The 71,303-nt window shown below is 44.6% G+C and overlaps 5 protein-coding genes across 5 annotated transcripts; all 5 read right to left on the reverse strand.

Moving 5' to 3' along the window:
* Positions 1-6,921: 6,921 nt before the first annotated feature.
* Positions 6,922-7,458, reverse strand: LOC138911346 (uncharacterized). Its single transcript, XM_070209919.1, has one exon. It carries the CDS (start codon positions 7,456-7,458, stop codon positions 6,922-6,924), a length of 537 nt encoding a protein of 178 aa, XP_070066020.1.
* Positions 7,459-10,839: 3,381 nt separating this feature from the next.
* On the reverse strand, positions 10,840-11,670 carry LOC138911347 (uncharacterized). The gene is made up of 2 exons (XM_070209920.1): positions 11,525-11,670; positions 10,840-11,398 (listed from the first exon to the last, which is right to left on the reverse strand). The coding sequence occupies exons 1-2, from the start codon at positions 11,668-11,670 to the stop codon at positions 10,840-10,842; spliced, it is 705 nt and encodes a 234-aa protein (XP_070066021.1).
* A 3,088-nt stretch (positions 11,671-14,758) lies between these two features.
* LOC138911348 (uncharacterized) lies at positions 14,759-15,592 on the reverse strand. The gene is made up of 2 exons (XM_070209921.1): positions 15,447-15,592; positions 14,759-15,320 (listed from the first exon to the last, which is right to left on the reverse strand). The coding sequence occupies exons 1-2, from the start codon at positions 15,590-15,592 to the stop codon at positions 14,759-14,761; spliced, it is 708 nt and encodes a 235-aa protein (XP_070066022.1).
* Positions 15,593-18,666: 3,074 nt separating this feature from the next.
* On the reverse strand, positions 18,667-19,500 carry LOC138911349 (uncharacterized). The gene is made up of 2 exons (XM_070209922.1): positions 19,355-19,500; positions 18,667-19,228 (listed from the first exon to the last, which is right to left on the reverse strand). The coding sequence occupies exons 1-2, from the start codon at positions 19,498-19,500 to the stop codon at positions 18,667-18,669; spliced, it is 708 nt and encodes a 235-aa protein (XP_070066023.1).
* A 3,075-nt stretch (positions 19,501-22,575) lies between these two features.
* LOC138911350 (uncharacterized) lies at positions 22,576-23,409 on the reverse strand. Its single transcript, XM_070209923.1, has 2 exons — positions 23,264-23,409; positions 22,576-23,137 (listed from the first exon to the last, which is right to left on the reverse strand). Exons 1-2 carry the CDS (start codon positions 23,407-23,409, stop codon positions 22,576-22,578), a joined length of 708 nt encoding a protein of 235 aa, XP_070066024.1.
* Positions 23,410-71,303: the final 47,894 nt, after the last annotated feature.

Here is a 71,303-nt window from a genome sequence, read left to right on the forward strand (position 1 = left end):
CATTATGTTCCACAGGAATGGTCCCCGGACCGACCCCTGTGAGACCCCTGCTGAGACCGTGTAACTCCTAGCACCGTCATCCGTATCATAACTCAATACCCGATCGGACAGGTAGTTGGATATTAAACGGAAAAGGGAGGATGGTATCCCTATTCGGTCTAAGGCGTCCAGTGTACGAGACCAGCTTGCTGAGTTAAAGGCATTGCGGATGTCCAACGTAATCGCCGCGCAATACTCCGACGACACCAACAATCCTTCCCAGGACCTTTCCCGCCGTGTCCTGTAGGCAGATTGACCTGTATCCCGAGGGTTCCTCTATTGGCTGTCCCATTCCGGTAGAAGGATTAGTTTCTGCCGCTTCAATCTCTTAGAAAATACAACGTTCTGTATACATCTAGTACATGTCTCGGCAAAGGCATCAGGTTTCGTTAGCATGGCTAACTGTAGCGCCTTGTTTGGCACCCTATTTGGTCCTGGAGCCATTTTGACGACAAGGTGTTGGCGTGCCACTAACACTTTGTCTGCCGACACCTGCTGCACTAGCTTCGCGCTGCGTGAGCGGTTGACTGTTTTCAGTCGTAGATGTTGGGGGAACAGTATATCAATTATAGTGGCAAGTGCGGTAGGGCAGTTCACACGGGTTGTTCCCTGGCTTCGGATCTTCTACGCGACGACCTTGTATGCCGTGCCCCACAGGTTAACGTCGGCCTCATCGCATATTTGTTGGAAGCAAAGATCTCAATTTTAGATGAAGGTCCTTCTAGTGCCTTCGCAGATGGAGTTTATTTCCGATAACTTACTCCCTTTCCAAGAAATCGATACAAATCGATACCGACATCCTGATTTTTGAGCAAATTGTGTAAATAATAAGAGCTAGACTCACCAAACATGATATGGTGCTTCTAGAATATTATATATTTGTCAAGTATCTTTCATTTTACACCTATCGTCCCCGCTACCACCACACAGCTACAAATCAAGTTAACAACGCAACTTATGTTGCCTGCCAATTTAAGCCACAATTTAAATGCAATTGACTTTTTCAGAATTCACAAACATTCTATGGTACAATAAGATTATATATATTTTTGATCAGCACCAATAGCCGAGTAGATCTAGCCATGTTCGTCAGTCTGTCCGTCTGTCCGTCCGTCCGTCCGTCCGTATGTATGAACGCAAAGATTTCAGAACCTATAAGAGCTAGAGACTTAAAATCTTAGATGTTGGTGCTCCTAGTACCCGCGCCGATCAAGTTTGTTCCAGATAATCGATAACTTACTCCGTTTCCAAGCAATCAATATCGATATCCTGTTTTTTGGGCAATTTTGGTAAATAATGAGAGCTAGAGGTACCAAACTTGACATATAGAATAGATATATACATTTGATGTTGATAAAAGAAAGTTCAGAGTATCCCCTAGTTGGGAGCTCCCAACTAGAACCTCTTACTTGTTTTATATGTGTCCTTCTTTCACTTGTCGCCATTCGATTTGGAGCTCGGTGTCTCGTACACCGTACTTACGATAGCCTGGCTACCAACTGGTCCTCGGATTCGCTTTGTTTGGAGCGTCCGTGCTGTGGCCTGCTTCCGCTTGAAGTCTACTGTTGTCCTAAATAGAGGCGAGGTTTGACACGACTGGTGCATCCTAGTTATCTCCTTGGCTCCTTCGTCGTGCAGGTAGATGGCTGCTAGCTCGTAGAGCACTCGGATGCTCTCTATGGAGTCTCACATCGACTGGTCGATAAAACTCCGTTTACCAGCTTCGAACATGTCTTCTAGTTTTGAGATCTCTTGACCGAGTTCTCGAAGTGCTGCGCTGCCCTGAGTTGGCTTCCTTTGGTCCCACTCAGAGTTCGTCTCTGCAGGGGCGGCTGTTGCTGCACCTAGTGGTGATCTCGCCATTCTGCTGCTCTTTGCAAAAGCATCACAGCTCTCCTTTGTTTATGGAGTTTTGGCTGTACTCTCTTTTTTTGTTGGGTCCCAACTCCTTAGCCGTTTTTCTTGGTCGTTGTACAGTGACGCTATGCGAGGGTTGACACCCGCCTTCATGGAGTCGAGTGCTCAGAGCCAGATCCGCATTAATCAAGAATATTACATATGAACCTATTCTGCCATCTAAATGGCTAAACGGCGATTCGAGGAACAGCATAAACCTATCAGTCATTTCGGCTAGGTTTCACTCCGCTTACTGAGATGCTTGAATTCTGTCGTGTAGATTTGTCCAGCGTTCGCAGCCTAAGACGTTACTGGTCTCAGTCTTAGTCGCCTTCTCGTGTTAGCTAGGCGCGTCACGGGTGTACAGCGCCTATCAAGGGGATACGAGTTGCTTTAATTGCCGAGAAATAAATAAATAAATTAATAAATATCCCAGTGTCATTTTAGTCGTGTGCGTGTGTGTGTGTGTGTGTGTTTTGGACCTCGGGTGTTCAGCATAATCCTGGATAGCGCTCAACAGGATTCTGCTTTTTATTTGTGCACATACTCCAAGTGCTCTCTGAAAGACATCCGTGTGTCTAGTATACCTCCCAGATACTTTACCACCCTCGCTGATTCTATGACCGCGCTGCCGACTCTGATGTGCGTTGTTTCCACCTTCTTTCGGCTGCTGACTAACACCGTTTCTGTTTAATGGGCAGCCAGCTCGAGTCCAGCTGCTGTCAGCCATCAACGCTGTGGTTGCACAATTTCTCTACGTCCTTCAATTCCTTGCCGATGACTACAAGGACCACATCGTCCGCGAAGCCGATGATACTTGTATCGATAGGAAGTTCTAGTCGGCGGATGCCATCGTACATGATGTTCCAGAGGAGGGGTCCTAGAACTGAGCCTTGGGGCACCCCAGCGGATACTTGGTGTGTAGTAGGGCCATCTGCGATATTGTATTGCACCAGTCTTTCTCTAAATTAGCTGCGTATGTGAGGCGGAATGTTGATAGCGCGTCCAATATTTTGGCCCACCCGGCTGTGTTAAAGGCGTTTTTCATATCTAGAGTGGCAATGAGGCAGTTCTACTTTGTTCAGCTTTTCCATCTCGATCCTTGGATGGCGTTCGTTGCTATGCCGACAAATCTTTCAAAGGCGTCTATTGTCGACTTTGCCTTGGTGAAGCCAAATTGGCTTTGGGACAAACCTCCATTGTTCTCGACAGCAGCTTCAAGCCTGCTGTAAAATAGCTGCTCCAGCACTTTTCCCAACGTGTCGAGGAGGCAAATCGGCCTGTATGACGATGGGTCGTCTGGCGGCTTGCCTGGCTTTTGTAACAAGACCAGTGTTTGGCGTTTCCATAATGAGGGGAATGTTCTCTCCCTTAGGCACATGTTGAAGAGCTGTACGAACTGCACGAGCTGTAGGCGCATGGCCAATTTCAGAGCTCGGTTAGGAATTCCATCCGGACCCGGCGCCTTACTGGGCTTCAGGCTTCTGGCGATCGTCAGCACTTCATCGTCGATTTGCACCGGCGTGGCTGCTCCTTGATTCGGTGAGGGGTCTATGTCGGGTCTGATTGGGAATAGCGTTTCCACAATCAGCTTCAGCTCACCTGGGTCAGAAGGCTGCGTTTGCTTTCCGGCGTAGAGTGTCTTTACGACAGTTTTATACGCCTTGCCCCAAGGATCGAATTCAACTGGGTCTTATAGCTCCAGGAAGCATTCTCGCTTGCTATCTCGAATAGCCTGCTTTAGCAGTCTTCTGGCCCTCTGATATGCTAGTTGGTCTTCGGCGAAGTTGGATCTACCTCGGGCTCGCTGGTATCTCCTTCTGGCTTGGATGCAGTTCCACCGTGCTTCTACAATATTCTCGATTCACAAGTATGTCGGTGGTAGGCTCTATTCACTGCGTTGCCGGCTGTGGCAAGCAACTGGACTGCGTTCAAAAACGCCATGGGGCGTTTACAAGCGGTAGGCTTTTGGACTTGAGATTCTCGATCTGTCGTGGTCGCTTGCGGTATATAGGTCGCTTAGTTTCCATTTCGTTGCGCCAAAAAGTGACGAGCTTGCGAAGGTGAGTTCGATTATCGAACCGATACCGCCCCGACTAAAGGTGTTTTCCGACCCGGAGCTTAACAAGGCAATATCCAGGACTGCCAAGCTTTCCAACAGGGCACGACCTCTTGCGTTAGTTGCTTGGCTGCCCCATTCCACTGCCCAGGCGTTGAAGTCACCAGCAATTATGACCTTCCGCCCCTTGCGTCGTCCAGTAATGCGTCTAATGCAGCTTGAAACTCGCTAAGCTGCATGCTCGGGGCAAGGTAGCAGCTGTATATCCACAGGTTGCCATATTGTGTGCGTTCAAAACCAGTAAAGGGCTTTGTGCTCTCCAATAACGTCAAAGGTTCGCCACATATCCAGAGAGCAGCTTTTCCGCCCTGATCCGCGGTCCAAAATCTCGGGCAGTTGGTCTCTATGTGTTAGGGTACGCTGATAATCGCAATATCGATGCGCATTTCTCTTAAAGTCTGCTCTAAGAGCGAATATGTGCAATCGCCCGGCGTCGGCTCTGGGATGTTTTTGCGTTCGCTTGCGTCCGTTGACTTCCGTCCAGCTCTCTGTGTTGCCCTTCTGACCAGAGTTGGCAGGGGGGTTGTGTGATCACTGCCAGCTTCGCTGGGTTTTGACCCTGGCGTTTGGCCTCCTTGGAGGTAGTTCTGCGCTGCACTGGCATGCCATTCTTCGGCCGTTTGGGCGTACCTGCCTCTCTTTGGGCCCCGATCTTCGTTATGCGCGTCTTTGTCACGTTCGTCTCGCCGCCTCTGGCTAATGACGGCGTCGTTTGCACCCGTTTATGTGGCGTGATCCGCTGAACAGCGCCGTTGGGCCGTCTAGAACTAAGCCCATCTTTTCGAGCGTGCCTCTCAGCGTTTTTGGCAGCTCATCAGTTGCTTCTGCTGGCGTCGATGCTATTTGATGCACTGATGGGGCGGTGATCGCTGCAGTGTAGAGAGTTTGCACTAGGGCTTGCTGCTCATCATCCATTTTTATACCCTGAACATTAAAAATGGGTATAAGGGTATATTTTATTTGTGCAAAATCCAAATGTATGTAACAGGCAGAAGGAAGCATCTCCGACCCCATAAAGTATATATATTCTTGATCAGCATCAATAGCCGAGTCGATCTAGCCATGTTCGTCTGTCTGTCCGGCCGTCCGTCCGTCCGTATGTATGAGCTCAAGGATCTCATAACCTATAAGAGCTAGAGACTTGAAATTAGATGTAGATGCTCCTAGTTCCCGCGCAGATCGAGTTTGTTTCCGATAATCGATAACTTACTCCGTTTCCCAGCAATCGATAAAAATCGATATCGACATCCTGTTATTTTTCAGCAAATTGGGAAAATAATAAGAGCTAGAGCCACCAAACATGATATGTTGCTTCTAGAATATTATAGATATTTCAAGTATCTTTCATTTCATAGCTATCGCCACCTCCCCGCTACCACCTTAGACCTATAAATCAAGTTAACCCAACTTTTATTGCGAACTAATTTAAACCACAATTTAAATGCAATTGACTTTTCAGAATACACAAATATTCTATGGTACAATAAGATATACTGTAGAAAATTTCATATAGATCGGTTAAGAATTTCTGTATTCATGTACACACACACATTCATGCGTGTCTGCTTAGGATTTTAACAGCATGGTTATTGCATCTTTTTTTTGTAATGTTATTTTAGTTCCTTTTTTTATCATAAGTAGTTAATTGTTTGTGTGGCTGCTGAGTAGAGGCATAGCAAGTGGTGCGGTCTGTCGCGAGTTCGAGCCCTACCGGGGAAAGTATTATTATTTTTTTTTTTTTGCTAGTTTGGCTGTCGAGTAGAGTCGACAGTAAGTAATGCGGGCAGTTGCAAATTCGAGCCTTGCCAAAGGAACTTTTTTTTATTAATTTATTTGGTGTTGGAATGAGAGGGTTTAGGGTATCCCCTAGTCGGGAGCTCCCGACTAGAACCTCTTACTTGTTCCTATATGGGCACCTGCTCTAACAAACAGGGCTCTACAAGGAAGTCCCTCGGTGGCCAGAACCTGGAACCTGAAGTGAGCACCGATACCAACTTATTTGCCTGCGTGTAACAAAGCTTACCTGGATAGGAAGAACAGCGTAAGCCCGAAAGTACTTTCTGCCAGTTATCTTGGACAGCTTATTGCCTGGTTGTTGTGTCTGCTGCGCAGTTTGGCCGCTGCCTCACTAGTGCAAATCAGTTGGTTGTGAACTGCGCTAGCCAACACTACTAACAGCTGTCAGAGTAAATGCAACCAACTGCACAAATATCTTCGCGAGACGGCTACTAAACTTGAGTAATAAAACTCACAATAGCGCAAAAAACACGCCAAGGAGACGCCTGGAGCTGTGGACGACACCACCAGTAACGCTCTGCACGGTAATCGCAGTACCGCCACGCGCCTTTTGGTGTATAAGGCCTATGACACATAACTCAATACCCGATCGGACAGGTAGTTGGATATTATACGGAAAGCGGAGGACGGTATCCCTATTCGGTCTAGGGCTTCCAGTATACGAGACCAGCATGCTGACTTAAAGGCATTGCGGATGTCCAACGTAATCATCGCGCAAGTCTCCTTATCTCCCCACCTCCATCTGCTTCCCTCTATTTCTTTAGCGGCAATATCTACCACTGCCTTAATTGCATCGACCGTAGACCTTGCATTGCGAAATCCGTATTGCTGTGTGGACAGGGCCTCTTTGTCTTCGACGACACTAGGAAATCGCTCATAAACAATCGTCTCCAGTACCTTTCCCACCGTGTCCAGTAGGCAGATTGGCCTGTATCTCTACTACTCTTGAGGTCTCGCTTGGCTGCACGCAGGTGTTCCAGCCTAGATGCAAAGTCTGGGTGGCCTCGGATACGCTGAGAGCGCCTTCTAGCACGCAGGCAGGCCTTCCTTAGATCGCTGATTTGCTCATTCTACCAGTAGCAAGGTACTCCTCTTTTGTTTGGCATCCTCCTGGGCACGGATAAGTCGCACGCATCCGAGATGTTTTCCATGAGCTGCCACACCATGTCATTTGCTAACTCCGTGGCCCAAGTCCATTGAGCATGACGTAAGAAGTCTGTGTAGGTTTCCTCGTCTAGGCCGTTGTCCTTCCATTTGGGGCCTGTTGTTTTGGGCTGCTGTTTTCTCCGTCCTTTCCCGTGGATTTCGAAATGCACTGCTCGGTGGTCGCTGAATGTGAATTCATTACTGACTTTCCATGTAGTTAGCCTATACAGTGAGCTGCTGAGCAGGGTAAGGTCTATAATAGAGCCTCTACCGGCCTTGCAGTACGTGAGCTCCTGCCCGTCGTTTGCAAGGCCCAAGTCGAGTGCCGCGAACTCTTCTAGCAGGGTGGTCGCTCTCGCGTTAGTTTCCTTGCTTCCCCATTCCACGGCCCAGGCGTTAAAGTCTCCGGCTATGACGAGAGGATCTCTATAGCGAGCGTCCTCTGAAATTTCTTCCAGCATGGTCTGAAATTGCCGCAGTTCCCAGCTTGGGGTGCGTAGCAACTGTGAACGGTGATTCCATTAATTTTTGCTCTCACGAATCCGTCGTTTGCTGCTCTGACCTCCTGGACCGGTGATTTGAGAGACCAAATGACCGCTTTTCCACATTTACTTGCCACCCAGCCACTTTCAGCGATAGTCTTGTATGGCTCGCAGATTATTGCGACGTCCGTATTTCTCTCCCGTATTGATTGTGTCAGTAGAGCCTGAGCAGCCTCGCAGTGGTTGAGGTTCAGCTGTGTCCACTTCAGTCGGCATTCCTTTCCTTACAGCATGCACTGTGGCTCTTGTTTGCAGCCCTTAGCCAGATGGTCCTTTCCCCGCATCGTCGGCACATTCGATCTGTCCAGATCACTTTTGCAGTGTCTCGCTAGATGTCCAAACTCGAGGCATCTGAAACATCTGGTGATGTTTATCCGTTCGCGGATTCTTGAGTTGACTCAGCCTACTTTCAGGAAACCTACTGAAAGGGCCTTTTTCGCGCTTCCCGCTGGCAGATTTATCGTCGCCGTCTGTGTTTGGCCGTACGCCTTTCGGAGACTGATATTTTCTGGGGAAATGTCCAGTGTTTGGATTTGACCCCTCAGCGCCTCGGCCTGTCGGCCAGATTTCACTCCGCTTACTGAGATGCTAGAATACTGTCAGCCGTCAGCACAGGGGTCGTCTTGTCGTGTAGAGTTGTCCAGAGTGTGCAACTTAAGACGTTACTGGTCTCAATGTTAGTCGCCTTCTCGTATTAGCTAGGCGCATCACGGGTGTGCAGCGCCTACCCAGGGGATACCTGGCCACTGCCGGAGGTCACAAGTTGCTTTAATTGCCCAGGAACGGAATCGATCTGGCCATTGCCAGGTTAATAGCAGTCAGAATCTTTTCGCTTACTAGAGGGACCTCTCCGAGCAATTACATCACCGTATCATTTCAGTCATCATTTCGTACGAGGCGACAAGCAATGAGAAGCTGTGGTAGTATTCTGTGGGTCGCTTGCCACACGGTTGATGTGTGTGTGTGTGTGTGTGTGTGTGTGTGTGTCTGTGTGTGTCTGTGTGTGTGTGTCTGTGTGTGTGTGTGTACGTGTGTGTGTGTATGTGTTTTTTTTTTGTATTATGTTTATTTGCACAAATATAAGGATATAAATAATAAATAATTTATGCTAAGGATGTACATAGTAAGGGGGGGTACGTGGTGAATTAGGTAGCGTAGATTGCCTGCGGATCGGCCGCAAAGCTTCACAGGCATGTTTTTGCTACCTAAACTTTCTCCGCTCTCCGTCTATTGCGCTCAACTCTCCTGAGTTCCAGCATCACTTCTGCTGCAAAGTGCAGGTTGCTTCCCAACTTTGTACGTTCTCCAACATGTTCCAACATGTTCCTGACCAAGTTGTCCACCGTGATAGGTCTCCCCAAGCTGTCCTCCAGTTCCTGCCTGTTCGCTGAGAACCTTCCACATTCAAATATGATGTCTAGAACTAAGCCCATCTTTTCGAGCGTGCCTCTCACTACCGATTTATTTTACGAGTGGCAGTTAATAACGCGTCCGCACTCTATCAAACGACGTAGTCGTGTCGTATGTGTGTGTGTGTGTTTTTTTTTTTTTTTTTTTTTGCTTACGGCACGGAGGTGAAAATCTCCGTATGCACGATTTGCTGATTCCGTCAGCACCTACGTACTAAACTCACCCCCCACTTACACACCACATTTGCCGCGGGATCAGCGCAAAGTATTACTTCGCGGGGATGGGTTGCCTATTTTAGGCAGTATCCATTAGTCGTCGCTCCTTTTCGCATCGTCTCAGATCCCTCTAGATGCCTATTATGAGCTGACTTATATTTCTCCACTTGTCCTCTCCTTCCAGCATGAACGATCCCAGTCCCTACCGGTGGAGGTACAGAGCCTACTACCTCTCTGTACCTTGAGCATTGGTACAGCACGTGTTCCGGGTCTTCGTCCGGATTTGGGCAGTTCGGACACTCTGGAGAGTCCTCATGCCTGAACCTATGGAGATACTTCCTATACCCGCCGTGTCCAGTGAAAAACTGTGTTAGGTGGAAGTTCATTTCGCCATTCTGCTCCTAATCCATTGCTCCAGATTGGGGATCAGCTTATGTGTCCATATCCCCTTGTTTGCCGTGTTCCATCTCTCCTGCCAAGTTGCCATTGATTGAGACGGCGTCTCCCGTGGATATTCGGAACATGTAAATGTTCTCCATTTCCTTGGCCAGTATATCTACTGGCAGCTTTCCTGCCAATACTGTGGCGTCCGACACCGTCCGGAATCCAGAAATGGTGCGCAAAGCACTGAGCCTATAGGGGATTGACATCTTCCTCCGGAGGCCTTTCTGGCTTGCAACCGCTGAAGCCCATATCGGTGCAGCATAGAGCAGCACGGAGGCTACAACTCTCTCCTCCTATGTTGGGTAGCATCCTCGAAAGGGCCGCCTGCATTTTGGCTGCTTTCTGGCGAACGTAATCTACGTGCGGTCGAAAGCTAAGCCTACTGTCTAACATCACCCTACTAACGCTGTCTACCTGAAATCTAGCAAACTCGACTATTTTGTGGATTGTGATGAGGACCGCCTCTGTTTTATAGCCTGCCAGCTCCAGGCTAGCGCCACGCATCCAGCTGGCCACGATTCTTATGGGTTCATTTGCAGCCGCTTCCACGTCTTCTATTTCTTTGCCCACCACTACTAGAGCTAGGTCATCTGCGAACCCTATGATTCTGCATCCCTGGGTCAATTGCACTCTGAGCACCTCGTCGTACATTATGTTCCACCGGAGTGGTCCCAGGACCGACCCTGTGGGACCCCTGCTGAGACCGTGTAACTCCTAGCACCGTCATCCGTATCATAACTCAATACCCGATCGGACAGGTAGTTGGATATTATACGGAAAGCGGAGGACGGTATCCCTATTCGGTCTAGGGCTTCCCGTATACGAGACCAGCATGCTGAGTTAAAGGCATCGCGGATGTCCAACGTTATCATCGCGCAAGTCTTCTTATCTCCCCACCTCCATCTGCTTCCCTCTATTTCTTTAGCGGCAATATCTACCACCGCCTTAATTGCATCGACCGTAGACCTTGCATTGCGAAATCCGTATTGCTGTTTGGACAGGGCCTCTTTGTCTTCGACGACACTAGGAAATCGCTCATATACAATCGTCTCCAGTACCTTTCCCACCGTGTCCAGTAGGCAGATTGGGCTGTATCTCTACTACTCTTGAGGTCTCGCTTGGCTGCACGCAGGTGTTCCAGCCTAGATGCAAAGTCTGGGTGGCCTCGGACACGCTGAGACTGCCTTCTAGCACGCAGGCAGGCCTTCCTTAGATCGCTGATTTGCTCATTCTACCAGTAGCAAGGTACTCCTCTTTTGTTTGGCATCCTCCTGGGCACGGATAAGTCGCACGCATCCGAGATGTTTTCCATGAGCTGCCACACCATGTCATTTGCTAACTCCGTGGCCCAAGTCCATTGAGCATGACGTAAGAAGTCTGTGGTTTCCTCGTCTAGGCCGTTGTCCTTCCATTTGGGGCCTGTTGTTTTGGGCTGCTGTTTTCTCCGTCCTTTCCCGTGGATTTCGAAATGCACTGCTCGGTGGTCGCTGAATGTGAATTCATTACTGACATTCCATGTAGTTAGCCTATACAGTGAGCTGCTGAGCAGGGTAAGGTCTATAATAGAGCCTCTACCGGCCTTGCAGTACGTGAGCTCCTGCCCGTCGTTTGCAAGGCCCAAGTCGAGTGCCGCGAACTCTTCTAGCAGGGTGGTCGCTCTCGCGTTAGTTTCCTTGCTTCCCCATTCCACGGCCCAGGCGTTAAAGTCTCCGGCTATGTCGAGAGGATCTCTATAGCGAGCGTCTTCTGAAATTTCTTCCAGCATGGTCTGAAATTGCCGCAGTTCCCAGCTTGGGGTGCGTAGCAACTGTGAACGGTGATTCCATTAATTTTTGCTCTCACGAATCCGTCGTTTGCTGCTCTGACCTCCTGGACCGGTGATTTGAGAGACCAAATGACCGCTTTTCCACATTTACTTGCCACCCAGCCACTTCCAGCGATAGTCTTGTATGGCTCGCAGATTATTGCGACGTCCGTATTTCTCTCCCGTATTGATTGTGTCAGTAGAGCCTGAGCAGCCTCGCAGTGGTTGAGGTTCAGCTGTGTCCACTTCAGTCGGCATTCCTTTCCTTACAGCATGCACTGTGGCTCTTGTTTGCAGCCCTTAGCCAGATGGTCCTTTCCCCGCATCGTCGGCACATTCGATCTGTCCAGATCACTCTTGCAGTGTCTCGCTAGATGTCCAAACTCGAGGCATCTGAAACATCTGGTGATGTTTATCCGTTCGCGGATTCTTGAGTTGACTCAGCCTACTTTCAGGAAACCTACTGAAAGGGCCTTTTTCGCGCTTCCCGCTGGCAGATTTATCGTCGCCGTCTGTGTTTGGCCGTACGCCTTTCGGAGACTGATATTTTCTGGGGAAATGTCCAGTGTTTGGATTTGACCCCTCAGCGCCTCGGCCTGTCGGCCAGATTTCACTCCGCTTACTGAGATGCTAGAATACTGTCAGCCGTCAGCACAGGGGTCGTCTTGTCGTGTAGAGTTGTCCAGAGTGTGCAACTTAAGACGTTACTGGTCTCAATGTTAGTCGCCTTCTCGTATTAGCTAGGCGCATCACGGGTGTGCAGCGCCTACCCAGGGGATACCTGGCCACTGCCGAAGGTCACAAGTTGCTTTAATTGCCCAGGAACGGAATCGATCTGGCCATTGCCAGGTTAATAGCAGTCAGAATCTTTTCGCTTACTAGAGGGACCTCTCCGAGCAATTACATCACCGTATCATTTCAGTCATCATTTCGTACGAGGCGACAAGCAATGACAAGCTGTGGTAGTATTCTGTGGGTCGCTTGCCACACGGTTGATGTGTGTGTGTGTGTGTGTGTGTGTGTGTGTGTCTGTGTGTGTCTGTGTGTGTGTGTGTGTGTGTGTGTGTACGTGTGTGTGTGTATGTGTTTTTTTTTTGTATTATGTTTATTTGCACAAATATAAGGATATAAATAATAAATAATTTATGCTAAGGATGTACATAGTAAGGGGGGGTACGTGGTGAATTAGGTAGCGTAGATTGCCTGCGGATCGGCCGCAAAGCTTCACAGGCATGTTTTTGCTACCTAAACTTCCTCCGCTCTCCGTGTATTGCGCTCAACTCTCCTGAGTTCCAGCATCACTTCTGCTGCAAAGTGCAGGTTGCTTCCCAACTTTGTACGTTCTCCAAAATGTTCCAACATGTTCCTGACCAAGTTGTCCACCGTGATAGGTCTCCCCAAGCTGTCCTCCAGTTCCTGCCTGTTCGCTGAGAACCTTCCACATTCAAATATGATGTCTAGAACTAAGCCCATCTTTTCGAGCGTGCCTCTCACTACCGATTTGTTTATTTTACGAGTGGCAGTTAATAACGCGTCCGCACTCTATCAAACGACGTAGTCGTGTCGTATGTGTGTGTGTGTGTTTTTTTTTTTTTTTTTTTTTCTGCTCACGGCACGGAGGTGAAAATCTCCGTATGCACGATTTGCTGATTCCGTCAGCACCTACGTACTAAACTCACCCCCCACTTACACACCACATTTGCCGCGGGATCACCGCAAAGTATTACTTCGCGGGGATGGGTTGCCTATTTTAGGCAGTATCCATTAGTCGTCGCTCCTTTTCGCATCGTCTCAGATCCCTCTAGATGCCTATTATGAGCTGACTTATATTTCTCCACTTGTCCTCTCCTTCCAGCATGAACGCTCCCAGTCCCTACCGGTGGAGGTACAGAGCCTACTACCTCTCTGTACCTTGAGCATTGGTACAGCACGTGTTCCGGGTCTTCGTCCGGATTTGGGCAGTTCGGACACTCTGGAGAGTCCTCATGCCTGAACCTATGGAGATACTTCCTATACCCACCGTGTCCAGTGAAAAACTGTGTTAGGTGGAAGTTCATTTCGCCATTCTGCTCCTAATCCATTGCTCCAGATTGGGGATCAGCTTATGTGTCCATATCCCCTTGTTTGCCGTGTTCCATCTCTCCTGCCAAATTGCCATTGATTGAGACGGCGTCTCCCGTGGATATTCGGAACATGTAAATGTTCTCCATTTCCTTGGCCAGTATATCTACTGGCAGCTTTCCTGCCAATACTGTGGCGTCCGACACCGTCCGGAATCCAGAAATGGTGCGCAAAGCACTGAGCCTATAGGGGATTGACATCTTCCTCCGGAGGCCTTTCTGGCTTGCAACCGCTGAAGCCCATATCGGTGCAGCATAGAGCAGCACGGAGGCTACAACTCTCTCCTCCTATGTTGGGTAGCATCCTCGAAAGGGCCGCCTGCATTTTGGCTGCTTTCTGGCGAACGTAATCTACGTGCGGTCGAAAGCTAAGCCTACTGTCTAACATCACCCTACTAACGCTGTCTACCTGAAATCTAGCAAACTCGACTATTTTGTGGATTGTGATGAGGACCGCCTCTGTTTTATAGCCTGCCAGCTCCAGGCTAGCGCCACGCATCCAGCTGGCCACGATTCTTATGGGTTCATTTGCAGCCGCTTCCACGTCTTCTATTTCTTTGCCCACCACTACTAGAGCTAGGTCATCTGCGAACCCTATGATTCTGCATCCCTGGGTCAATTGCACTCTGAGCACCTCGTCGTACATTATGTTCCACCGGAGTGGTCCCAGGACCGACCCTGTGGGACCCCTGCTGAGACCGTGTAACTCCTAGCACCGTCATCCGTATCATAACTCAATACCCGATCGGACAGGTAGTTGGATATTATACGGAAAGCGGAGGACGGTATCCCTATTCGGTCTAGGGCTTCCCGTATACGAGACCAGCATGCTGAGTTAAAGGCATTGCGGATGTCCAACGTAATCATCGCGCAAGTCTTCTTATCTCCCCACCTCCATCTGCTTCCCTCTATTTCTTTAGCGGCAATATCTACCACCGCCTTAATTGCATCGACCGTAGACCTTGCATTGCGAAATCCGTATTGCTGTTTGGACAGGGCCTCTTTGTCTTCGACGACACTAGGAAATCGCTCATATACAATCGTCTCCAGTACCTTTCCCACCGTGTCCAGTAGACAGATTGGGCTGTATCTCTACTACTCTTGAGGTCTCGCTTGGCTGCACGCAGGTGTTCCAGCCTAGATGCAAAGTCTGGGTGGCCTCGGACACGCTGAGAGCGCCTTCCAGCAGGCAGGCAGGCCTTCCTTAGATCGCTGATTTGCTCATTCTACCAGTAGCAAGGTACTCCTCTTTTGTTTGGCATCCTCCTGGGCACGGATAAGTCGCACGCATCCGAGATATTTTCCATGAGCTGCCACACCATGTCATTTGCTAACTCCGTGGCCCAAGTCCATTGCGCATGACGTAAGAAGTCTGTGTAGGTTTCCTCGTCTAGGCCGTTGTCCTTCCATTTGGGGCCTGTTGTTTTGGGCTGCTGTTTTCTCCGTCCTTTTCCGTGGATTTCGAAATGCACTGCTCGGTGGTCGCTGTATGTGAATTTATTACTGACTTTCCATGTAGTTAGCCTATACAGTGAGCTGCTGAGCAGGGTAAGGTCTATAATAGAGCCTCTACCGGCCTTGCAGTACGTGAGTTCCTGCCCGTCGTTTGCAAGGCCCAAGTCGAGTGCCGCGAACTCTTCTACCAGGGTGGTCGCTCTCGCGTTAGTTTTCTTGCTTCCCCATTCCACGGCCCAGGCGTTAAAGTCTCCGGCTATGACGAGAGGATCTCTATAGCGAGCGTCTTCTGAAATTTCTTCCAGCATGGTCTGAAATTGCCGCAGTTCCCAGCTTGGGGTGCGTAGCAACTGTAAACGGTGATTCCATTAATTTTTGCTCTCACGAATCCGTCGTTTGCTGCTCTGACCTTCTGGACCGGTGATTTGAGAGACCAAATGACCGCTTTTCCACATTTACTTGCCACCCAGCCACTTCCAGCGATAGGCTTGTATGGCTCGCAGATTATTGCGACGTCCGTATTTCTCTCCCGTATTGATTGTGTCAGTAGAGCCTGAGCAGCCTCGCAGTGGTTGAGGTTCAGCTGTGTCCACTTCAGTCGGCATTCCTTTCCTTACAGCATGCACTGTGGCTCTTGTTTGCAGTCCTTAGCCAGATGGTCCTTTCCTCCGCATCGTCGGCACATTCGATCTGTCCAGATCACTTTTGCAGTGTCTCGCTAGATGTCCAAACTCGAGGCATCTGAAACATCTGGTGATGTTTATCCGTTCGCGGATTCTTGAGTTGACCCAGCCTACTTTCAGGAAACCTACTGAAAGGGCCTTTTTCGCGCTTCCCGCTGGCAGATTTATCGTCGCCGTCTGTGTTTGGCCGTACGCCTTTCGGAGACTGATATTTTCTGGGGAAATGTCCAGTGTTTGGATTTGACCCCTCAGCGCCTCGGCCTGTCGGCCAGATTTCACTCCGCTTACTGAGATGCTAGAATACTGTCAGCCGTCAGCACAGGGGTCGTCTTGTCGTGTAGAGTTGTCCAGAGTGTGCAACTTAAGACGTTACTGGTCTCAATGTTAGTCGCCTTCTCGTATTAGCTAGGCGCATCACGGGTGTGCAGCGCCTGCCCAGGGGATACCTGGCCACTGCCGGAGGTCACAAGTTGCTTTAATTGCCCAGGAACGGAATCGATCTGGCCATTGCCAGGATAATAGCAGTCAGAATCTTTTCGCTTACTAGAGGGACCTCTCCGAGCAATTACATCACCGTAATATTTCAGTCGCCTCGTACGACAAGCAATGACAAGCTGTGGTAGTATTCTGTGGGTCGCTTGCCACACGGTTGATGTGTGTGTGTGTGTGTGTGTGTCTGTGTGTGTCTGTGTGTGTGTGTCTGTGTGTGTGTGTGTACGTGTGTGTGTGTATGTGTTTTTTTTTTGTATTATGTTTATTTGCACAAATATAAGGATATAAATAATAAATAATTTATGCTAAGGATGTACATAGTAAGGGGGGGTACGTGGTGAATTAGGTAGCGTAGATTGCCTGCGGATCGGCCGCAAAGCTTCACAGGCATGTTTTTGCTACCTAAACTTCCTCCGCTCTCCGTCTATTGCGCTCAACTCTCCTGAGTTCCAGCATCACTTCTGCTGCAAAGTGCAGGTTGCTTCCCAACTTTGTACGTTCTCCAACATGTTCCAACATGTTCCTGACCAAGTTGTCCACCGTGATAGGTCTCCCCAAGCTGTCCTCCAGTTCCTGCCTGTTCGCTGAGAACCTTCCACATTCAAATATGATGTCTAGAACTAAGCCCATCTTTTCGAGCGTGCCTCTCACTACCGATTTGTTTATTTTTCGAGTGGCAGTTAATAACGCGTCCGCACTCTATCAAACGACGTAGTCGTGTCGTATGTGTGTGTGTGTGTTTTTTTTTTTTTTTTTTTTTTTTTTTGCTTACGGCACGGAGGTGAAAATCTCCGTATGCACGATTTGCTGATTCCGTCAGCACCTACGTACTAAACTCACCCCCCACTTACACACCACATTTGCCGCGGGATCACCGCAAAGTATTACTTCGCGGGGATGGGTTGCCTATTTTAGGCAGTATCCATTAGTCGTCGCTCCTTTTCGCATCGTCTCAGATCCCTCTAGATGCCTATTATGAGCTGACTTATATTTCTCCACTTGTCCTCTCCTTCCAGCATGAACGCTCCCAGTCCCTACCGGTGGAGGTACAGAGCCTACTACCTCTCTGTACCTTGAGCATTGGTACAGCACGTGTTCCGGGTCTTCGTCCGGATTTGGGCAGTTCGGACACTCTGGAGAGTCCTCATACCTGAACCTATGGAGATACTTCCTATACCCGCCGTGTCCAGTGAAAAACTGTGTTAGGTGGAAGTTCATTTCGCCATTCTGCTCCTAATCCATTGCTCCAGATTGGGGATCAGCTTATGTGTCCATATCCCCTTGTTTGCCGTGTTCCATCTCTCCTGCCAAGTTGCCATTGATTGAGACGGCGTCTCCCGTGGATATTCGGAACATGTAAATGTTCTCCATTTCCTTGGCCAGTATATCTACTGGCAGCTTTCCTGCCAATACTGTGGCGTCCGACACCGTCCGGAATCCAGAAATGGTGCGCAAAGCACTGAGCCTATAGGGGATTGACATCTTCCTCCGGAGGCCTTTCTGGCTTGCAACCGCTGAAGCCCATATCGGTGCAGCATAGAGCAGCACGGAGGCTACAACTCTCTCCTCCTATGTTGGGTAGCATCCTCGAAAGGGCCGCCTGCATTTTGGCTGCTTTCTGGCGAACGTAATCTACGTGCGGTCGAAAGCTAAGCCTACTGTCTAACATCACCCTACTAACGCTGTCTACCTGAAATCTAGCAAACTCGACTATTTTGTGGATTGTGATGAGGACCGCCTCTGTTTTATAGCCTGCCAGCTCCAGGCTAGCGCCACGCATCCAGCTGGCCACGATTCTTATGGGTTCATTTGCAGCCGCTTCCACGTCTTCTATTTCTTTGCCCACCACTACTAGAGCTAGGTCATCTGCGAACCCTATGATTCTGCATCCTTGGGTCAATTGCACTCTGAGCACCTCGTCGTACATTATGTTCCACCGGAGTGGTCCCAGGACCGACCCTGTGGGACCCCTGCTGAGACCGTGTAACTCCTAGCACCGTCATCCGTATCATAACTCAATACCCGATCGGACAGGTAGTTGGATATTATACGGAAAGCGGAGGACGGTATCCCTATTCGGTCTAGGGCTTCCCGTATACGAGACCATGCTGAGTTAAAGGCATTGCGGATGTCCAACGTAATCATCGCGCAAGTCTCCTTATCTCCCCACCTCCATCTGCTTCCCTCTATTTCTTTAGCGGCAATATCTACCACCGCCTTAATTGCATCGACCGTAGACCTTGCATTGCGAAATCCGTATTGCTGTTTGGACAGGGCCTCTTTGTCTTCGACGACACTAGGAAATCGCTCATATACAATCGTCTCCAGTACCTTTCCCACCGTGTCCAGTAGGCAGATTGGGCTGTATCTCTACTACTCTTGAGGTCTCGCTTGGCTGCACGCAGGTGTTCCAGCCTAGATGCAAAGTCTGGGTGGCCTGGGACACGCTGAGAGCGCCTTCTAGCACGCAGGCAGGCCTTCCTTAGATCGCTGATTTGCTCATTCTACCAGTAGCAAGGTACTCCTCTTTTGTTTGGCATCCTCCTGGGCACGGATAAGTCGCACGCATCCGAGATGTTTTCCATGAGCTGCCACACCATGTCATTTGCTAACTCCGTGGCCCAAGTCCATTGCGCATGACGTAAGAAGTCTGTGTAGGTTTCCTCGTCTAGGCCGTTGTCCTTCCATTTGGGGCCTGTTGTTTTGGGCTGCTGTTTTCTCCGTCCTTTTCCGTGGATTTCGAAATGCACTGCTTGGTGGTCGCTGTATGTGAATTTATTACTGACTTTCCATGTAGTTAGCCTATACAGTGAGCTGCTGAGCAGGGTAAGGTCTATTATAGAGCCTCTACCGGCCTTGCAGTACGTGAGCTCCTGCCCGTCGTTTGCAAGGCCCAAGTCGAGTGCCGCGAACTCTTCTACCAGGGTGGTCGCTCTCGCGTTAGTTTCCTTGCTTCCCCATTCCACGGCCCAGGCGTTAAAGTCTCCGGCTATGACGAGAGGATCTCTATAGCGAGCGTCTTCTGAAATTTCTTCCAGCATGGTCTGAAATTGCCGCAGTTCCCAGCTTGGAGTGCGTAGCAACTGTAAACGGTGATTCCATTAATTTTTGCTCTCACGAATCCGTCGTTTGCTGCTCTGACCTTCTGGACCGGTGATTTGAGAGACCAAATGACCGCTTTTCCACATTTACTTGCCACCCAGCCACTTCCAGCGATAGGCTTGTATGGGTCGCAGATTATTACGACGTCCGTATTTCTCTCCCGTATTGATTGTGTCAGTAGAGCCTGAGCAGCCTCGCAGTGGTTGAGGTTCAGCTGTGTCCACTTCAGTCGGCATTCCTTTCCTTACAGCATGCACTGTGGCTCTTGTTTGCAGTCCTTAGCCAGATGGTCCTTTCCTCCGCATCGTCGGCACATTCGATCTGTCCAGATCACTTTTGCAGTGTCTCGCTAGATGTCCAAACTCGAGGCATCTGAAACATCTGGTGATGTTTATCCGTTCGCGGATTCTTGAGTTGACCCAGCCTACTTTCAGGAAACCTACTGAAAGGGCCTTTTTCGCGCTTCCCGCTGGCAGATTTATCGTCGCCGTCTGTGTTTGGCCGTACGCCTTTCGGAGACTTATATTTTCTGGGGAAATGTCCAGTGTTTGGATTTGACCCCTCAGTGCCTCGGCCTGTCGGCCAGATTTCACTCCGCTTACTGAGATGCTAGAATACTGTCAGCCGTCAGCACAGGGGTCGTCTTGTCGTGTAGAGTTGTCCAGAGTGTGCAACTTAAGACGTTACTGGTCTCAGTGTTAGTCGCCTTCTCGTATTAGCTAGGCGCATCACGGGTGTGCAGCGCCTACCCAGGGGATACCTGGCCACTGCCGGAGGTCACAAGTTGCTTTACTTGCCCAGGAACGGAATCGATCTGGCCATTGCCAGGTTAATGGCAGTCAGAATCTTTTCGCTTACTAGAGGGACCTCTCCGAGCAATTACATCACCGTATCATTTCAGTCGCCTCGTACGACAGGCAATGACAAGCTGTGGTAGTATTCTGTGGGTCGCTTGCCACACGGTGTGATGTGTGTCTGTGTGTGTGTGTGTGTGTGTGTGTGTGTGTGTGTGTCTGTGTGTGTGTGTGTACGTGTGTGTGTGTATGTGTTTTTTTTTTGTATTATGTTTATTTGTACAAATATAAGGATATAAATAATAAATAATTTATGCTAAGGATGTACATAGTAAGGGGGGTTACATGGTGAATTAGGTAGCGTAGATTGCCTGCGGATCGGCCGCAAAGCTTCACAGGCATGTTTTTGCTACCTAAACTTCCTCCGCTCTCCGTCTATTGCGCTCAACTCTCCTGAGTTCCAGCATCACTTCTGCTGCAAAGTGCAGGTTGCTTCCCAACTTTGTACGTTCTCCAACATGTTTCAACATGTTCCTGACCAAGTTGTCCACCGTTATAGGTGTCCACAAGCTGTCCTCCAGTTCCTGCCTGTTCGCTGAGAACCTTCCACATTCAAATATGATGTCTAGAACTAAGCCCATCTTTTCGAGCGTGCCTCTTACTACCGATTTGTTTATTTTTCGAGTGGCAGTTAATAACGCGTCCGCACTCTATCAAACGACGTAGTCGTGTCGTATGTGTGTGTGTGTGTTTTTTTTTTTTTTTTTTTTTTTTTTGCTTACGTCACGGAGGTGAAAATCTCCGTATGCACGATTTGCTGATTCCGTCAGCACCTACGTACTAAACTCACCCCCTCACTTACACACCACATTTTCCGCGGGATCACCGCAAAGTATTACTTCGCGGGGATGGGTTGCCTATTTTAGGCAGTATCCATTAGTCGTCGCTCCTTTTCGCATCGTCTCAGATCCCTCTAGATGCCTATTATGAGCTGACCTATATTTCTCCACTTGTCCTCTCCTTCCAGCATGAACCCTCCCAGTCCCTCCGGTGGAGGTACAGAGCCTACTACCTCTCTGTACCTTGAGCATTGGTACAGCACGTGTTCCGGGTCTTCGTCCGGATTTGGGCAGTTCGGACACTCTGGAGAGTCCTCATGCCTGAACCTATGGAGATACTTCCTATACCCGCCGTGTCCAGTGAAAAACTGTGTTAGGTGGAAGTTCATTTCGCCATTCTGCTCCTAATCCATTGCTCCAGATTGGTGATCAGCTTATGTGTCCATATCCCCTTGTTTGCCGTGTTCCATTTCTCCTGCCAAGTTGCCATTGATTGAGACGGCGTCTCCCGTGGATATTCGGAACATGTAAATGTTCTCCATTTCCTTGGCCAGTATATCTACTGGCAGCTTTCCTGCCAATACTGTGGCGTCCGACACCGTCCGGAATCCAGAAATGGTGCGCAAAGCACTGAGCCTATAGGGGATTGACATCTTCCTCCCGAGGCCTTTCTGGCTTGCAACCGCTGAAGCCCATATCGGTGCAGCATAGAGCAGCACGGAGGCTACAACTCTCTCCTCCTATGGTGGGTAGCATCCTCGAAAGGGCCGCCTGCATTTTGGCTGCTTTCTGGCGAACGTAATCTACGTGCGGTCGAAAGCTAAGCCTACTGTCTAACATCACCCTACTAACGCTGTCTACCTGAAATCTAGCAAACTCGACTATTTTGTGAATTGTGATGAGGACCGCTTCTGTTTTATAGCCTGCCAGCTCCAGGCTAGCGCCACGCATCCAGCTGGCCACGATTCTTATGGGATCATTTGCAGCCGCTTCCACGTCTTCTATTTCTTTGCCCACCACTACTAGAGCTAGGTCATCTGCGAACCCTATGATTCTGCATCCCTGGGTCAATTGCACTCTGAGCACCTCGTCGTACATTATGTTCCACCGGAGTGGTCCCAGGACCGACCCTGTGGGACCCCTGCTGAGACCGTGTAACTCCTAGCACCGTCATCCGTATCATAACTCAATACCCGATCGGACAGGTAGTTGGATATTATACGGAAAGCGGAGGACGGTATCCCTATTCGGTCTAGGGCTTCCCGTATACGAGACCAGCATGCTGAGTTAAAGGCATTGTGGATGTCCAACGTAATCATCGCGCAAGTCTCATTATCTCCCCACCTCCATCTGCTTCCCTCTATTTCTTTAGCGGCAATATCTACCACCGCCTTAATTGCAGTGACCGTAAACCTTGCATTGCGAAATCCGTATTGCTGTTTGGACAGGGCCTCTTTGTCTTCGACGGCACTAGGAAATCGCTTATATACAATCCTCTCCAGTACCTTTCCCACCGTGTCCAGTAGGCAGATTGGCCTGTATCTCTACTACTCTTGAGGTCTCGCTTGGCTGCACGCAGGTGTTCCAGCCTAGATGCAAAGTCTGGGTGGCCTCGGACACGCTGAGAGCGCCTTCTAGCACGCAGGCAGGCCTTCCTTAGATCGCTGATTTGCTCATTCTACCAGTAGCAAGGTACTCCCCTTTTGCTTGGCATCCTCCTGGGCACGGATAAGTCGCACGCATCCGAGATGTTTTCCATGATCTGCCACACCATGTCATTTGCTAACTCCGTGGCCCAAGTCCATTGAGCATGACGTAAGAAGTCCGTGTAGGTTTCCTCGTCTAGGCCGTTGTCCTTCCATTTGGGGCCTGTTGTTTTGGGCTGCTGTTTTCTCCGTCCTTTCCCGTGGATTTCGAAATGCACTGCTCGGTGGTCGCTGAATGTGAATTCATTACTGACTTTCCATGTAGTTAGCCTATACAGTGAGCTGCTGAGCAGGGTAAGGTCTATAATAGAGCCTCTACCGGCCTTGCAGTACGTGAGTTCCTGCCCGTCGTTTGCAAGGCCCAAGTCGAGTGCCGCGAACTCTTCTACCAGGGTGGTCGCTCTCGCGTTAGTTTTCTTGCTTCCCCATTCCACGGCCCAGGCGTTAAAGTCTCCGGCTATGACGAGAGGATCTCTATAGCGAGCGTCTTCTGAAATTTCTTCCAGCATGGTCTGAAATTGCCGCAGTTCCCAGCTTGGGGTGCGTAGCAACTGTAAACGGTGATTCCATTAATTTTTGCTCTCACGAATCCGTCGTTTGCTGCTCTGACCTTCTGGACCGGTGATTTGAGAGACCAAATGACCGCTTTTCCACATTTACTTGCCACCCAGCCACTTCCAGCGATAGGCTTGTATGGCTCGCAGATTATTGCGACGTCCGTATTTCTCTCCCGTATTGATTGTGTCAGTAGAGCCTGAGCAGCCTCGCAGTGGTTGAGGTTCAGCTGTGTCCACTTCAGTCGGCATTCCTTTCCTTACAGCATGCACTGTGGCTCTTGTTTGCAGTCCTTAGCCAGATGGTCCTTTCCTCCGCATCGTCGGCACATTCGATCTGTCCAGATCACTTTTGCAGTGTCTCGCTAGATGTCCAAACTCGAGGCATCTGAAACATCTGGTGATGTTTATCCGTTCGCGGATTCTTGAGTTGACCCAGCCTACTTTCAGGAAACCTACTGAAAGGGCCTTTTTCGCGCTTCCCGCTGGCAGATTTATCGTCGCCGTCTGTGTTTGGCCGTACGCCTTTCGGAGACTGATATTTTCTGGGGAAATGTCCAGTGTTTGGATTTGACCCCTCAGCGCCTCGGCCTGTCGGCCAGATTTCACTCCGCTTACTGAGATGCTAGAATACTGTCAGCCGTCAGCACAGGGGTCGTCTTGTCGTGTAGAGTTGTCCAGAGTGTGCAACTTAAGACGTTACTGGTCTCAATGTTAGTCGCCTTCTCGTATTAGCTAGGCGCATCACGGGTGTGCAGCGCCTGCCCAGGGGATACCTGGCCACTGCCGGAGGTCACAAGTTGCTTTAATTGCCCAGGAACGGAATCGATCTGGCCATTGCCAGGATAATAGCAGTCAGAATCTTTTCGCTTACTAGAGGGACCTCTCCGAGCAATTACATCACCGTATCATTTCAGTCGCCTCGTACGACAAGCAATGACAAGCTGTGGTAGTATTCTGTGGGTCGCTTGCCACACGGTTGATGTGTGTGTGTGTGTGTGTGTGTCTGTGTGTGTCTGTGTGTGTGTGTCTGTGTGTGTGTGTGTACGTGTGTGTGTGTATGTGTTTTTTTTTTGTATTATGTTTATTTGCACAAATATAAGGATATAAATAATAAATAATTTATGCTAAGGATGTACATAGTAAGGGGGGGTACGTGGTGAATTAGGTAGCGTAGATTGCCTGCGGATCGGCCGCAAAGCTTCACAGGCATGTTTTTGCTACCTAAACTTCCTCCGCTCTCCGTCTATTGCGCTCAACTCTCCTGAGTTCCAGCATCACTTCTGCTGCAAAGTGCAGGTTGCTTCCCAACTTTGTACGTTCTCCAACATGTTCCAACATGTTCCTGACCAAGTTGTCCACCGTGATAGGTCTCCCCAAGCTGTCCTCCAGTTCCTGCCTGTTCGCTGAGAACCTTCCACATTCAAATATGATGTCTAGAACTAAGCCCATCTTTTCGAGCGTGCCTCTCACTACCGATTTGTTTATTTTTCGAGTGGCAGTTAATAACGCGTCCGCACTCTATCAAACGACGTAGTCGTGTCGTATGTGTGTGTGTGTGTTTTTTTTTTTTTTTTTTTTTTTTTTGCTTACGGCACGGAGGTGAAAATCTCCGTATGCACGATTTGCTGATTCCGTCAGCACCTACGTACTAAACTCACCCCCCACTTACACACCACATTTGCCGCGGGATCACCGCAAAGTATTACTTCGCGGGGATGGGTTGCCTATTTTAGGCAGTATCCATTAGTCGTCGCTCCTTTTCGCATCGTCTCAGATCCCTCTAGATGCCTATTATGAGCTGACTTATATTTCTCCACTTGTCCTCTCCTTCCAGCATGAACGCTCCCAGTCCCTACCGGTGGAGGTACAGAGCCTACTACCTCTCTGTACCTTGAGCATTGGTACAGCACGTGTTCCGGGTCTTCGTCCGGATTTGGGCAGTTCGGACACTCTGGAGAGTCCTCATGCCTGAACCTATGGAGATACTTCCTATACCCGCCGTGTCCAGTGAAAAACTGTGTTAGGTGGAAGTTCATTTCGCCATTCTGCTCCTAATCCATTGCTCCAGATTGGGGATCAGCTTATGTGTCCATATCCCCTTGTTTGCCGTGTTCCATCTCTCCTGCCAAGTTGCCATTGATTGAGACGGCGTCTCCCGTGGATATTCGGAACATGTAAATGTTCTCCATTTCCTTGGCCAGTATATCTACTGGCAGCTTTCCTGCCAATACTGTGGCGTCCGACACCGTCCGGAATCCAGAAATGGTGCGCAAAGCACTGAGCCTATAGGGGATTGACATCTTCCTCCGGAGGCCTTTCTGGCTTGCAACCGCTGAAGCCCATATCGGTGCAGCATAGAGCAGCACGGAGGCTACAACTCTCTCCTCCTATGTTGGGTAGCATCCTCGAAAGGGCCGCCTGCATTTTGGCTGCTTTCTGGCGAACGTAATCTACGTGCGGTCGAAAGCTAAGCCTACTGTCTAACATCACCCTACTAACGCTGTCTACCTGAAATCTAGCAAACTCGACTATTTTGTGGATTGTGATGAGGACCGCCTCTGTTTTATAGCCTGCCAGCTCCAGGCTAGCGCCACGCATCCAGCTGGCCACGATTCTTATGGGTTCATTTGCAGCCGCTTCCACGTCTTCTATTTCTTTGCCCACCACTACTAGAGCTAGGTCATCTGCGAACCCTATGATTCTGCATCCTTGGGTCAATTGCACTCTGAGCACCTCGTCGTACATTATGTTCCACCGGAGTGGTCCCAGGACCGACCCTGTGGGACCCCTGCTGAGACCGTGTAACTCCTAGCACCGTCATCCGTATCATAACTCAATACCCGATCGGACAGGTAGTTGGATATTATACGGAAAGCGGAGGACGGTATCCCTATTCGGTCTAGGGCTTCCCGTATACGAGACCATGCTGAGTTAAAGGCATTGCGGATGTCCAACGTAATCATCGCGCAAGTCTCCTTATCTCCCCACCTCCATCTGCTTCCCTCTATTTCTTTAGCGGCAATATCTACCACCGCCTTAATTGCATCGACCGTAGACCTTGCATTGCGAAATCCGTATTGCTGTTTGGACAGGGCCTCTTTGTCTTCGACGACACTAGGAAATCGCTCATATACAATCGTCTCCAGTACCTTTCCCACCGTGTCCAGTAGGCAGATTGGGCTGTATCTCTACTACTCTTGAGGTCTCGCTTGGCTGCACGCAGGTGTTCCAGCCTAGATGCAAAGTCTGGGTGGCCTGGGACACGCTGAGAGCGCCTTCTAGCACGCAGGCAGGCCTTCCTTAGATCGCTGATTTGCTCATTCTACCAGTAGCAAGGTACTCCTCTTTTGTTTGGCATCCTCCTGGGCACGGATAAGTCGCACGCATCCGAGATGTTTTCCATGAGCTGCCACACCATGTCATTTGCTAACTCCGTGGCCCAAGTCCATTGCGCATGACGTAAGAAGTCTGTGTAGGTTTCCTCGTCTAGGCCGTTGTCCTTCCATTTGGGGCCTGTTGTTTTGGGCTGCTGTTTTCTCCGTCCTTTTCCGTGGATTTCGAAATGCACTGCTCGGTGGTCGCTGTATGTGAATTTATTACTGACTTTCCATGTAGTTAGCCTATACAGTGAGCTGCTGAGCAGGGTAAGGTCTATTATAGAGCCTCTACCGGCCTTGCAGTACGTGAGCTCCTGCCCGTCGTTTGCAAGGCCCAAGTCGAGTGCCGCGAACTCTTCTACCAGGGTGGTCGCTCTCGCGTTAGTTTCCTTGCTTCCCCATTCCACGGCCCAGGCGTTAAAGTCTCCGGCTATGACGAGAGGATCTCTATAGCGAGCGTCTTCTGAAATTTCTTCCAGCATGGTCTGAAATTGCCGCAGTTCCCAGCTTGGGGTGCGTAGCAACTGTAAACGGTGATTCCATTAATTTTTGCTCTCACGAATCCGTCGTTTGCTGCTCTGACCTTCTGGACCGGTGATTTGAGAGACCAAATGACCGCTTTTCCACATTTACTTGCCACCCAGCCACTTCCAGCGATAGGCTTGTATGGGTCGCAGATTATTACGACGTCCGTATTTCTCTCCCGTATTGATTGTGTCAGTAGAGCCTGAGCAGCCTCGCAGTGGTTGAGGTTCAGCTGTGTCCACTTCAGTCGGCATTCCTTTCCTTACAGCATGCACTGTGGCTCTTGTTTGCAGTCCTTAGCCAGATGGTCCTTTCCTCCGCATCGTCGGCACATTCGATCTGTCCAGATCACTTTTGCAGTGTCTCGCTAGATGTCCAAACTCGAGGCATCTGAAACATCTGGTGATGTTTATCCGTTCGCGGATTCTTGAGTTGACCCAGCCTACTTTCAGGAAACCTACTGAAAGGGCCTTTTTCGCGCTTCCCGCTGGCAGATTTATCGTCGCCGTCTGTGTTTGGCCGTACGCCTTTCGGAGACTTATATTTTCTGGGGAAATGTCCAGTGTTTGGATTTGACCCCTCAGTGCCTCGGCCTGTCGGCCAGACTTCACTCCGCTTACTGAGATGCTAGAATACTGTCAGCCGTCAGCACAGGGGTCGTCTTGTCGTGTAGAGTTGTCCAGAGTGTGCAACTTAAGACGTTACTGGTCTCAGTGTTAGTCGCCTTCTCGTATTAGCTAGGCGCATCACGGGTGTGCAGCGCCTACCCAGGGGATACCTGGCCACTGCCGGAGGTCACAAGTTGCTTTACTTGCCCAGGAACGGAATCGATCTGGCCATTGCCAGGTTAATGGCAGTCAGAATCTTTTCGCTTACTAGAGGGACCTCTCCGAGCAATTACATCACCGTATCATTTCAGTCGCCTCGTACGACAGGCAATGACAAGCTGTGGTAGTATTCTGTGGGTCGCTTGCCACACGGTGTGATGTGTGTCTGTGTGTGTGTGTGTACGTGTGTGTGTGTATGTGTTTTTTTTTGTATTATGTTTATTTGTACAAATATAAGGATATAAATAATAAATAATTTATGCTAAGGATGTACATAGTAAGGGGGGTTACATGGTGAATTAGGTAGCGTAGATTGCCTGCGGATCGGCCGCAAAGCTTCACAGGCATGTTTTTGCTACCTAAACTTCCTCCGCTCTCCGTCTATTGCGCTCAACTCTCCTGAGTTCCAGCATCACTTCTGCTGCAAAGTGCAGGTTGCTTCCCAACTTTGTACGTTCTCCAACATGTTTCAACATGTTCCTGACCAAGTTGTCCACCGTGATAGGTGTCCACAAGCTGTCCTCCAGTTCCTGCCTGTTCGCTGAGAACCTTCCACATTCAAATATGATGTCTAGAACTAAGCCCATCTTTTCGAGCGTGCCTCTTACTACCGATTTGTTTATTTTTCGAGTGGCAGTTAATAACGCGTCCGCACTCTATCAAACGACGTAGTCGTGTCGTATGTGTGTGTGTGTGTTTTTTTTTTTTTTTTTTTTTTTTTTGCTTACGGCACGGAGGTGAAAATCTCCGTATGCACGATTTGCTGATTCCGTCAGCACCTACGTACTAAACTCACCCCCTCACTTACACACCACATTTTCCGCGGGATCACCGCAAAGTATTACTTCGCGGGGATGGGTTGCCTATTTTAGGCAGTATCCATTAGTCGTCGCTCCTTTTCGCATCGTCTCAGATCCCTCTAGATGCCTATTATGAGCTGACCTATATTTCTCCACTTGTCCTCTCCTTCCAGCATGAACCCTCCCAGTCCCTCCGGTGGAGGTACAGAGCCTACTACCTCTCTGTACCTTGAGCATTGGTACAGCACGTGTTCCGGGTCTTCGTCCGGATTTGGGCAGTTCGGACACTCTGGAGAGTCCTCATGCCTGAACCTATGGAGATACTTCCTATACCCGCCGTGTCCAGTGAAAAACTGTGTTAGGTGGAAGTTCATTTCGCCATTCTGCTCCTAATCCATTGCTCCAGATTGGTGATCAGCTTATGTGTCCATATCCCCTTGTTTGCCGTGTTCCATTTCTCCTGCCAAGTTGCCATTGATTGAGACGGCGTCTCCCGTGGATATTCGGAACATGTAAATGTTCTCCATTTCCTTGGCCAGTATATCTACTGGCAGCTTTCCTGCCAATACTGTGGCGTCCGACACCGTCCGGAATCCAGAAATGGTGCGCAAAGCACTGAGCCTATAGGGGATTGACATCTTCCTCCCTAGGCCTTTCTGGCTTGCAACCGCTGAAGCCCATATCGGTGCAGCATAGAGCAGCACGGAGGCTACAACTCTCTCCTCCTATGGTGGGTAGCATCCTCGAAAGGGCCGCCTGCATTTTGGCTGCTTTCTGGCGAACGTAATCTACGTGCGGTCGAAAGCTAAGCCTACTGTCTAACATCACCCTACTAACGCTGTCTACCTGAAATCTAGCAAACTCGACTATTTTGTGAATTGTGATGAGGACCGCTTCTGTTTTATAGCCTGCCAGCTCCAGGCTAGCGCCACGCATCCAGCTGGCCACGATTCTTATGGGATCATTTGCAGCCGCTTCCACGTCTTCTATTTCTTTGCCCACCACTACTAGAGCTAGGTCATCTGCGAACCCTATGATTCTGCATCCCTGGGTCAATTGCACTCTGAGCACCTCGTCGTACATTATGTTCCACCGGAGTGGTCCCAGGACCGACCCTGTGGGACCCCTGCTGAGACCGTGTAACTCCTAGCACCGTCATCCGTATCATAACTCAATACCCGATCGGACAGGTAGTTGGATATTATACGGAAAGCGGAGGACGGTATCCCTATTCGGTCTAGGGCTTCCCGTATACGAGACCAGCATGCTGAGTTAAAGGCATTGTGGATGTCCAACGTAATCATCGCGCAAGTCTCATTATCTCCCCACCTCCATCTGCTTCCCTCTATTTCTTTAGCGGCAATATCTACCACCGCCTTAATTGCAGTGACCGTAAACCTTGCATTGCGAAATCCGTATTGCTGTTTGGACAGGGCCTCTTTGTCTTCGACGGCACTAGGAAATCGCTCATATACAATCCTCTCCAGTACCTTTCCCACCGTGTCCAGTAGGCAGATTGGCCTGTATCTCTACTACTCTTGAGGTCTCGCTTGGCTGCACGCAGGTGTTCCAGCCTAGATGCAAAGTCTGGGTGGCCTCGGACACGCTGAGAGCGCCTTCTAGCACGCAGGCAGGCCTTCCTTAGATCGCTGATTTGCTCATTCTACCAGTAGCAAGGTACTCCCCTTTTGCTTGGCATCCTCCTGGGCACGGATAAGTCGCACGCATCCGAGATGTTTTCCATGATCTGCCACACCATGTCATTTGCTAACTCCGTGGCCCAAGTCCATTGAGCATGACGTAAGAAGTCCGTGTAGGTTTCCTCGTCTAGGCCGTTGTCCTTCCATTTGGGGCCTGTTGTTTTGGGCTGCTGTTTTCTCCGTCCTTTCCCGTGGATTTCGAAATGCACTGCTCGGTGGTCGCTGAATGTGAATTCATTACTGACTTTCCATGTAGTTAGCCTATACAGTTAGCTGCTAAGCAGGGTAAGGTCTATAATAGAGCCCGGCCTTGCAGTACGTGAGCTCCTGCCCGTCGCTTGCAAGGCCCAAGTCGAGCGCCGCGAACCCTTCTACCAGGGTGGTCCCTCTCGCGTTAGTTTTCTTGCTTCCCCATTCCACGGCCCAGGCGTTAAAGTCTCTGGCTATGACGAGAGGATCTCTATAGCGAGCGTCTTCTGAAATTTCTTCCAGCATGGTCTGAAATTGCCGCAGTTCCCAGCTTGGGGTGCGTAGCAACTGTAAACGGTGATTCCATTAATTTTTGCTCTCACGAATCCGTCGTTTGCTGCTCTGACCTTCTGGACCGGTGATTTGAGAGACCAAATGACCGCTTTTCCACATTTACTTGCCACCCAGCCACTTCCAGCGACAGGCTTGCATGGCTCGCAGATTATTGCGACGTCCGTATTTCTCTCCCGTATTGATTGTGTCAGTAGAGCCTGAGCAGCCTCGCAGTGGTTGAGGTTCAGCTGTGTCCACTTCAGTCGGCATTCCTTTCCTTACAGCATGCACTGTGGCTCTTGTTTGCAGTCCTTAGCCAGATGGTCCTTTCCTCCGCATCGTCGGCACATTCGATCTGTCCAGATCACTTTTGCAGTGTCTCGCTAGATGTCCAAACTCGAGGCATCTGAAACATCTGGTGATGTTTATCCGTTCGCGGATTCTTGAGTTGACCCAGGATACTTTCAGGAAACCTACTGAAAGGGCCTTTTTCGCGCTTCCCGCTGGCAGTTTTATCGTCGCCGTCTGTGTTTGGCCGTACGCCTTTCGGAGACTGATATTTTCTGGGGCCATGTTCAGTATTTGGATTTGACCCCTCAGCGCCTCGGTCTGTCGACCAGATTTCACTCCCCTTACTGAGATGCTAGAATACTGTCAGCCGTCAGCCCAGGTTAATCGCCTTCTCGTATTAGCTAGGCGCATCACGGGTGTGCAGCGCCTACCCAGGGGATACCTGGCCACTGCCGGAGGTCACAAGTTGCTTTACTTGCCCAGGAACGGAATCGATCTGGCCATTGCCAGGTTAATGGTAGTCAGAATCTTTTCGCTTACTAGAGGGACCTCTCCGAGCAATTACATCACCGTATCATTTCAGTCGCCTCGTACGACAAGCAATGACAAGCTGTGGTAGTATTCTGTGGGTCGCTTGCCACACGGTGTGATGTGTGTCTGTGTGTGTGTGTGTGTGTGTGTGTGTGTGTGTGTCTGTGTGTGTGTGTGTACGTGTGTGTGTGTATGTGTTCTTTTTTTGTATTATGTTTATTTGTACAAATATAAGGATATAAATAATAAATAATTTATGCTAAGGATGTACATAGTAAGGGGGGTTACATGGTGAATTAGGTAGCGTAGATTGCCTGCGGATCGGCCGCAAAGCTTCACAGGCATGTTTTTGCTACCTAAACTTCCTCCGCTCTCCGTCTATTGCGCTCAACTCTCCTGAGTTCCAGCATCACTTCTGCTGCAAAGTGCAGGTTGCTTCCCAACTTTGTACGTTCTCCAACATGTTTCAACATGTTCCTGACCAAGTTGTCCACCGTGATAGGTGTCCACAAGCTGTCCTCCAGTTCCTGCCTGTTCGCTGAGAACCTTCCACATTCAAATATGATGTCTAGAACTAAGCCCATCTTTTCGAGCGTGCCTCTTACTACCGATTTGTTTATTTTTCGAGTGGCAGTTAATAACGCGTCCGCACTCTATCAAACGACGTAGTCGTGTCGTATGTGTGTGTGTGTGTTTTTTTTTTTTTTTTTTTTTTTTTTTGCTTACGGCACGGAGGTGAAAATCTCCGTATGCACGATTTGCTGATTCCGTCAGCACCTACGTACTAAACTCACCCCCTCACTTACACACCACATTTTCCGCGGGATCACCGCAAGGTATTACTTCGCGGGGATGGGTTGCCTATTTTAGGCAGTATCCATTAGTCGTCGCTCCTTTTCGCATCGTCTCAGATCCCTCTAGATGCCTATTATGAGCTGACCTATATTTCTCCACTTGTCCTCTCCTTCCAGCATGAACGCTCCCAGTCCCTCCGGTGGAGGTACAGAGCCTACTACCTCTCTGTACCTTGAGCATTGGTACAGCACGTGTTCCGGGTCTTCGTCCGGATTTGGGCAGTTCGGACACTCTGGAGAGTCCTCATGCCTGAACCTATGGAGATACTTCCTATACCCGCCGTGTCCAGTGAAAAACTGTGTTAGGTGGAAGTTCATTTCGCCATTCTGCTCCTAATCCATTGCTCCAGATTGGGGATCAGCTTATGTGTCCATATCCCCTTGTTTGCCGTGTTCCATTTCTCCTGCCAAGTTGCCATTGATTGAGACGGCGTCTCCCGTGGATATTCGGAACATGTAAATGTTCTCCATTTCCTTGGCCAGTATATCTACTGGCAGCTTTCCTGCCAATACTGTGGCGTCCGACACCGTCCGGAATCCAGAAATGGTGCGCAAAGCACTGAGCCTATAGGGGATTGACATCTTCCTCCCGAGGCCTTTCTGGCTTGCAACCGCTGAAGCCCATATCGGTGCAGCATAGAGCAGCACGGAGGCTACAACTCTCTCCTCCTATGGTGGGTAGCATCCTCGAAAGGGCCGCCTGCATTTTGGCTGCTTTCTGGCGAACGTAATCTACGTGCGGTCGAAAGCTAAGCCTACTGTCTAACATCACCCTACTAACGCTGTCTACCTGAAATCTAGCAAACTCGACTATTTTGTGGATTGTGATGAGGACCGCTTCTTTTTTATAGCCTGCCAGCTCCAGGCTAGCGCCACGCATCCAGCTGGCCACGATTCTTATGGGTTCATTTGCAGCCGCTTCCACGTCTTCTATTTCTTTGCCCACCACTACTAGAGCTAGGTCATCTGCGAACCCTATGATTCTGCATCCCTGGGTCAATTGCACTCTGAGCACCTCGTCGTACATTATGTTCCACCGGAGTGGTCCCAGGACCGACCCTGTGGGACCCCTGCTGAGACCGTGTAACTCCTAGCACCGTCATCCGTATCATAACTCAATACCCGATCGGACAGGTAGTTGGATATTATACGGAAAGCGGAGGACGGTATCCCTATTCGGTCTAGGGCTTCCCGTATACGAGACCAGCATGCTGAGTTAAAGGCATTGTGGATGTCCAACGTAATCATCGCGCAAGTCTCATTATCTCCCCACCTCCATCTGCTTCCCTCTATTTCTTTAGCGGCAATATCTACCACCGCCTTAATTGCATTGACCGTAAACCTTGCGAAATCCGTATTGCTGTTTGGACAGGGCCTCTTTGTCTTCGACGGCACTAGGAAATCGCTCATATACAATCCTCTCCAGTACCTTTCCCACCGTGTCCAGTAGGCAGATTGGCCTGTATCTCTACTACTCTTGAGGTCTCGCTTGGCTGCACGCAGGTGTTCCAGCCTAGATGCAAAGTCTGGGTGGCCTCGGACACGCTGAGAGCGCCTTCTAGCACGCAGGCAGGCCTTCCTTAGATCGCTGATTTGCTCATTCTACCAGTAGCAAGGTACTCCCCTTTTGCTTGGCATCCTCCTGGGCACGGATAAGTCGCACGCATCCGAGATGTTTTCCATGATCTGCCACACCATGTCATTTGCTAACTCCGTGGCCCAAGTCCATTGAGCATGACGTAAGAAGTCCGTGTAGGTTTCCTCGTCTAGGCCGTTGTCCTTCCATTTGGGGCCTGTTGTTTTGGGCTGCTGTTTTCTCCGTCCTTTCCCGTGGATTTCGAAATGCACTGCTCGGTGGTCGCTGAATGTGAATTCATTACTGACTTTCCATGTAGTTAGCCTATACAGTTAGCTGCTAAGCAGGGTAAGGTCTATAATAGAGCCCGGCCTTGCAGTACGTGAGCTCCTGCCCGTCGCTTGCAAGGCCCAAGTCGAGCGCCGCGAACCCTTCTACCAGGGTGGTCCCTCTCGCGTTAGTTTTCTTGCTTCCCCATTCCACGGCCCAGGCGTTAAAGTCTCTGGCTATGACGAGAGGATCTCTATAGCGAGCGTCTTCTGAAATTTCTTCCAGCATGGTCTGAAATTGCCGCAGTTCCCAGCTTGGGGTGCGTAGCAACTGTAAACGGTGATTCCATTAATTTTTGCTCTCACGAATCCGTCGTTTGCTGCTCTGACCTTCTGGACCGGTGATTTGAGAGACCAAATGACCGCTTTTCCACATTTACTTGCCACCCAGCCACTTCCAGCGACAGGCTTGTATGGCTCGCAGATTATTGCGACGTCCGTATTTCTCTCCCGTATTGATTGTGTCAGTAGAGCCTGAGCAGCCTCGCAGTGGTTGAGGTTCAGCTGTGTCCACTTCAGTCGGCATTCCTTTCCTTACAGCATGCACTGTGGCTCTTGTTTGCAGTCCTTAGCCAGATGGTCCTTTCCTCCGCATCGTCGGCACATTCGATCTGTCCAGATCACTTTTGCAGTGTCTCGCTAGATGTCCAAACTCGAGGCATCTGAAACATCTGGTGATGTTTATCCGTTCGCGGATTCTTGAGTTGACCCAGGATACTTTCAGGAAACCTACTGAAAGGGCCTTTTTCGCGCTTCCCGCTGGCAGTTTTATCGTCGCCGTCTGTGTTTGGCCGTACGCCTTTCGGAGACTGATATTTTCTGGGGCCATCTTCAGTATTTGGATTTGACCCCTCAGCGCCTCGGTCTGTCGACCAGATTTCACTCCCCTTACTGAGATGCTAGAATACTGTCAGCCGTCAGCCCAGGTTAATCACCTTCTCGTATTAGCTAGGCGCATCACGGGTGTGCAGCGCCTACCCAGGGGATACCTGGCCACTGCCGGAGGTCACAAGTTGCTTTACTTGCCCAAGAATAATTTTGGTCATTGCCAGGTTAATGGCAGTCAGAATCTTTTCGCATACTAGAGGGACCTCTCCGAGCAATTACATCACCGTATCATTTCAGTCGCCTCGTACGACAAGCAATGACAAGCTGTGGTAGTATTCTGTGGGCCGCTTGCCACACGGCGTGATGTGTGTGTGTGTGTGTTTTTTTTTTTTTGTATTCAGTTTATTCATTCTTAGTTATTTAGCTTAGGTTATAGTTGGGGTATTGTTTAGGTAGCGTGGATTGCCTGCGGAACGGCCGCGCAGCATTGCTTCACAGGCATGTTCTTGCTACCTAAATATCCGCGGCTGTCCGTCTGCTGCGCTCTACTCTCTTGAGTTCTCGCATTCTCTGCTGCGAAGGTGCTGGCAGCGTCCCACTCTTGTGCGGTCTCTATCATGTTCGTGACCAGGTTGTCCACCGTGATGGGTCTGCCAAGATGTCCTCCAGTTCCTGTCTGTTCGCTGCGAAACGTCCACACTCGAATATGACGTGGTTGGCGTCCTCTATGCTTCTTCTGCCGTACCGAGAACACTCGTCTGTGTTGTCGTGGCCGAATCGCTTTAAGTAGCTCCTGAGGCGTGGCCTGATAGGAGCAGCGTTAAATAAAAATTAGTATTGCCATACTTGCGATTTATCCAGGCTTCCAAGTTTGGGATAAGCCTATGCGTCCAGCGTCCTTTAGATGCGCTATCCCAGCGTGCTTGCCATCGTGCTACGCTCTGCATCCTTGCCTCAGTGCGAATCGAGTTTCCTGTGTTGCTTCCATCGTGGGCTCTGTTGCAAACTACAGCTTCTGTTGCCAGCTCGTTTAGCGGGACCATTCCTGCGATAACCAGCGCCGCTTCGTCCGATACCGTCCGGAACGCGCAACTGACCCGTAGAGCGCTTAGGCGATATATAGAGTGTACGCCCCGGCAGTAGCTAGGAACAGCCATAGCTCTGCTCCAGATGGGGGACGCGTACATTATTACTGCTCGGTTCACGGTCATAAGGAGACGGCGTCTCTGCTGTTTCGGTCCCCGTGTGTTCAGCATAATCCTGGATAGCGCTCGACAGGACTCTACTGCTTTCTTGTGCACGTACTCCAAGTGCTCTTTGAATGACATTCTTGTGTCTAGCATGACACCCAGGTACTTTAGCGCCCTTGCTGATTCTATTGTCGCACTACCGACTCTTATGTGCGCTGTTTCCACTCTTTTTCGACTGCTGACTTACACCGCTTCTGTTTTATGAGCGGCCAGCTCGAGTCCAGCTGCTGTCAGCCATTGGTGCACAGGGTCAATACTATGGTTGCACGATTCCTCTACTTCCTTCAATTCTTTGCCAACGACTACAAGGGCCACGTCGTCCGCGAAGCCGATGATACTTGTATCGATCGGGAGTTCCAGTCGGAGAATGCCATCGTACATGATGTTCCAGAGGAGGGGTTCTAGAACTGAGCCTTGGGGCACTCCAGTGGACACTTGATGTGTAGCGCGGCCGTCTGCGGTGTCGTATTGCAGCAGTCTTCCAGTGATGTAGCTGCGTATCGTCTCCTGAAGATAATATGGGGCGCGGAACGTTGACAATGCATCCAAAATGTTGTCCCACCTGGCTGTGTTAAAGGCGTTTTTAACATCCAGCGTGACGATGAGGCAGTACTTTTTTGTGCCGCTTTTCCATCTCGATCCTTGGATGGCGTTTGTTGCTATGCCGACCACTTTCTCCAGAGCGTCTATTGTAGACTTTGCCTTGGTGAAACCAAATTGGCTTTGGGACAGGCCACCATTGTTGTCGACAGCTACCTGAAGCCTATTGCAGATGAGCTTCTCCAGCACTTTGCCTAACGTGTCCAGGAGGCAAATCGGCCTGTATGACGATGGGTCGTCGGGCGGCTTAACAGGCTTCGGTAATAAAACTTTGCGTTTGGAGTTTCCATATTGTGGGGAAAGTTCTCTCCATTAGACACATGTTAAAAAGCTGCACGAACTGCGCGGGCTGCTAGGACATGGCTAGTTTCAGTGCTCGGTTGGGGATTCCGTCCGGACCCGGTGTCTTACTGGGCTTTAGGCTTCTGGCGATCGCAGCACCTCTTCGACTGAGACTTCGTCGATGAGAGACGGCATGGCTGCCACGTGGCTCGATGGTATGGATTGCGTATGTAATACGTCGGGTCTGATTGGGAATAGCGTTTCCACAATCAACTTCAGCTAACTTGGGTCAGAAGGCTGCGCTTGTTTGCCGGCGTAGAGTCTTTTAACGACAGTTTTGTACGCCTTGCCCCAAAGATCATATTCGGCTGAGTCGCATAGCTCCAGGAAACGTTCTCGTTTACTATCTCTTATGGAGTTTTTTTTAGCATTTTTCTGTTACTCTGATACCTTAGCTGCTGTTCGGCATAGTTGGGTCTACCTCGGGCGCGCTCCTGGCTTGGATGCAATATTTTCGTTCCACCAGTACGCGGTTACATGGTGGCGCCGAAACGTTTGCCGGGTTTGCATGCTCTCGTCACAGGAACGCGATAGCTGGCATGCCATTTGGAAGGCTCTTGTCTCTGCGTTGCCAGCAGTGACAAGCGAGTGGACTGCATTCGAAAAGGCCACGGGGTCAAAAGTATCCAGGCGGTAAGCTTTCCGACTTAGGCTTCTAGTGCTGGCTGCAGTTCCTTCACCAATCGTGCATATTATTGCGGAGTGGTCGCTTGCGGTGTATAAGTCGCTTAGTTGCCATTTTGTTGCGCTAAAAGGTGACGAGCTTACGTAGGTAAGATCGATTATGGATCCGATACCACCTCGAGTGAAGGTATTTTCCGAGCCGAAGTTTGACAGGGCTATATCTAGGGCTGCGAAAGTTTCCAACAGGGCACGACCTCTTGCGTTAGTTGCTTGGCTGCCCCATTCCACTGCCCAGGCGTTGAAGTCACCAGCAATAATGACCTCCCGCCCCCTTGCAACATCTACTAATGCATCTAATGCAGCTGTAAATTCGCAGAGCAGCATGCTTGGGGCCAGGTAGCAGCTGTATATCCACAGGCTGCCGTATTGTGCGCGTACAAACCCAGTAAAGGACTTTCTTTTTGTCAGCGATGTCGATGGGTCGCCACATACCCAGAGCGCAGCTTTTCCATCCTGATCCTCGGTCCATATTCTCGGTCAGTTGGTTTCAGACAACCCATCCCATCCTCACCTTGGCCTTCTCGACAAGCGTCCTGGCTTTTGGCGCTGGGAGAGTAACTGTGGCCCTTTGCTGGCCGCCAAATGCTGGTCGCAGCGATTTGATCGTTTCAATCGGCAAGGCACTTTTAATCGCATCGAGCACTTCCTCCTTAGTCGCCAGCTCATCCAGGTCCTTGATCTCCACCTAGGACGTTTCGGTCAGCGTTCTTACTACCACCCGGTCACCCAATGCCTTTCCCACAGCTTCTTGAAGCTCATCTGCGGAGTGTCCCGGCTTCCTATTGAGACGCAGCAGAAGATCGCCCTTCGCGGCCTTACGAATGCCATGCACATCGCCACTTAGGTGCTTGAGGGCCGGGTCGCTCTTCACGAGCCTGAGCATATCGGCACATGTGCAGTCACCCACTCCGTGGACTGTAATGGCGTCGGCTCTGGGACGCTTCTGCGTTCGCTAACGTCTGTTCACTGCTGTCCAGCTCTCTGGGTTGCCATAATGGCCAGCTAAGTTGGAGTTTGCAGGGGCTGTCTTTGGATGTGTGAGCACTGCCTGCTTCGCTGGGATTGTACCCTGGCGTTTAGCCTTCTTGGAGGGAGTTCTGCGCTGCTCTGGCACGCCATCCCTCGGCCGTTTAGGCGTGCTTGCCTCTTTCTTCCCGCCGAGCTTCGTTAGGCGCGTTTGTAGCACGTTCGGCTCCGCACGTCTGGCTAATGACGGCGTCGTTTGCGCCTCGTCACACTTCGTTTCCGGCGCACAGAGCATGAGCGCCACCTTTTACAGGCTTTCTACTCTCGCGAGTTCCTCTCGCATCAGCCCGTTAATGTGGCGTTGTCCGTTGAACAGCGCCGTTATACCATTTAGGACTAAGCCCATCTTCTCAATCGTGCCTCTTAGCGTTCAGCTCCTCACTCGCTTTTGCCGGCGACGATGCAGCCACTCTTTGCCGCACTGGCGTGACCGCCTGGTGTGATGGTGATCGCTGTAGTGCAGAGCGGCACGCAAAGGCATGCAGCTTATCCTCCATTTTTTGTTTGGCACCTGCTCTAACTATCAGGGCTCTACAGGAAAGTCCCTCGGTGGCGTACGGTTTCCCACAGGCTATTCACCGCTGGGAGCTATGCCGCTCCGACTCGGTCACCAGAGCCCCGTTTTTATGGGCACCGCCGCGGAGGGTTGGAAATTGGTCTGTTCCGCGACCTTTTGCTCCTTTTTTGCCCTGGAGCCTGTAGTGAGCACCGATATCGGCTTCTTTGCCTGTTCTTTCTCCAAAGCTTAAATGCTTAGCAAGAACAGCGTAAGCCCGAAAGTATGCTGTACTTTCTGCCAGTTACAGCTTATCACCTGGTTGGTATATCCGCTACGCAGATTGGCAGCTTGCTCTATAGTGTAAATCAGCTGGTTGTGAACTGCACTACCCTCTAACTATCAGGGCTCTACAGGATAGCTGTTAGAGTGAATGCAACCAACTGCACAAATAGCTTAGCGAGACGGATAATACAATTGAGTGGTAAAACTCACAAAAGCGCACAAACTCGTCTCCTTGGCGAGTCCCCTCGCCTGGATCGTGGAACTGTAGACGCCACCCCAGGAATGGTCTGCACGGGCTTTGCAGTGAGTACCACCACGCAACTTTTGGTGTCTTAGGCCTGTCTCGGTTCCCTGCACACGTGCACTAACTTCACTTTAATTTCACAGGTTTATTTGTTTATTTTCACGGAGCAGTTACAAATCGCGTCCGCACTCTATGAAAACAATCTGTCGTCCGTCTTCATATGGTCCAAGCGCTTTTTCAAGTATATTTTTTCTAGCTAATTCATTTAGGCTTCCACACGTTTTTATACCCTGAACCCATTAAAAATGGGTATAAGGGTATATTGTATTTGTGCAAAATCCAAATGTAAGTAACAAGCAGAAGGAAGCATCTCCGACCCCATAAAGTATATATATTCTTGGTCAGCATCAATAGCCGAGTCGATTTAGCCATGTCCGTCTGTCTGTCCGTCCGTCCGTCCGTCCGTCCGTCCGTATGTATGAGCTCAAGGATCTCAGAACCTATAAGAGCTAGAGACTTGAAATTTTAGATGTAGATGCTCCTAGTTCCCGCGCAGATCGAGTTTGTTTCCGATAATCGATATCGAATCGACGTCCTGTTTTTTTTAGCAAATTGGGTAAATAATAAGAGCTAGAGCCACCAAACATGATATGTTGCTTCTAGAATATTATAGATATTTCAAGTATCTTTCATTTCATACCTATCGCCACCTCCCCGCTACCACCATAGAGCTATAAATTAAGTTAATAACCCAACTTTTATTGCCAACCAATTTAAACCACAAGTTAAATGCAATTGATTTTTTCAGAATACACAAATATTCTATGGTACAATAAGATATACTGTAGAAAATTTCATAAAAATAGGTTAAGAAAAACCAAAGTTATAAGCAACTGCGCAATTGAATGGGAGAGCAGCTTTAAGAATTTCTGTATACATGTGCAAATTAACCGATTAGTGGCTACTAATTGGAAAAAAATTTATTTTTAAGTGGTAGGCTGAAGGCTTCCGATTTATTTGAATCCAAGATTAGGAATAAAGTAAAATTGTGAACTCATGCTGCAAGTCAGCTATTGTTATGAAAAAGCTTCTTTCCTTAAAGTTTAAAAGCTCGCGGGGGTGGCTTGCGTAAGCTAGACGCTTTGAGTCATGTTTACGTTAGCGATTGCGTTCTAGAGACTGGGTTTTTAGTTTACGTTATGAATTGCGCATGAGAATATGAATCTTTATGTTAAGTGGCTGCGCTGTTATGTTTATGTTAGAGCCGGGAATCTGTATATTTATGTTAGCAGATCTGTATATTTATGTTAGCAGAGCTGCAGCTGTGCGTTAAGTGGACGTAGTGATTGAAACGGGTCTAATAAGTCTGAAAGGGCTAAGTAATTGGGATAGCGACTTATACTGAAATGTTGTTTATAATTGCAATAAGAATTGCCTTACGGGCTGGGTGATAACTCCTCCCTTTCTTAAAAAGGATCGTCCCCGATTCTTAATTATTTCTTTTTGAAGATTCAATTTGTTCGTTTAATTGGCTTAATATGTCAAGCTCTGTTTCTATAGTTTGAGTGTTATGGTGCTTTTGATTACTTGACGATTTTAATTTCAGTATTTTGAGGGGATTTAGATTTATTAAAGGGCATCGTTTAAGAAGCTTTACCATAGTAAAAGTAAAAATTAGTATAAATAGTAAAAAGGTTATTTTTGAATGATTACTTTCTAATTTTATAACAATTTGTGATAGTATATTTGTATTTTCTAATTGAAGTTCAGTATTATTAGTAACTTGATATTCACTAACTAAGTAGTTTGTGAATTTATTGTGTTTTACATAATTAAGAATTTTTTCTTTAACATTGGTGTAGGTAACATTGTTTATGGTTACTATGGTCTTAAATGTAACAAGGTAAATGCCTGTAAGCCAGGTTTCGTTAATACAGTTTGTGCCTGATTCTAAAATAGCGCCGTCTGTTATAAATTCTATTGGTTTATTTTTTTCGGATAATTTTGTACAACTTGTAAATTTTTATTAAGGAGATTTACAAAACAGTTTGGCTGAAAATTAATGTGGGCAAAACTATTATAAATTTGTCTTTTAAAGTTATCAATGAGGTAAAACGTGTTATTACATTTAGCAATTTTGCCGTTAACGAAAAATTTTCCATCTGTTTGGGATATGGCTTTAGCGTAGTATAACTTACAATTGTTATTAATTGTGGGGTGTTTTATAAAAACTATGATTAAACCTTGGTATGAAACGATCGAAAAAGAGGAAATGTCTAAAAGATCGATTAAAGTGATATTGAGTGTTTCGTGATTAAATATATTTATCATGTCTTGTATATTTAAGATTTTTGGATTCAATATTCTGGCTTTAGAAAAAGTGATAGTATCCAGCAGATTTTGTAGGTCAAGTGATAACAACTTAAGTCGACATTTTTTCATAAATAATTCCTGATTAAATTTAATAACTCTTAAAAGATTTGTGATTTTAGTGACTTCTTTGAAAATTGCAGAATTGATTTGATTTTGCATATTATTGTTTTGAACAAGTTCATTGATTTTAGTAAGAATAGTTATCAAGTCATCATGGTCTGGTGTTCCTGTGATCCATTTAAAAATTGTGCCTAGCTCATTGATACTACGTTTGGCAATTTTGTGAGGTGTAAGTTCAGAAAGGAGTGTTTTGATTAAATTCAATTCCAAAGTTACTTCCCAATCAATTGTATTGTTTTTGTTTTTAAAAAATTTAATTCTTTTTCAAAAATATCGTTATAAAAGCTTAGATTAGTAACGTGAAAAACTTCTCCGTATGCTTCGTATAAAAAAGGATTATCTGTATCCTCAAGTAGGACATAGTCATCATTTGAATAATTAATAATGTCTGCACCGCAAAACGGCAGTAAAAGAGATAAGATACATAAAATGTGCATTCTAAAAATACATTTAAAAAAAAAAAAACATATAATAGGTTAGAATTTGGTATTGTCTTTGTGAATAATACGATCCCTATTGTTTATTTTGACTTTATTTCCTAAGTCTTCTTTAACTACCTGTTTTATAAATCTAGGTTGTAGTTTGTTTCGTTCGCCATATTTTTTTGAATAAATTATTTCACCTACTTGGTAATTTTTTTGGTGACCTCTTTTTGTTATGGTACTCTAACATTTTGGCTTGGGCTGATTTTAATTTTTCTGACAATTTTGGGTGTTCTATTTTGTTAAATAATATGTCACATAGTTTTTGTTGAGTTGTCGATTGAATTGTGTTGTTATACTCTTTAACTGCTCGGTATACGACTTCGGAATGATCCATTATATTGTATTCTTCTTGAATACTACGAGAAATTTCGATAATTGTTGAATGAACTCTTTCTACCTGACCGTTGCTTAAACTGTGTCTGGGGTCTGCATGATAAATCGCTATACCTGAACGAGACATTGACGATTTGAATTGTGTCGAGGAAAACGTAGGTTCGTTGTCCATCATTATGGATTTAGTGAAAGGAAAAGTTTGGATAAGTTCCAACACTTTGTTTGCCATATCTGATTTGTCATTGAATTCCTTAATCATAAAAATTTAGAATATGCGTCTAGGCATGTCAAAAATGTTAATTTTTGAGCATAAAAAATGTCAATATGTAATTGTTCACCTTCTCTCTCCGGAATAGGAATTTGCTTAGGGTTTCTGTTATATTTATTTTTATTACAAATTTCGCAGCAGCGTATGTGTTGCTTAAGGGTTTTATATAGTGTTGGCCAATAATAGTATTTGAGAATTTGCTTAAGATTTTCGTCCAAGCCTCTATGAGCACGAGCATGTGTTTCTTCTATTATAATTTCTTGGTCATTTTTGTTTTCGATGTCTAGGACAAACATTTTAGTAAATAAAAATTTGCTGTTAAAAGTGTTTTTTAATGAGTTTTGGATTTCGTATAAATCTTCGAGACTGCAATGAACTCCTGTAGTCAGGTTTGGTTAAAGATTTTCTTTAAGTATGATTATTAAATTGTGTACTGTGTCGTATTCTATAATATGTCTTGTTTTGTTGAAAACTTCATATTTTTCGTGAATTGTTATGTTGTTTTTATAAACAAGTAATTGTTGTTTAAATTGGTTCAATGGTTTGTGTGTTTCTTCAATTACGCTTTTATAACTACTGTCGGCTGAATGGATAGTTTCATTATCGGACGACGGTTCTTCTTCGGACACGAGATTACTTTCATTGGAAATATGAGTGATCAATACCCTTGATAACGCGTCAGCGACGACATTGGTAGATCCTGGTTTGTAAAATATTTTAGGGGAAAATTCTTCTACGAAAGCATGCCATCTCTTCATTTTGAGTCAAAAGAAAGTGGTTGATGGTCTGCTTGGATTTCGAAATTTGTAACACCATACAAGAAGTTCCTAAGTTTTGTAGTGCCCATACAATGGCATATAATTCCCTTTCATTTGTGGCGTAATTTCTTTCTGTTTTATTTAAGGTTTTTGAAACAAATGTGATTGGTTTGTTTTCCTGCGAAAGGACGGCGCCTATCGCGATGTCGGAAGCGTCTGTGGTGAGGACGAACTTTTTTGTATAATCTGGCTGAGTTAGTTCGATGTTTGCAATCAAGTGTGATTTTAAGTTTACAAACGCAGAGATTGCTTCTTCGTCTAGAGATATTTCTGTTTTTTTGGACATATGTTTTGAAACCATACCGTTATGTCCCTGTAACAATTTAGTGAGTGGTTTTGCTATAGTCGCATAGTTTTTTACAAACTTTCCGTAGAAGCCTGTTAAGCCAAGAAAACCTCGTAATTCCCTTAAATTATTAGGAGGAGGGTATTTCATGATTGATTCTATTTTTTTCGGATCAGTTTTAATGATATTGTATGATACTAAATATCCTAAAAATTATATTTCTTTTCTAAAGAATTTTGATTTTTCCAAGGATATTTTCATGTTTGCTTTGAATAGAATTTCAATGATTTCTTGCAAATCATCAAAATGTTATTCCGGGGTGTTTGAGAAAACTATTATGTCGTCAATATAAATGTGACAAGTTTTTCCGATTTTTTCAAGTAGTATATTGTCCATTGCTCTCTGAAAGATGCTTGGCGCGTACGCAAGCCCAAATGGCAAACGAAGAAATTCATATTTTCCATTGTTAATGGAAAAAGCTGTTTTTTCGATGTCTTCTTCTTTTATTAGAATCTGATGAAATCCCGATTCTAAGTCAATTGTCGAAAACATTTTAGCTTTGCCTAGGTTGGATAAAATGACTGAAGGATCAGGCATTGGATACCAATCGGGGATTGTATCGTTATTCAGTTTCTTAAAATCTATTACCAATCGATTCTTAGGCGTTCCATCTTCATTAAAACATTTTTTCCCTACTACCCATACCGGGGCATTATACGGACTTCTGCTGGGCCTTATTATATTTTCATTTAACATCCTGTTTTTTTCCTGACTAACAAAATTGTTAGCTGAATGAGGATAAGGATATTTACTGTAAATTGCATTTTCGTTTAATGTTCTTATCTCTCTTATCTGTTCTAAAAGGGAGACATGTTTGAATCTGAGAATGCTTTGTTTCTATTTGTTGAACAACTTGTTACTCAAGGATATTCAAATTATCCATTTCATTAATGGAATGATTTATTATGCATAAAGAAGAACTTGTTGTAGAGGATACCGACATCTTCCGACGTCTGCTCTTTTTGAGTTTTAATATCTTTAGCTTTCCTTCATTAAGAATATCGTCAACTTTAGTTTTTTCGATACGTGGGTTATCAGCGTTACTAGAAAATGATTTACATTTCCACCTTTGGTAGTTCAAATATGAAGTAACGTTATACGCTTCGTCTGAACTTTTTAAATGGCCAACCCTTTCTTGGTCATGTTTTGTAAAATTAATATTTTCCTTTTTGTTATTATAAACCAAAGTTCCCTTTGACAATTCGATTACTGCCTTAATCTCCTTCAGTAGATTATAACCGACTAATAGATCTGCGTCTAGATTATTAATTTCAGAAAATCTGTGGCGTTTGCCAAATATGTTTATGTTATGAAAATGAGTTTTGATACTGTAGCCATTTACAGTTTTAATTCCTTTTTTTATAACTAATTCTTCTGCGTTATCGTATATACCCTCTTTTATATAACAAGCGGTGGCACCGGTTTCAATTAATATTTTTAAAATTTTATTTATTTATTTGTCTATTCTGAAAATGTAGGGGAGTTCTCCCCCTCTTCTTCTAAAAAATGGTCTTCCTCGAGGTTATTGATACGCATGAGGGAGCGTATTCCCGTTTCCTTGGTTGTGCCGAATTTCGATTTTGGGGATACGGATAAGGTGTATTCCGTAGTTGTATGGATTTGTCTATATCCATGGGCTCCGGTGGTGGTTAAGGAGTCTTGTTGCTTTGTGCAAAAATTTGATTTTGCGGAACTTGATTGAACCTTAAGTGATTGTCATATCTTTTATTAGGTTGTTTTGGGGATTCAGCTTTCTTTTGCTGATTGTTATGCCCTGGGTTTAGATTGTTACGTTGATGGGTATTTGCGAAATGGTGGTAAGCGAAGTTAGCCCTTTGGTAATTTGCTTCCAGTTCCTGAGCTTTTGCCAAAGCATTAGGCAAATTTTCAGGTTTAAGGGAGAACAAAACTTCTGATAAAGAACCGTTAAGACCTGTGATGAAAATTCTTAAAGCGTTGTCTCTGTTTTTCTTGTTCATTTCCGTAATGATGTCGGCTTTGTCACCATACGTCATAATAGTTTTGTTTATCAAAGGAGTTAATTTTTTATTAACTAGATTGTAGTATTCGAGAACGGATAAGTTACCCTGTCGTAAAATACTTAACTCCTGTTCTATTATGTAGATTGGTCGTCTATCACTGTAGGCAAAATCTAACCTTGCAAGTATAGCTTCAAGAATTAAGAACGGTACCGTGATTAGTCAAGGTGTCATTAGCTTTACCTGTTATTTTATTTCTCAGTATTGTTAAAGCACCTACGTACTTCCTACTTCCTTCTTTATACATTCGCATGGCACAGCAAGCGGCTTCGCGCCAACTAACATATGCATTATAGCTGCCTGAGAGTTCTGGTATGGACTTGATAACATCAGAAGATTCATCGCGATGAATAAGGTCATTTATTTCAGTAATCTTATATTCGTGTTCATTATTAGATGAGAGAGTGATTTGTAACTTCAATTCTGCAATCTGCTCTTGAAGCGCTCTGGTCTGAGTCGCAATCAACTGAGCTACCAAATCAGCTGTCAAGTTATTATTGTTAGCCATGGTTATCCAGCTTATAACACTTATTATTCTAACAAATGCTTACACAAATTTAAACTCTCATTACTTAAGTAAAAAAAACAAATTTTTTTTAAAGTAAATAATGATGGCTCACGTAAAAGGTCTTTCTTTATGGGTGATTATATATATGTCGTTCAAGTCTTCCTTCCTTCCTTCCTTCCTTCCTTCCTTCCTTCTGGGTTTTACGCTCTTCTTTTATGGGGGTCTCAGGTTGACGTGATATTTTTTATTTGGTTAAAAGTTTTTGATTGGTGAAAAAATGTTGTTGGCGAAAATATTCGTTTCGCTTCTTTGATCGAATAATTTTTTGGAATGTTTTCATTTAACTTGAACGGGAAATGTGATTTCACTTTTAAGTCCTGTGAACAATTAATATTTCCAGCTCAGGGTATGTTCACTACTCTTCAAGTTTTCAGAAACAGGATATTTCCGTTCGTCGGAAATTTTTAATGTTTCTTTTAGAGGCACTCGATATTTTTGTTCTTAGAAAATGTTTGATGCTCTTTTGAGACAATCTTGGACTGGTAAATCGGCACTTTTGCTCACTCGCGAATCACTAAGGATTTTGTTTCTTTTAATTATCTTTTTTTTGTGTTTATAATCGCGAGTCCACGTTGGACGCCAATTAACCGATTAGTGGCTACTAATTGGAAAAAAATTTATTTTTAAGTGGGAGGCTGAAGGCTTCCGATTTATTTGAATCCAAGATTAGAAATAAAGTAAAATTGTGAACTTATGCTGCAAGTCAGCTATTGTTATGAAAAAACTTCTTTCCTTAAAGTTTAAAAGCTCGCGGGGGTGGCTTGCGTAAGCTAGACGCTTTGAGTCATGTTTACGTTAGCGATTGCGTTCTAGAGACTGGGTTTTTAGTTTACGTTATGAATTGCGCATGAGAATATGAATCTTTATGTTAAGTGGCTGCGCTGTTATGTTTATGTTAGAGCCGGGAATCTGTATATTTATGTAAGCAGATCTGCATATTTATGTTAGCAGAGCTGCAGCTGTGCGTTAAGTGGACGTAGTGATTGAAACGGGTCTAATAAGTCTGAAAGGGCTAAGTAATTGGGATAGCGACTTATACTGAAATGTTGTTTATGATTGCAATAAGAATTGCCTTGCGGGCTAGGTGATAACTTGCACACACACATTCATGCGCGTCTACTTCGCATTCTAATAGCATGGTAATTGCATCTTTTTTTGTAATGTTATTTTAGTTCCTTTTTTATCATAAGTACTTAATTGTTGGTGTAGCTGCTGAGTAGAGGCATAGCAAGTGGTGCGGTCTGTCGCGAGTTCGAGCCCTACCGGGGAAAGTATTATTATTTTTATACCCTGAACCCATTAAAAATGGGTAAAAGGGTTTATTGTATTTGTGCAAAATTCAAATGTATGTAACAGGCAGAAGGAAGCATTTCCGACCCCATAAAGTATATAAATTCTTGATCAGCATCAATAGCCGAGTCGATCTAGATATCGATATCGACATCATGTTTTTTTAGCAAATTGGGTAAATAATAAGAGCTAGAGCCACCTAACATGATATGTTGCTTCTAGAATATTATAGATATTTCAAGTATGTTTCATTTCATACCTATCGCCACCTCCCCGCTACCACCCTAGAGCTATAAATTAAGTTAATAACCCAATTTTTATTGGCAACCAATTTAAACCACAATTTAAATTCAATTGATTTTTTCAGAATACACAAATATTCTATGGTACAATAAGATATACTATAGAAAATTTCATAAAAATCGGTTAAGAAAAACCAAAGTTATATGCAACTGCGCAATTGAATGGGGCAGCAGCTTTAAGAATTTCTGTATACATGTACACACACACATTCATGCGCATCTGCTTCGCATTCCAATAGCATGGTTATTGCATCTTTTTTTTGTAATGTTATTTTAGTTCCTTTTTTATCATAAGTTCTTAATTGTTGGTGTGGCTGCTGAGTAGAGGCATAGCAAGTAATGAAAGAAAGTAATGCGGTCAGTTGCAAATTCGAGCCCTGCCAAGGGAACTTTCTTTTATTAATTTATTTGGTGTTGGATTAAGGGGGTTCAGGGTATCCCCTAGTCGGGAGCTCCCGACTAGAACCTCTTACTTGTTTCTATATGGGCACCGTCTCTAACAGGGCTTTACATGGAAGTCTCTTGGTGGCCAGAAGTTTCCCTCAGGCCTTTGACCGCTGGGAGCTATACCGCTCCGAATCGGTCACCAGAGCCTCGTTTTTGGTCTGTTCCCCGACCTTTTGCTCCTTCTTGCCCTGGAGCCTGAGTGAGCACCGATACCGAATTCTTTGCCTTCGTGTAACAAATCTTACCTGCCTTACAAGAACAGCGTAACTTTCTGCCAGCTATCTTGGACAACTTATCGCCTGGTTGTTGTCTCCGAAGCGCAGTTTGACCGCTGGTTCACTAGTGCAGATAAGCTGCTTGTGAACTGCGCTAGCCAACACTACTAACAGCTGTCAGAGTGAATGCAACCAACTGCACAAATAACTTCGCGCGACGGCTACTAAACTTGAGTGATAAAACTCACAATAAACTCGCAAAAACACGCCATGGAGAGCCTTTACTACCCTCGCCTGGATCGTGAAGCTGTAGAAGACGCTCTGCACGGGCTTCGCAGTGAGTACCGCCACGCACCTTTTGGTGTATAAGGCCTATGACACAGTTCACTGCGTACGTGTACAAACTTCACTATAATTTTCTCAGGAAAACAACCGGTTTATTTATTTTTCGAGCGGAGCAGTTACAAACGCGTCCGCACTTTATTAAACCGCCAGCCACTCTGAGTGTGTGTGTGTGTGTGTTTTCTTTTTTTTTCTTTCTTGATAGGGGGAAGGCATATAAACCCGAAAAGTCTCGGACTTTCACCCAGTAAAACCACCACCTACTCTCCGTTTCCCTCTCGCGGAACGACCGCTAAGTATTACCACACGAGGGGGACATGGCATGTAAGCCTCTTCTAGGAGGCTCTTATCTATAGTTCGAACTTGAATTGCGCTGTTTTGCGAGCTTAGTAGGATATCTTGTTCTGCGTCCTCTATGGTCCGCGCACAGTGTGCGCAAAACGGATCCGTCTCATGCCTAAACCTTAAGAGATAGGATATAAAGCATCCATGTCCTGTCAGTAGCTGGATCAAGTAGAAGTCGGGCTTGTCCGTACTTCCTGCTCACCCACGGCCGTAGGTTCGAGACTATGAGTTTAGTCCAGCTGCCATTGGGGGAAGCACATCGTGCTTGCAATTCTTCTAGTGTTGTCTCCCGGCTGCGTACTATGGTGCGGTATTCTGTTGAAAGTAGATACAGAGGGGGCATTCCGGCCACCATTAAGGCTGCCTGGTCTGAGATGGTCCGAAAGGCGCAGAGGACTCGCATTAGTGGCTGTAGGAAGGGATCCTCATTGCTGGTTTCCAGATCGATGACGCGTAGAGGAGCATCGACTGGACCACGTTGCAGCCTTCTGCAGCGATTTTTGGATCCGCCGCGCCATCGCATGCCTTCTATGGCCTTCCGTCCCGTGTCCGCTACCAAATTGATAGCGTCGACAATGCTCTTCTGTTTTGCTATATTAATAAAGAAAATACAATAAATAGGAAAAAAGAAAGTAAGAAAATTGTTAATAAAGTAAAGCAATGTAAGTTAGATAAAGAGTGTTAAGTGGATAGGACAAAGAGAAAAGTAATGGAAAATCACCGACACGGTGGGGGTAAATTTTTCAGCCTGTCCGGCTAGCTATGACCAGCTAAGGGTGTTATGTCCCGTGCTCTTTTGCCCCTTACGAGTACATAGAATGCACGCTGGTTCCTCTTGGCATGCTTTTGATGCATGCTCTGTTCCAACCAGTTGTAGCACTTGCCTGTGTCGTCATGGCTGTTTCTACACCTGGTTGCGATGTGCCCGAATTCTAGGCACATGAAACATCTGCTGGAGTCGGCTTTAAGCCGAATACGCATATTGCCCATCTAATTCTTAGTTTCTCGATTATCAGCAGCTGTTCGGCTAATTCTTTGGGTTGAAGGACTTTGGCCGTCTGGGTTCCCCGGTATGCTGTTCGCAGCTTGGGAGTGGCTTCTACGAAAATTTCCCCGTCGATTTTTGCAAAAACTGCATCCAAAACATCGGTATTTGAGCACCACTCGGGTATATCTTTGACCTCTATCATGGCTTTTTCAGAGATTGTTTTGACTTCCGCGAGTTCTCCCATCTTCTCTTGTACGGTCTGAGCAGTTTCGCTGTCGCATCGTCTCCTGCTTTTTCCATCTGTAGCAACAGCTCTCCAGGGGGTGTTCGCCGTATGTAAGTGACATTTTCTTGTATTTTTGCAGAGATTCAACCTTTTGCACTGCCCTAACACATCGGCATATGAAGCCGTATCCTTGCACTCGACCAGCAGGGCATCTGGTCTACTTGGAATTTTACGTGGCACTTGCTGCCACGTGCTCTCTTTGGCAGTTCCCTTCTTGGGGCGCGCCGCCGGTCGTGCATGGTTATTGTCCGCGCGGCGACCGTGTTCGGTAACTGCTACGAGTTGGTGGCTCTTCTCGTATTCTTTGCCTTCGCTGTTTGCCTGCGCTTACTGCGAGGCTTACTGTCTTCGGCGGTGGCGTGCGCGCGCTCGTAGCCATCTCCTTGTTGTTGCAATTTTTGATCTGCGCAACCGTTTCCGTGTCGAGTTGCTTCTTAGCGTCTTCTTTGCATTTGTGGCAGGTTGTGTCCATCCGCAACTGGTCTTCTGCCAGCGAGTCCTTCATTCCCTGGTTTATGTGTAGATAGATTATTTCGTCCACGATTGTTCCTAGTTTCTTCATCTGGCTGGAGTAGGAATGCTTTGTGCTCTTTGTCCGCTAAGACGGTGTTTTCCGAGGCGTGCTCTCAGGGCTACCCGAATTTCTGCCTCTCTTCGGCGTATTCGTACTTGCGTCTGCTGCAATAGCGCATTTTATTGGCAGAGGTGCATCGGCTTGGTCGGCTTGAGGGGGAGTTCTAGCAACTCTACTAGATTTCTTCACCCTGGATAGGCTCTGACTCTCGTTGTTGTTATTGTTGTTGGCTCTATTGTTGCGGGGTGGAGGTATCCCCTTTGATGATTTGTATTCATTTTTTTGTATTTGGGCCCCCCCTCGAGGCCCGTATTTTTGCCAGTTCTGTGCAGTCTCCTTCGTGATCCCGTGGGTGCATATCCAGAGAGTGAAGTCCATGCGAGGGTTGACTCCGGTCCTCATGAGAGCTGGAGTTCAGAGCCAGATCGGTATTAGTCAGGACAATGTCAACTGATCCTGCACGGCCAACTTAATGGTAACGGACAACAAGCGTTTCTCGAGGCCTTGCCATGGTTTTAACGGGCCGGGGGCAAGCGCAGCATTAGCCCAGCAGCAGTTTCCACTCGATTTCATTCGGTTTACTAAGGTGCTTATCCGCGGCCTTGTGTATCCGTTGGCCCTGTTGGACATTCAGCATTCTGCATTAATCTTACTATTTGCCTTACTATAAGCGCCATCTAGTGGTGGGCAGTACGGTATATGCATTCTGGCTTCGTAGTGGCGCCATCTATTTGTGGCTCTTTTTTTCAATCAATGTGCTCCAGGGCACAATTGAGTGGTGTTGGTCAGAGGCATGTTGTTGCTACCTAAACTTCCTTGCTGTCCTCCAGTTCCCGCCAGTTCGCTGAGAACCTTCCACATTTAGAGATGATTTGGTTGGCGTCCTCTGCGATTCCACAGCCGCACCAAGAACACTCGTCTGTGTTATCGTAGCCGAATCGCTTTAAGTAGCTCCTGAAGCATCCGTGGCCAGATAGGAACTGCGTTAAGTGAAAATTAGTGTTTCCATACTTGCGGTTTATCCAGGCTTCCAAGTTTGGGATAAACCTATGTGTCCAGCGTCCTTTAGATGAGCGATCCCAACCTGTTTGCCATCGTTCCATGCTTTGCATCCTTGCTGCTGTGCGAACCGAGTTTGCTGTGCTGTTTCCATTCAGAACTCTGTAGCAAACTACCGCTTCTGTTGCCAGTTCATTAAGCGGGACCATTCCTGCGATAATAAGCGCTGCTTCGTCTGCTTCAGCTGACACGTAGAGCGCTTAGGCGATATATGGAATTTATGCTCCGGCTGTAGCTAGGAACAGACATTGCTCTGCAACAGATGAGGGACGCGTACATTATACCGCTTTGTCCGCGCTGCCAACTCTTATGTGCGCTGTTTTCACCTTCATCCAGCTGCTGACTAACACCACATCTTTATGGGCAGCCAGCTGGAGTCCAGCTGCTGCCAACTATTGGTGTACGCGATCAATGCTGTGGTTGCACGATTCCTCTACGTCCTTCAATTCCTTGTCGACGACTACAAGGGCCACACCGAGGATATTTGTATTGATCGGAAGTTCCAGTCGGAGGATGTCATCGTACATGATGTTCCAGAGAAGGGGTCCTATAACTGAGCCTTGGGGCAGCCCAGCGGACACTTGGTGTGTAGTGGGGCCATCTGCGGTGTCGTATTGCAGCAGTCTTTCTCTAAAATAGGTGCGTATCATCTCCTGAAGGTAATATGGTACGCAGATTTTTGATAGCGCTTCCAATATTTTGTCCCACCTGACTGTGTTAAAGGCGCACATCTAGAGTGAAAAAATTTCATCTCGATCCTTGGATGGCGTTTGTTACTAACCCGGCGACTTTTTCCTGAACGTCTATTGTCGACTTTGCCTTGGTGAAACCAAATTGACTTTGGGACAAACCTCCACCTAAACTTCATCCGCTCTCCGTCTATTGCGCTCAACTCTCCTGAGTTCCAGCATCACTTCTGCTGCAAAAGCGCATGTTGCTTCCTATTTTAGTTCGGTCTCCAACATGATCCTGACCCAGTTATGCACCGTGATAAGTCTCCCCACGCTGTCCTTCAGTTCCTGCCTGTCCTATTGCAGCAGTGTGTATGTGTGTGTGTGTTTTTTTTTTCTTATTTTTTTGTTTTCGCAGCTGCAGTGCGGCAGCTGTTTTCACAATTTTGAGCACATCCGCGTATGGCATGCTCTCTGTGCTTTGACCAGGATCGCATCCGGCCGGTTGGGCTGTTTCTCCCTGGTGGGCTTGCCCTTCACCTCAGTCCATTTATTTCTTACCTCACGGGTATTTTTGACCGGTGTTTTTGCCCCTCGCGATTGGGTCGGAAGTTTGTCCTGTGCCGGCTGTGAACGTTCCTGCTTGCGAGTTGATGCCGGCTTGGCTTTGTTTGGGGCCAAGATCCGATTTTTTAATGAATCTAGAGTTAGAACTGGAATTGCTCTCTCTCTTCCCAAACTTTTCAGCTTTAAATGCTTTCCCCCCTATTAAAAAAAAAAGAAAAGAGAAAGAAAGGACATCTTCGGCACGCCAAGGTTTTAATACCCTTGCAGACCCAACCATTTCATAATGCTTATAGTGCTTTGGCCGTATCTAAGAAGAACAGGGAAAATAGTTAATGCTGAGTTTGGGAAAGATTTCTTAATAAACAAGAAAGGTTTATATAAAAAACTAGTTTTCGACCGATCGTTCCTATGGCAGATAAATGATATATTAGTCTGATGTAAATAAGATTTTGCAAAATGACGTGTTTAATCAAAATATCTTGGATGACAAAAACGTTTTCTAGGCTTAATTTTGATTGATTGTTCCTATGGCAGCTATATGATGTAGTGTACAGATGTTAATAGGATTTTGCATTTATATAAAGAGCATAGTAAACTAATAAATGTCGAGTTTGGTCAAGATATATTGAAAACCAAAATGTTTTTTCATACGAAAACTTAATTATCGACCGATCGTTCCTATGGCAGCTATATGATATGTGCTGCGTGCAACAGATAGAAGGACTTCTGCAAAGTTTCATTAAGATAGCTTGAAAACTAAGAGACTAGTTCGCATAGAAACAGACAGACGGACAGACGGACAAACGGTCAGACGGACAGATGGACATGGCTATATCGACTCGGCTGTTGATGCTGATCAAGAATTTATATACCTTATGGGGTTGGAGATGTCTCCTTCTTTTTTACGACAAAATAATAATACAAATTAATAATATACAAGGGTATAAATATATATAGCAGTATAAAAGTAACAAAAAAAATTTGTTTATTAAATTACATATGTCAATAGAAGCAAACAAAATAAGTAAATCTGAATAAATATTCGAAAATTTTAATTTAAATTTAAATCGGTAGATTCGACATCAAATGTAATAAACAAAGTCGAAGTCAATAACACCGACGTAAGGTTAATCACAATACTTATGGCTTTTATTTTCATAATAATCATATAACATCTATTATATAAATTGTATAAACTGCACAATGGATGCATTAAAAAACGCTATCAAAGCCAGGCAAATGACCTGGACAAAATTTAAAACACATTTATAGTAAATAGTAACAAAGATTGTTTAAAAATATGAATAAAAGTCCAAAAAGAATACATGAATAAAAAAAAAATTTAACTATTTGACTGAAAATTTATATATGTTTTTGCACATTTTATTCACATATTTTAAAATAAAATGGTATGGAAAAATATTGATGCCAGATTAATTAAAATAAAAGAAAATTTTGATAAATCATACAAGTGTCTAGCACAAAATAGGAATATTTCAAACGAGACTATAAGTAGACACGCAACAATACTAGTTGCATGCTTTAACCAAACTTGTTCCCTGTTACACGACAATAAAGAAAAGTTAAATACTCAGCATTGGTCGCATGTATCAAGATTTTTGCATAGATTAAAAACAAACTTAAATAGCAATTAATCATAACTAGTCGAGGAAGAAACAAACACAGATTTAGAGACAGTAAGCGAATCTGAAATCGCAAGCGGTTCAGATAAACATATAAAAGAAGAAGATCTAAGCGTTCTTACGATACCAGCGGTAAGCACACTAGCCGAACTATCTGAGTCTGAATCAGAGTCTATTACTGAAGTAAAAACTCTAAATATGGCCATATCACAAGTACGATTTCCAAAGCTCATACCTGAGTTTAGTGGAAAGCCTGAGTCTACAAAGTTTCATTGATACTCTTAGTTTAATGGATTCAATTAAAGGAACACGTGAAACTACAGCAGTCAGCCTTATAAAAACTAGACTCAAAGGCCATGTTTGAAACTTAATAAAAACTGAACAAACAATAGTGTCCAAATAAGACAAACTAAAAAGCGGTATAAAAAGCGAATCAGCTAAAACATTATCCGCTAGATTGTTCAATCTGCAGCATAAGCAAAAGGCAGCTAGCCAATTAATTCAAGAAGTTAAACAGTTGACAAGGGCTTTAGAATCAGCTCATATGATTAACGGTGTATCGCAAGAATATGCCGAAGAACTGAGCCTACAAGTTTCTGTAAAATCAATCATAGCAAACAGCACAATTAACGAAGTTAGGTCTGTAATGAAATCATGAAATTTCAATACAATGAGTGAGATTACAACTGTGTTCGTCGATAGTTGCACAGACGCAGTAGGACACCCAAATAACAGCAATAGATATAATAATAATAATAATTATGGCAACAATAGAAATAGAGGCCAATATAGAGGAAACTCTAGAGGCCGTGGTAACTCAAACAGCTACAGGCAAGAAATTAATATTTTTGATAGATAGATGGTGCAGACATATCTCTGTTAAAAAACAATTCAGACCCTTTTAATGATATAAACATGGACAACAAAATATATATTCAGGGAATTAATCAAGGATTAATTCAATCTAAAGGACTGACATCCATAGCAATACAATCAACTAAATATATAATTCCAAGCAACTTCCATATTGTCGAATCAATTCTATATCGTGTGATAGAATTTTATGAATAGATTTTATTAAAAAATATAATTGTCAACTAGATTTCACAACTTGAAAAGATCAGCTCATAATAAGACCAGACAATCTAAACTATCCTATAATGTTCCCATGAATTACAGATTTGGTAGCAATACAATAGTGTTACCAGCAAGATTCGAAGTTGTCCGAAAAATTGAGTTAACTTCAAATGAAGATAGTCTTTTAATTCCGAACAAGGAAATTCAACCTGGTATATATGCAGCAAACACAGACTTAACAGTCTGCCAGTTATCTTGGACAGCTTATCGCCTGGTTGTTCTCTCCGAAGCGCAGTTTGGCCGATGGTTCACTAGTGCAGATCAGCTGCTTGTGAACTGCGTTAGCCAACACTACTAACATCTGTTAGAGGGAATGCAACCAACTGCACAAATAGCTTCGCGAGACAGCTACTAAGCTTGAGTGATAAAACTCAAAATAGCTAAAAAAAAACACGCCAAGGAGACGCCTCCACTACCCTCGCCTGGATCCTGGACCTGTATAAGCCACCACCAGGAACGTTCTGCACGGGCTTCGCAGTGAGTACCGCCATGCAACTTTTGGTGAATAAGGCCTATGACAAAGTTCTCTGTGCATGTGCACTTACTTCACTATAATTTGCTCAGAAAAACCCCCGATTTGTTTATTTTTCGAGCGGAGCAGTTAAAAACGCGTCCGCACTCTATAAAACGACGTTGTCGTGTCAGTGTGTGTGTGTCTGTGTGTGTGGGTGTTTGTGTGTGTGTGTATGTATGTATAAATTAATATTTAAATAAAAAGGTCTTCGCGGATTTTCGTCATAAGACTTTGTTTTGGTTATTTACAACACACTAGGCCGATACGCCGTAGTGAGTGAGTTAATTTGAGCGCGAAGTCCCTGGGCCGATGTGCCTCAATGAAAGCCGCATTAAAAACTAATTTCTTAATACACAGAATATTTCACTTAAGCTAAGCCAAAACTCGCATCACGCCACAATGTCATGGTCGGCAAGCCGACTCAGCAAAATCTTAGGCAATAACGGAAACTCTTGCAGCAAAACAAAAGTGTCCGGTTACCGCCGCTGACCATTGCAGCTATAGCGCGCTGATACAAAGTATGCAGTGTTGCAATTACGAGGGCTGTTCCTTAACTTATGAAGCACGCGATAGCGAGGGTTGATTGTAAACTTATGAAATATCCTATATGAAGTGTTATGTGTTAACTGCTCCCCCTTCAAGTATAAGGCCGTCCTCGGCCGACCCAATCCCGGCGACGACTTCTCGTAACTGGTTTGCAGACTTTTTTGCGTCGATGATCCGCCAAAGAGTGAGGCCAATGCAGATTAAAGCACAGCATATGGCTCCAATGATGAATGCCACACGATAAGCTTGATCAGTTCCAGCGTCTTTCTTGAATTGCTGTATCACCTCCAAATTACGTTCACTCAAACGATGAAGGTAAGGGAGGCTGAGGACATCTTGGCTGGCAGTGATGTTCAGCAAGGGAAAATTGGCAATACCCGGGACTCTATTGCGTAGGTTGTTGTGATTGTAAAACAGAGTCCCGTTAATTGCGATTCGGTCTCCGAATGTGATGAGATGCGTGCCTTGTACCTGGATCTCAGTGCCGTTGTCCACCTGAATCCTTGCGGACCCGTCGTTTAGGATGATGATTCCGTCATCTACATGGGTGATTATTTCCAGGTTGCTCGGCTGGATCTCGCAGTGTGCCGTGCCACCTGCATGGAGCTCTTCGGCACATGAACTCTCTAATGCCAGACGACAAAATGTGGCTCCAGGTGAAGCGGTGCAGCTCTGCAGTGTGTGGGTTTCTCCATCGCATTCGGCTATGACGTTGTCAAACAATCGCAATATGAAGTTCTTAGGTTGTCCTTGTGGACCACCCTCCCTCTAATGAGGACCTCGGTCCCCAGGTCTGCTTCCACGGTCTTCAAAAGATGGCCTCAGCTATGATTTTTATACCCTGAACCCATTAAAAATGGGTATTAGGGTGTGTTGTATTTGTGCAAAATCCAAATGTATGTAACAGGCAGAAGGAAGTATCTCCGACCACATAAAGTATATATATTCTTGATCAGCATCAATAGCCGAGTCGATCTAGCCATGTCCGTCTTTCTGTCCGTCCGTCCGTCAGTCCGTCCGTCCGTCCGTCCGTATGTATGAGGTCAAGGATCTCAGAACCTAAGAGACTTGAAATTTTAGATGTAGATGCTCCTAGTTCCGGCGCAGATCGAGTTTGTTTCCGATAATCGATAACTTACTCCGTTTCCAAGCAATCGGTAAAAATCGATATCGACATCCTGTTTTTTTAGCAAATTGGGTAAATAATAAGAGCTAGAGCCACCTAACATGATATGTTGCTTCTAGAATATTATAGATATTTCAAGTATCTTTCATTTCATACCTATCGCCACCTCCCCGCTACCACCATAGAGCTATAAATCAAGCTAATAACCCAACTTTTATTGCCAACCAATTTAAACCACAATTTAAATGCAATTGATTTTTTCAGAATACACAAATATTCTATAGTACAATAAGATATACTGTAGAAAATTTCATAAAGATCGGTTAAGAAAAACCAAAGTTATATGCAACTGCGCGATTGAATGGGGCAGCAGCTTTAAGAATTTCTGTATACATGTGCACACACACATTCATGCGCGTCTGCTTCGCATTCTAATAGCATGGTAATTGCATCATTTAGTTATGACCCCATTATAATTATAATGGCTTCACCGCGGTGTTCCCTGCGTACGTTGTTCTTTATAATTCGAACAAAAAATAATAAAATACAAAAAAAACTAAAAATTTTTTATATGTATCTTTGAAAGCAACAAATTTGCACTTTTATTTCCTCAACTTATTTTGTATTATTTAAAAATAATAATAATTTAATTAATAATTTCAAATATATAAAAAATTACATAAATATTTGCAGCGACTTAAAAATACAAATTTTTTTGTACGGAGCCAACCTCAGTACACAAAATGCATTCATATATCAACAGAAATTTTGGGTAGGTCGTGATCTTTGCTAAAAAACTAAGAAAATTATTCCTTGCCAGCCAGAGACTTTGCCAGAGCAGTGGATAACAACACGTTCAAATATGCTGTTATGTATGTATATTCACACGCATACAAACATAATTGCTTGCGCGGCCCTCATAGAGCCGATGCTGAGAAAAATTCTATTTTTAGTTTTTTCGTTCTCTCGGCTGTGAGAGCGCAATGCTACAGATTTCGTTTTCGTTCTCAATTTTCAGAAAATCAATCTGCATAGTAGCATTTTGTTGTGTGGCGTTACTCATTTTAGTGTTTATATTGTCTTTGGTTCAGGGTATCCCCTAGTCGGGAGTTCCCGACTAGACACTCCTACTTGCTATGATTTATTTTAGTCACTATACCAGCCACGTTTGCGGGTCCAACGCCGCAGTCACGCACTTGTTGTTCGTAGTCGCTCCCTTCGCTGCAGTCTCCGCTGCCCGAAGAGCTCCAGCGGCTTCGGTGTAAAAATATATGTAAATCGCACTGCGCTTGAGCGCACCTTTGTGAATCACGAGATTATGATCGCTAGTTCACTGTAACTGCAGCTTCTTGCTTCTTGTTGTAGTGTTCACTGCGCAACTACATTGGTTAACTCACTGTCACTATTATTATTATTAGTGATTAGCTTATTATTTTTATTATTTTATTTTTGTAATGTTCACTGCGCGGCACTGTTTGTGTGACCGCAACTTAATGTTCACTTTGTAAGAATTTTTTTTTTTGGGCGCCAATTAATATTAAAATAAAAGGTCTTCGCGGATTTTCGTTATAGGACTTTATTTTGGTTATTTATAAAACACTAGGCCGATACGCCGTAGTGAGTGAGTTAATTTAAGCGCGAAGTCCCTGGGCCGATGTGCCTCAATGAAAGCCGCATTAAAAACTAATTTCTTAATACACAGAATATTTCACTTAAGCTAAGCCAAAACTCGCATCACGCCACAATGTCATGGTCGGCAAGCCGACTCAGCAAAATCTTAGGCAATAACGGAAACTCTTGCAGCAAAACAAAAGTGTCCGGTTACCGCCGCTGACCATTGCAGCTATAGCGCGCTGATACAAAGTATGCAGTGTTGCAATTGCGAGGGCTGTTCCTTAACTTATGAAGCACGCGATAGCGAGGGTTGATTGTAAACTTATGAAATATCCTATATGAAGTGCTATGTGTTAACTTATATAAATAATTTATGCCAAGGATGTAGTTAGTAAGAGGGTACGTGATGAATAGGTAGCGAGGATTGCCTGCGGAACGGCCGCAAAGCATTACTTCACAAGCATGTTGTTGCTACCTAAACCTCCTCCGCTCTCCGACTATTGCGCTCAACTCTCGTGAGCTCAAGCATCACTTCTGCTACAAAAGCGGTCTCGGTCTCCAACATGTTCCTGACCCAGTTATGCACCGTGATAAGTCGCCCCATGCTGTCCTCCAGTTCCTGCCTATCCTATTGCAGCAGTGTGTATGTGTGTGTTTTTTTTTTTTTTTTTTTTTTTTTTGTTTACTTTTGGGAAGAAAAGAAAATAACATGTTTAACAGTGCCACATGCAACTGGTCGGTAGCTGGGTCCGATGGCTTCTGGAGCCCGAGGATCAGTTCTCCTGCTGCTGATTTGTGGATGCTCTGTGCATTATTTTTCAGCGCCTGCAGTGCGCACATCCGCGTATGGCATGCTCTCTGTACACTTGACTAGGATCGCATCCGGTCGGTTGGGCTGTTTCCGCCTGGTATGCTTGCCCTTCACCTCAGTCCATTTATTTCTTACCTCCCGGGTATTTTTGACCGGTGTTTTTCCCCCTCGCGGTTGGGTCGGAAGTTTGTCCTGTGCCGGCTGTGAACGTTCCTGCTTGCGAGTTGATGCCGGCTTGGCTTTGTTTGGGGCCAAGATCCGATTTTTTAATGAATCTAGAGTTAGAACTGGAATTGCTCTCTCTCTTCCCAAGCTTTTCAGCTTTAAATGCTTTCCCCCCTATTAAAAAAAAAAATAAAAGAGAAAGAAAGGATATCTTCGGCACGCCAAGGATTTAACACCCTTGCAGACCCAACCTTTTCATAATGCTTATAGTGCTTTGGCCGTATCTAAGAAGAACAGGGAAAATAGTTAATGCTGAGTTTGGGAAAGATTTCTTAATAAACAAGAAAGGTTTATATAAAAAACTAGTTTTCGACCGATCGTTCCTATGGCAGATAAATGATATATTAGTCTGATGTAAATAAGATTTTGCAAAATGACGTGTTTAATCAAAATATCTTGAATGACAAAAACGTTTTCTAGGCTTAATTTTGACCGATTGTTCCTATGATGTAGTGTACAGATGTTAATAGGATTTTGCATTTATATAAAGAGTATAGTAAAACTAATAAATGTCGAGTTTGGTCAAGATATATTGAAAAACAAAATGTTTTTTCATACGAAAACTTAATTATCGACCGATCGTTCCTATGGAAGCTATATGATATAGTGGTCTGATCCAGCTGGTTTTGACACATGTGCTGCGTGCAACAGAAAGAAGGACTTCTGCAAAGTTTCATTAAGATAGCTTGAAAACTGAGAGACTAGTTCGCATAGAAACAGACAGACGGACAGACGGACAAACGGTCAGACGGACAGACGGACATGGCTATATCGACTCGCCTGTCGATGCTGATCAAGAATTTATATACTTTATGGGGTTGGAGATGTCTCCTTCTTTTTTACGACAAAATAATAATACAAATTAATAATATACAAGGGTATAAATATATATAGCAGTATAAAAGTAACAAAAAAAAATTTGTTTATTAAATTACATATGTCAATAGAAGCAAACAAAATAAGTAAATCTGAAGAAATATTCGAAAATTTTAATTTAAATTTAAATCGGTAGATTCGATATCAAATGTAATATACAAAGTCAATAACACCGACGTAAGGTTAATCACAATACTTATGGCTTTTATTTTCATAATAATCATATAACATCTATTATATAAATTGTATAAACTGCACAATGGATGCATTAAAAACGCTATCAAAGCCAGGCAAATGACCTGGACAAAATTTAAAACAAATTTATAGTAAATAGTAACAAAGATTGTTTAAAAATATGAGTAAAAGTCCAAAAAGAATACATGAATAAAAAAAAAATTTAACTATTTGACTGAAAATTTATATATGTTTTTGCACATTTTATTCACATATTTTAAAATAAAATGGTATGGAAAAATATTAATGCCAGATTAATTAAAATAAAAGAAAATTTTGATAAATCATACAAGTGTCTAGCACAAAATAGGAATATTTCAAACGAGACTATAAGTAGACACGCAACAATACTAGTTGCATGCTTTAACCAAACTTGTTCCCTGATACACGACAATAAAGAAAAGTTAAATACTCAGCATTGGTCGAATGTATCAAGATTTTTGCATAGATTAAAAACAAACTTAAATAGCAATTAATCATAACTAGTCGAGGAAGAAACAAACACAGATTTAGAGACAGTAAGCGAATCTGAAATCGCAAGCGGTTCAGATAAACATATAAAAGAAGAAGATCTAAGCATTCTTACGATACCAGCGGTAAACACACTAGCCAAACTATCTGAGTCTGAATCAGAGTCTATTACTGAAGTAAAAACTCTAAATATGGCCATATCACAAGTAGAATTTCTCAAGCTAGCCTCCTCACTCATACCTGAGTTTAGTGGAAAGTCTGAGAATCTACAAATTTTCATTGATGCTCTTAGCTTAGTAGATTCACTAAAAGGAGCACATGAAACTACAGCAGTCAGCTCAAAGTCCATGTTCGAAACGTACTCAATACTGAACAAACAATAGAGCCCATAATAGACAAACTAAAAATCGGTATAAAAGGCGAATCAGCATTATCCGCTAAATTGTTCAATCTGCAGCAAAAACGAAAGACAGCAAGTCAATATATTCAAGAAGTTGAACAGTTGACAAGGTCTTTAGAATCAGCACATATGATTAAAGGTGTATCGCAAGAATATGCCGAAGAACTGAGCCTACAAGTTTCTGTAAAATCAATCATAGCAAACAGCACAATTAACGAAGTTAGGTCTGTAATGAAATCATGAAATTTCAATACAATGAGTGAGATTACAACTGTGTTCGTCGATAGTTGCACAGACGCAGTAGGACACCCAAATAACAGCAATAGATATAATAATAATAATAATAATTATGGCAACAATAGAAATAGAGGCCAATATAGAGGAAACTCTAGAGGCCGTGGTAACTCAAAAAGAGGCTACAACAATAATATTGGCAATAACAATAATGTGAGAACTGCCCAGAATGCCTCGGGAAACTCACAACAGACAAAAAGGTTCATTAGATTAATCTTAGTATAAATATTTTCGTAACATTCACAAACGTAGCTACAGGCAAGAAATTAATATTTTTGATAGATAGATGGTGCAGATATATCTCTGTTAAAAGACAATTCAGACACTTTTAATGATATAAACATGGACAACAAGAGATTTCTGACCTTGAAAAGATCAGCTCATAATAAGACCAGACAATCTAAACTATCCTATAATTTTTCTATAAATTACAGTTTTGGTAACAATACAATAGTGTTACCAGCAAGATACAAGTAGTACCGATCAAATGATTCATATAAATAAGTTTAATTATGAACCATTAGCGAATTATGATATATCCGAAAGATATAATGAATCTAGAACGAACGATGTTATGTCAAAGTTAGCTAAAAATTTTCCAAAACTATTTAATAAACAATTAAAAGAAATTTATTGTAAATACACATACATATTCGGACTTGATACCGAATCAATAACAGCCTATAACTTTTATAAGCAGAAACTAAGATTAAAAGATGGTAAGCCTGTATACATAAAAAATTATAGGAATCCTCATAGTCAAAAGGACGAAATTCAAGTTCAAGTCGATAAATTAATTAAAGATAAAATAGTTAAACATTCATCCTCAGAATACAACAGTCCATTGTTACTAGTACCAAAGAAATCTATAGATAACGAAAAGAAAAAATGACGATTAGTAATTAACTATCGCCAAATTAATAAAAAATTACTACCCGATAAATTTTTACTTCCTAGGACCGATGATATCATAGAAAAAATGACGATTAGTAATTAACTATCGCCAAATAATTAAAAAATTACTACCCGATAAATTTTCACTTCCTAGGACCGATGATATCATAGATCAACTAGCAAGAGCCACATATTTCTCTTGCCTTGACCTAAGGTCAGGATTCCATCAGATTGAGCTAGACGAAAACTCTAGGGATATAACATCCTTTTCAACGAGCAATGGCTCTCAGCGCTTCACGCGATTACCATTTGGTTTGAAAATAGCGCCAAATTCATCTGGACTTGAACCATCACAAGCATTCCTCTATATGGATTTAATAGTAATCGGACTTAATAGTAATCGGCTGTTCCGAAAAACACATGCTTAACAATTAAATTGAGGTTTTTTACATATGTTGAAGCTACATCCTTGAAGCTACATCCTGAAAAATGTTCATTTTTCATGCATGAAGTCACGTTTTTGGGACACAAATGCACAGATAAAAGAATCTTGCTAGATAACAAAAAAGTTGATGTCATATTAAATTATCCATTTCCACATGACTCTGATAGCGCTGGACGTTTTATAGCATTATAAAATTATTATTCCAGGCATACAACAAGATTAAATAAAAATAATGTTCCATTTGACTGGATTGATGAATGTCAAAATGCATTTGAATATCTTAAAGCTCAATAAATAAAGCCTACTCTGTTACAATATCCAGATTTTACAAAAGAATTCTGTTTAATCACAGATACTAGTAAGCAAGCCTGTGGTGCAAAGCTAACGCAAGCCCAAAATGGAACTCAACTTCCAGTAGCTTACGCATCGAGAGCATTTACCAAAGAAGAAAGTAACAAGAGTACGACGGAACAAGAGCTATCAGCTTTTTATTGGGCAATCACCAAATTTAGACCCTATATCTACGGAACTCATTTCATAGTTAAAACAGACCATAGACCATAGACCATAAACCACTAACATTTTTGTTTTCAATGACAAACCCCAGTTCTAAATTAACGCGTATGAGACTTGAATTAGAGGAGTATAATTTTACAGTAGAGTACCTAAGAGGCAAAGATAATTTTGTAGCCGATACATTGTCACGGATAACAATATCTGAACTAAAAGAAATACCAGACAAATAAAGTCCTGAAAGTCACTACCAGGTATCAAAGTAGACAAAAATTCTGGGCAGAAAATAATAAAGTATAGGTGACAAAGCAATCTACCGAAACAGCTTCTCAGCCCAACGTATACGAAGTCATTAATAATGACGAAGTACGTAAAGTAGTGGCCTTTCATATAAAAGATATGCTTTGTTCCTTTAAACATGGTAAGAAAATTATAGCATCCATTTATATTGGAGATTTATATATTAATAATGGAAATATTGACTTAGGACAACTATTTAAAAGGCTCGCAAAAGAAGCCGGTATATTAAAAATCAGCCAATTAAAAATGGAACTGTTGGAAAATATCTTTGAAAAAGTTTCAATAGTTAATTTCAAAATTATGGGCAATAAAATATTGAACACATTGAGAGTAGCGCTACTCAACCCGGTGACCACATTAACAAATGTTAAAGAGAAAGAAGCCATATTGTCTACACTACATGACGATCCAGTACAAGGAGGTCACACAGGCATTGCAAAAACCTTGGCCAAAGTCAAAAGACATTATTACTAGAAAGTCATACCTTTCTCGTGATATAACAGAGTACAACCAAAATCAGAACAAGGCAATGAATATGCAGTCACGCTCATATGTGACTTGACTTAATATTTAGTTACTATACCTGTCGCAAATAAAAGCGCAGTAGCTGTTGCAACAGCATTATTTGAATTATTTATTCTCAAGAACGGTCCAATGAAGACGTTCATTTCGGACATGGGAATGGAATCATAAAATTCAATTATAAATGATTTGTGCAAATATTTAAAAATATAACATCAACTGCACATCATCATCAAACTGCTGGAACAGTAGAAAGAAGCCACAGAACATTTAACGAATATATACGATCCTTTATATCAGTAAATAAAACTGATTCGGATGTATGGCCTCAATATTTTGTTTATTGCTTCAATACTACCCCCTCTATGGCACATAATTTTTGTCCATATGAGTTAGTATTTGGTAAGACTAATAATCTACCAAAGTATTTTAACAGCATATGTAATATAGAACCTATATATAACATAGAAGACTACGCTAAAGAAAGTAGGTATAGATAAGAAGTAGCATACAAAAGAGCAAGAAATATGCTCGAATTAAATAAATAGATAATAATAAGGAATTATATGATTTAAAAACTAGGAAATAAATTTGTACTAAGAAATGAAGTAGGCCATAAGCTAGATTTTAAAAACACAGGGCCCTCTAGAATTGAAAAAATAGAAGATAATGATAAATAGGAAAATAAAAAATAAGAACTAAGAGTAAAAAACAAACAGTTCATAAAGAAATGTTAAAAATCTTTAATTCATAAAAGGCATACAAGAAAAAAATGAATTATACAAGGTACGCAAAGAAAAAATAAAAAAACTAAATACATTATAAATACATTACAAATATAATAAATCTTCAAATATCAAAATTATTTTAATATAAAACAAATTGAAGTAAAATAACTCCATTTAGTAGTTAGGAGGGAGATGTAGTATGTGCTTATATTGATGGTACACTGTACCAATAAAGTAACATGGTTTAAGCATAAGTAAATCAGCAACACATTGTTGCAGTACACAAACAAAACCTTTTCAAGTGAGCGTGTAATATGGTCGCCCATTTATGAGCTACACTAAGTCAGCCGTCCCACTCTGACCATTCGTAGCACATATATATATATCAATATATATATATATATATACTTGCAAATATGTACATAAGACTCTCTCTCCCCCGATTATGCTGATAAGACAAAATATGTATGAAGCCGCTCCGCTGCTGGCGTAACCGGCAGCGCAGCTATGCGGTCTTAGCCATAAGAATATTTTGAATAAAACATTCTAAAAACCAAACTCAAGCAGCACAGACGTGCTAGATTCATTAGCTCGTACCTATTACGTACTACCTCGAGTTTACAAGAGAGCACTTGGAGTACGTGCACAAAAAAGCAGCAGAATCCTGTCGAGCGCTATCCAGGATTATGCTCAACACTCGAGGTCCAAAACAGCAGAGACGCAGTCTTCTCATGACAGTAAACAAAGCGGTAATAATATACGCATCCCCCATCTGGAGCAGAGTAATGGCTGTTCCTAGCTACAGCCGGAGTATAAATTCTATATATCGCCTATGCGCTCTACCGGTCAGCTGCGCATTCTGGACGGTATCAGGATAAGCAACGCTGGTTTTCGCAGGGATGGTCCCGTTCAATGAACTGGCAACAGAAGCGGTAGTTTTCTACAAAGCTCTGAATGGAAACAGCACAGCAAACTCGGTTCGCACAGCAGCACGGATGCAAAGCATGGAACGATGGCATCCACGTTGGGATCGCTCATCTAAAGGACGCTGGACACATAGGCTTATCCCTAACTTGGAAGCCTGGATAAACCGCAAGTATGGAGACACTAATTTCCACTTAACGCAGCACCTATCTGGCCACGGATGCTTCTAGAGCTACTTGAACCGATTCGGCCTCGATAACACAGACGAGTGTTCTTGGTGCGGCAGTGAAATCGCAGAAAGGCTCCTCACTGTAGGAGGAAAAAACCAGCAGTGCGGCATATCAACCTAGATGTAAAAGATGATATTGCCAGGGTGAAGGTGATACAGATGGCAGCAACTGCTAAACTACCAAGTGAGCCAACTCCACTAGGAAGCCGACGCCAGCAGATACGAGAAAACGAACACGGCAAACAACACCCTCAGCCATGCCTGCTCATGGTTAATCAAGGCGTCTCAGGCAACAATCAAAAATTAAGTTAATACAAATTAACCTGAACTACTGCAGAGCGGTCCAGGACCTACTCGCTCAAACTACACGGGAAGAGAACGCTTACTTCGCCATCGTCAGTAAACCACACCAGTCAAACATGATGGCATCTGGATTCAGAGCAACGGTGGCCAAGTATTGCGAAATATATATATATATATATATATATATATATATATATATATATATATATATATATAGTTGCTATATTGCACCCAGCATAGGAATTACCGCGTTCGCCGATATACTGATAGATAGATGGTGCAGATATATCTCTGCTAAAAGACAATTCAGACACTTTTAATGATATTAACATGGACAACAAGAGATTTCAGACCTTGAAAAGATCAGCTCATAATAAGACCAGACAATCTAAACTATCCTATAATGTTCCTATAAATTACAGTTTTGGTAACAATACAATAGTGTTACCAGCAAGATACGAAGTTGTCCGAAAAATTGAGTTAACTTCAAATGCGATAGCATTTTAATTCCGAACCAGAAAATTCAACCTGGTATATATGCAGCAAACACAGTCTTAACAACTGCAATTGCATTCGTCCGTTTACTAAATACAAGTAGTACCGATCAAATGATTCATATAAATAAGTTTAATTATGAACTATTAGCGAATTATGATATATCCGAAAGATATAATGAATCTAGAATGAACGATGTTATGTCAAAGTTAGCTAAAAATTTTCCAAAACTATTTAATAAACAATTAAAAGAAATGTGTTGTAAATACACATACATATTCGGACTTGATACCGAATCAATAACAGCCTATAACTTTTATAAGCAGAAACTAAGATTAAAAGATGGTAAGCCTGTATACATAAAAAATTATAGAAATCCTCATAGTCAAAAGGACGAAATTCAAGTTCAAGTCGATAAATTAATTAAATATAAAATAGTTGAACCTTCAGCCTCAGAATACAATAGTCCATTGTTACTAGTACCAAAGAAATCTATAGATAACGAAAATAAAAAATGACGATTAGTAATTAACTATCGCCAAATTAATAAAAAATTACTACCCGATAAATTTTTACTTCCTAGGACCGATGATATCATAGAAAAAATGACGATTAGTAATTAACTATCGCCAAATATTTAAAAAATTACTACCCGATAAATTTTCACTTCCTAGGACCGATGATATCATAGATCAACTAGCAAGAGCCACATATTTCTCTTGCCTTGACCTAAAGTCAGGATTCCATCAGATTGAGCTAGACGAAAACTCTAGGGATATAACATCCTTTTCAACGAGCAATGGCTCTCAGCGCTTCACGCGATTACTATTTGGTTTGAAAATAGCGCCAAATTCATCTGGACTTGAACCATCACAAGCATTCCTTTATGTGGATTTAATAGTAATCGGACTTAATAGTAATCGGCTGTTCCGAAAAACACATGCTTAACAATTATATTGATGTTTTTGACATATGTAGGAAACACAACTTGAAGCTACATCCTGAAAAATGTTCATTTTTCATGCATGAAGTCACATTTTTGGGACACAAATGCACAGATAAGAGAATCTTGCTAGATAACAAAAAAGCTGATGTCTTATTAAATTATCCATTTCCACATGACTCTGATAGCGCTAGACGTTTTATAGCATTATAAAATTATTATTCCAGGCATACAATAAGATTAAATAAAAATAATGTTCCATTTGACTGGATTGATTAAAGCTCAATATATAAAGCCTACTCTGTTACAATATCCAGATTTTACAAAAGAATTCTGTTTAATCACAGATACTAGTAAGCAAGCTAACACAAGCCCAAAATGGAACTCAACTTCCAGTAGCTTACGCATCGAGAGCATTTACCAAAGAAGAAAG

This window comes from Drosophila virilis, chromosome 5, assembly GCF_030788295.1.
Source record: "Drosophila virilis strain 15010-1051.87 chromosome 5, Dvir_AGI_RSII-ME, whole genome shotgun sequence".
In the NCBI taxonomy this organism is placed as follows: domain Eukaryota; kingdom Metazoa; phylum Arthropoda; class Insecta; order Diptera; family Drosophilidae; genus Drosophila; species Drosophila virilis.

Bases quoted from the DNA above. Each gene is read 5' to 3' on its own strand.
- LOC138911349 (XM_070209922.1), bottom strand. From the start codon at position 19,500: ATGCCGACTGAAGTGGACACAGCTGAACCTCAACCACTGCGAGGCTGC. The intron at 19,229-19,354 runs GTAAATGTGGAA...ACGCACTCCAAG, and splicing joins TGGAAGTGGCTGGGTGGCAA to CTGGGAACTGCGGCAATTTC.
- LOC138911350 (XM_070209923.1), bottom strand. From the start codon at position 23,409: ATGCCGACTGAAGTGGACACAGCTGAACCTCAACCACTGCGAGGCTGC. The intron at 23,138-23,263 runs GTAAATGTGGAA...ACGCACCCCAAG, and splicing joins TGGAAGTGGCTGGGTGGCAA to CTGGGAACTGCGGCAATTTC.
- LOC138911347 (XM_070209920.1), bottom strand. From the start codon at position 11,670: ATGCCGACTGAAGTGGACACAGCTGAACCTCAACCACTGCGAGGCTGC. The intron at 11,399-11,524 runs GTAAATGTGGAA...ACGCACCCCAAG, and splicing joins TGGAAGTGGCTGGGTGGCAA to CTGGGAACTGCGGCAATTTC.
- LOC138911346 (XM_070209919.1), bottom strand. From the start codon at position 7,458: ATGCTGGAAGAAATTTCAGAGGACGCTCGCTATAGAGATCCTCTCGTC.
- LOC138911348 (XM_070209921.1), bottom strand. From the start codon at position 15,592: ATGCCGACTGAAGTGGACACAGCTGAACCTCAACCACTGCGAGGCTGC. The intron at 15,321-15,446 runs GTAAATGTGGAA...ACGCACCCCAAG, and splicing joins TGGAAGTGGCTGGGTGGCAA to CTGGGAACTGCGGCAATTTC.